At 40.0% G+C, this 72,089-nt stretch overlaps 3 protein-coding genes across 4 annotated transcripts; 2 read left to right on the top strand and 1 right to left on the bottom strand.

The window, feature by feature from the left end:
- Positions 1–15,223: 15,223 nt before the first annotated feature.
- Positions 15,224–30,246, bottom strand: LOC139727741 (uncharacterized). 2 transcript variants are annotated; one of them, XM_071638720.1, is made up of 10 exons: positions 30,145–30,246; positions 28,096–28,513; positions 26,942–27,099; positions 26,450–26,581; positions 25,128–25,293; positions 23,281–23,530; positions 22,696–22,843; positions 21,345–21,466; positions 20,350–20,511; positions 15,224–19,746 (listed from the first exon to the last, which is right to left on the bottom strand). In XM_071638720.1, exons 2-10 carry the CDS (start codon positions 28,465–28,467, stop codon positions 19,556–19,558), a joined length of 1,701 nt encoding a protein of 566 aa, XP_071494821.1. In that variant the 5' UTR covers positions 28,468–28,513; positions 30,145–30,246; the 3' UTR covers positions 15,224–19,555. The 2 variants fall into 2 exon arrangements, with proteins under 2 accessions (XP_071494821.1, XP_071494822.1); XM_071638721.1 differs by having other exon boundaries at positions 28,096–28,510; positions 30,145–30,238.
- A 10,595-nt stretch (positions 30,247–40,841) lies between these two features.
- On the top strand, positions 40,842–70,855 carry LOC139727740 (peroxisomal ATPase PEX6-like). Its single transcript, XM_071638719.1, has 17 exons — positions 40,842–42,984; positions 43,743–43,918; positions 44,643–44,826; positions 45,734–45,882; positions 46,750–46,934; positions 48,342–48,419; positions 49,239–49,390; positions 50,875–50,976; positions 51,435–51,647; positions 57,390–57,510; positions 59,393–59,477; positions 60,463–60,524; positions 63,487–63,595; positions 64,723–64,839; positions 65,677–65,754; positions 66,062–66,201; positions 67,684–70,855. Exons 1-17 carry the CDS (start codon positions 41,392–41,394, stop codon positions 67,821–67,823), a joined length of 3,684 nt encoding a protein of 1,227 aa, XP_071494820.1. The 5' UTR covers positions 40,842–41,391; the 3' UTR covers positions 67,824–70,855.
- Positions 52,762–54,363, top strand: LOC139727734 (uncharacterized). The gene has a single exon (XM_071638712.1). The coding sequence runs from the start codon at positions 52,793–52,795 to the stop codon at positions 53,675–53,677; it is 885 nt and encodes a 294-aa protein (XP_071494813.1). The 5' UTR covers positions 52,762–52,792; the 3' UTR covers positions 53,678–54,363.
- Positions 70,856–72,089: the final 1,234 nt, after the last annotated feature.

Below are 72,089 nucleotides of genomic sequence, written 5' to 3'. Positions count from 1 at the left end.
TTCAATTTGTTCATATGTGCACCATGCCCTACCTGGGGGGGGGGGGGGGGGGGGGGGCAGGGGGCCCAAACCCCCCAAACTCAAAGAATCTGTAAAAACCTTCTTCTCTGGAACCAGACGTGATAGAGCTAAGTTAATACTATGAGTTAGCACATTGATGACTGTAGTTTCAAGTTTGTTCATGGTGGAATCAGGGAAATGTGTTGTATAAAGTCTCGTTGTTCAAGTTTGACGTGTAACACTGTCTTGTGATTCTTTATTCTTTCTTTAACCTCCCCCCCCCCCCCTTCTCTAACCACCTCATCACTGATCTCCTCCACATCATTTCCCTTGTCCAGGAACTTTGGTGTCGGCCTTCGCGTGTCTGTGCTGTGGCTACCCCGAGGTTCGTCCCGTGGTGGCGTTCTTCTGGAACCTCCTTGCCGCCTTCTTGCAAATGCTCACCTTCGTATTCATCGTTGGCTGGATATGGAGCATTATATGGGGCATGACGTTCATTTCACTGGCCTGTGAGTAGAGCTAATGCAGAAAGAAGATGAATTTGCATTGCACTGTAACATGTACGGTGATAGCTTACTTTATGGAAATTATGCTGTTATTACTGTGAATGCATTGTGCGGAGGGTGTAGATTTTTGCAAGACTTGAACAATATCGGAATGCTTGGTAGGCTCACTTACTTTGACACGTGTTGTGTCAGCATGTTGATTTAAATGGTTGGAATTTCGATGAGCACCTTCATTTCTTTGACTCACAATGAAGATTGCACGTAGTATATCGTGTACCTAAAAAAGTTTTGCTCAAAATGCTAATATGCCATAAATGAAATGCATTTTGACATTATATTTTGTTGTTAATACCCCCATCGCTCCCCCCCCCCCCCCGCCGGCCGTCAACCATACAAAATTAGGCCTGTATGCTTGTTCCAGATTCTTAGAGATACCCCCCCCCCCCCCTTTAGTGATGGAAATGGGTTAGCCCTGTGGAGCCGGGAAATGTGCAAACGTCTCGCCGGAAAATGTGCAAACGCCGGGAAGTGTGCAAACGTCTTGCCGGGAAATGTGCAAATCTCTAAATTTCATCAACGGGAAATGTGCAAACGTGACGCCGGGAAATGTGCAAAGTAAATGTTCAATTTTGCCGGGAAATGTGCAACAGCCGCCGAGAAATGTGCAAATCGTTCATTTCACCTATATTATGTATAGATGGAAGATAAACTCTCAATCAAACCTGCGGATGAATCATTATTACCTTTACCACATGTCTTAGCCACTACCTGTCTATAGCGACCACCTGTCTTTTTTAATATTTTCATCATTTTCTTGTAAACTCCACAATGGATTTTTTACCAGATTTGGCAGATAGCATCTCAATAGTGATATGGTCGTAATTTGTGAAAATGATCCCCCCCCCCCACCACCACCACCACCGAAGGAGGGGGGGGGGGGGGAGGTTGAAGCCTCAGAGTCTCTGAACTATGGATTTTTTTTCTCTCTTCTTCTGCCGAACCGAATAAGATAGAGCTAAGTTAGTGCTTTGAAGACATTAATGACTATGGAATTTCATTTTTGATTATAGCGGATCCAGGGGTGCGGGGGGGGGGGGGGGGGAGGGGGGAGTTGACGAAGAGGAGGGGGATTGTCCACATTTTCAGCATCTTCTCGATAAATCTCACGACAGATTATCACCAAACTTGGCAGATAGCATCTTAATGATGATGGTGATATGATCTTTATTTGTTAAAATGGGCCCTACCCCACCCCCTCCGCCAAAGGAGGGGGGAGAGGGTTGAAGCCTCAGAGTCCCTAAACTCTGGATTTTTTTTTTCCTTTTTCTGTCAAACCGGAAAAGATAGAGGTAAGTTAGTGCTAATAAAGACATTAATGACTGAAATTTCATGTTTGATTGTGGCGGATCGAGGGGTGTCCTTATCCAGGGGGGGGGGGGGGGTAGAGTGAGTGGAAGGAGGGAGATTTTCCACATTTTTTGCATCTGTTTGAGAAATCTTTGACGGATTTTCACCAAACGTGGGAGGTAGCATCTCTAGGGTAATAGAATCCCACTTTGTTCGAAGGGGCAGCAAGTCCAATTTGTTCCCTTTCCCCAACGCGGTGGCTAAGACGAGGGTAGCCACCACGTTATAAGTAGGCGTGAAATTTCATCCAAGTAGGCTAACTTTCCCAAAAATGTGATAAAATTGAGTTTCATTTCTCTTAGTTGTACATAAAATTTCTTCAAATATGCATTCATTTTGTCATGCGTAGGGTTTTCAAGAAATACCTGAAATTCTGAATTTCACCCGAACGACCCCACCCCCTTGTCTCGGTCCCGTGGCCCCTTCGAGGGGCTGAGATTTGGGGGGGGGGGGCCCACCTCCTCCCACCTTTGGGGTTGGGGCAGGGCTCATTAAACAAATTGAGGTCATATCACCCAATAAATACGCTACGTGCCAAGCTTGGCGAATATCTACTGTATACGGGTTTCAAGAAGAAGCTGAATGTGTGAAAATTCCGCCTCCCCGCCCTTAAAATTACATTTATGAATTAACTTATTATAGCACTTTATTTACTCCAACACCTTTGTATGGATTTTTATTTATTCATTTTTTAAGCTGAAGTGAGATTTTATTTCCCGAGGGATGCTTCTTAAGTTTTCAAGAAAAAGATGAAAATGTGAAAATTAAGCCTCCTCCAGTTCAGCGACTGGGAGACTTCAATCCTCCCCCCCCCCCCCCTCCCCGGCCTCAATCTTCGGCGGGGGGCTCAGTTTAACAAATCAAGATTGTATCACCATATCGATGCTATCTGCCAATTGTGGTGAAACTTCGTCGTAGATTTTTTTCAAGAAGATGGAGAAAATTTGGAAAATCTCCCTCTTCCCCCTCACCCAACCCACCCCCGATCAGGGCACCCCTGCACCCGCAATATAATCAAACATGAGATTTCAGTCATTAATGTCTTCATAGCACTAACTTAGTTCTATATTTTTCGGTTCTACAGGAGATTTAAAAAAAGATCCAGAGTTTGGGGACTCTTAGGCTTCAACTCCCCCCCCCCCCCCCCGCAACCTCTTCCTCTTCGGCGGGGGCGGGGGATCATTTTTACAAATCAAAATCAAGTTAGGTAAAAATCCGTTAAGATTTTTCAAGAACATACAGAAAATGTGGAAAATCCCCCTCATCCCCCTCACACCCCCCCCCCCCCCTATCAGGGCACCCCTGGATCCGTCATCATCAAACCTGAAATTTCAGTAACTATAGTGTCTGCATAGCATGAACGTAGTTCTATCTTTTTCGGTTCGACAGAAGAAGATTAAAAATTCCAGAGATTAGGAATCTTAAACTTCAATTCAACCCCCTCCCCGAAACGGGGGCTAGGGAGAGGAGTTGAAGACCCCCCCCCCCCCACATGGCCCCGTGCCCTGCATCTCTGGATTTGCCATTAAGCTTGAACTACTGTCATCAAAGTCTTTATAGCACCAACCAAGCCCTATCTTATTTGTGGGATATAAGAAGAATTTTGATAAAACCGTAGTTCTGGGACGTTGAGGTGCCCCCCCCCCTTTTTTTTCGGGGGGGGGGGGGGGGGGCGGGGTATGACTAATCTGAACAAATTGAGGTCCCATTGCCATAATGGTGCTACCTGCCAATTTTGTTGAAAATCTGTCCCGGACCTTATCAAGAAACTATTAATGGTGGAAGTTCATGCGCTGTTTTGACATGGAGTTTATCTACCATCTTTACACACAGTATTGCTAAAGTTAATGATTTGCACATTTCCCGGCAAAATTGAACTTTTACACATTTCCCGGCGTCATGTTTGCACATTTCCCGTCGATGAAATTTGCACATTTCCCGGCGAGACATTTGCACATTTTCCGGCGTTTGCACATTTCCCGGCAAGACGTTTGCACATTTCCTGGCGTTTGCACAATTCCCGGCGAGACGTTTGCACATTTTCCGGTGTTTGCATATCCCGGCGTTTGCACATTTCCCGGCTCCACAAGCCCCCCTCCCCCCCCCCCCCCCCCCCCAAAAAAAAAAGGGGGCGGGGTTTTTGGAAGGGAAGCCATCAAAATTACACCCTATATTAGCTTTTGGAAGGGAAGCCTCCCAGCGCACGTACTTTAAGCAGTGTGACGTTCGTGCAGCGCATGTTGCGAAAATGTCCTGCGAAAAGAAGGCCAGCCCGGCACGCTTTGCAGCAAAACATTTACAGGAAGCATATTCGGGAGAATCGTGCCAAACACCAAGAAGCCGCATTTTTTTTTTCAGAATTGTTCAAGAAAAATGGGAAAACTACCTCTAATCAAAAATATCCCGGGAAAAAAAATAAGAGACCTCATATTTCATTGATTTTTCGTGATTTTGCCTCAGAATTGAGCCACTGAAATATACCCCCTTTCCCCTAAAATTAGAAACGCGCATGAGGTAACAGATAACCACCTGAGTGAGGGGGAGGGGGAGGGGGGGGCGTGTTAATAGAGATAACGGACCTTCATTTGACAAATTACCTCATGATGATCGTCATTTACTCCCACCTAGTTAAGAGAATGAATCACAGAAATAATAGAATATTGAACCCCGTGGAATACTGTAGACAATTCAACAACAAGTCTACATGTCAACAACGAAAGCTTCGGCAACTGCATATCTTGAGCAATGTTGGGATTTTGAGGAAATCAGCTCTTAAAAGGGATGAAATAATAATGTAAACTATTTGTAACTTTGCCAATTAATCAGGTATATAATATTATGTAGGCCACTTTGATACATTGCTGCATATCATTCTCATAGCAAATCACCAAGCAGCTTGTCTATATGATGAAAATAATTGTGGAAATAATCATTATGATATCTGCAATAATCCTCAGGATGGAAGGAAGAAGATGCATGTACAACTTTAATATGTGACTGGCAAAATTAACAATGTTGCATCATAACTCAAAACGTGACTAAAGAGAATGCATGGAGCCATCCACTATACTGTCCATTTTATGAGGAATGACGTCATTTCGCATCTTTACCGGATATCATTTCACGGTATGCCGCCTCAATACTTCTCAATTCATACTCAAGCACCTTTGTCGGGCTGTCTGTTTCAATGTTTTAACATTAACTTAACACATTCCCTCCGAGATGTTGTCATTCTCTATACACATAATTATCCCGGTTTCCATATAATAGGTAACAAGCTTACTGCTTTAACATGATTGTGTAACCTACTGATCATCATTTTCTGAATCTTGTTTCTCTTCTTCACAGCTGAGTATACGTACATAAGGCAGATCAGGATAAGTAAGCACCACGCGGCCGTTCTGAGGAGTGACTCGTCCAGATCCTCCTGAGCGTCCTCTCACCCCTGCCGCAGACAGACAGTCCGTGGCTGGCCTCTTCTCTCGCTGGAGAGCATCCTCACCGTCAACCAATCGGTACCGCTTTCACTACATCGAATGAACGACGTTCAGAGACAGATTTTCATGACATGAAAAGTTAAGAGGAAAGTGAAATAAATTGACTTAACAATAATGTCGTCGCTCAATATGATTTTTTTTTTAAATTTAATCAGGCAATAGCACAGAACAGAGGAAAATACAGAAATCTGAATATCTATCACACAAAACACAATTATTTTTGGGGCAAAAAAAAAGAAGAAGACATCATTGGATAGTATGTACGCGTTGAGAGGAGTGCACTGTCTGTATGTGGAAACTGGGCCCGTTCGTTTGTGAAAAGCAATGGTGGTCAACATCGTTCCCGCCATCAAGGTCCCAAACTTGACTGACGGAGAACAAATATCGGACGATGGCAGTAAAAGAATACGCAAACACTCCATGGTGTACTTGAGGCCAGTGTCACGGATATCAGTGTGACGGGAGGCAGACATCCTTGTCTACACAGCGGAGAGATGGGACAGCACTGGGTGTTTCAAGGAGAGAAAACAGAGACGTAAGATTCTCCTTGTGGACAAGACAAGACGGAGATGAACTCATTTAGTAGTCATCACTATGCTGATGTGATACAAGCCGAGTCGCCATGCTTGTGTCATGCATGCTATCAACGCCTTTTTTTTTTTACAGCAAAAACAGGGCAAATTGTTTTCCTAAGAATAATTAAACGTGAACGATTTCAGACTCTTGTGTGGGCTTTTCAAAATAGGGCCCATACACTAGTAATTTGGGTGGTTTTGGCTTCAAAGCCTCCCTTGAATGATGTGCTTCGGTACATATACAACTGCATTGTGTGTGTTTGTGTGTGTGTGTGTGTGTGTGTGTGTGTGTGTGTGCGCGCGTGTTAGCGTGTGTGTATGTGCATGTCTGTATGTGTTTACAAGTCTGGTATGTCTGTGTGTAAAATGAAACTTAATCTATTTAGATACTGCTTAGTGTTGTTTTTGTAATTTATTGAAATTAAGCTAATGGTACATTTCTGGCAATGGGGATGTAAAAACGATTTTGTACTAAAAAAATGTAATGAAAAATGTCAAGAAAATGTCAATTAGAAACATTCTTGATAATGTCCTCTCAGCACACAACATAATTTAACCAGTATACATTGTAGGCACCGGTGGCATGATTGTCCGGTGCCGATAATCGCTCATGATGTTTACGATTCAGTTCATCGTGTGCACGTGTTAAAATGAACACCTTACTGTCTTCATTCTAACGTGGATATTACCACTTTTTGACCACATCTTATCCTGTATTTTGTGCATGCTGTTGTATATCAGCTCGCGGAGTACTTTGCTTAAAGTATGAGAGAACTCTCTATGACGCTTAGTATTAGAACAATAAAGTTTGCTTAAATTCGAAATGTTTCATGTCATAAGTGAACATTTAACACTACGTATTCACTTTGTTTCAAAGTATCCGCATATCACAGTCAAAGTTGTGTGCATCCATTATTCCCAGATATTGATTGGTGTCTTTAGGAAAGTCATCGATACTTTTCATAAGGTATGGCTTTTAACTGTTTCTGATAATAGATTTGAACACGTTTCTTTCGTAAGCGCTATAACTTATGCTATATAAAAGTGATAAAGCTGAATAAATATGTCCTTTGTTCATTGGCTGCGTAAGTTTAACCATTTTTCTATGTAACGTTTTGAAATATTTGGTGAGATATATAATACGGCTCGTCTTGGTAATCCGTTTTTCAATCATTATGGCATTCATGCTAATCTACAGCTCAGCTATAGGTCTGCGTTCTATTTAACGTAGTTTTCTTGGCTTGTTATACACGCTAAACAGCTAACAAATTTATTCACCATGTTCACCGTGCACGGAGTAAAAGCGGACGTAGAGATGCATTTAGCGTATACATGTTTTTGTTTTTTGCCAAGACGATATAAACGATAGCGTGTCGTGTTATTTGCAAGCAGTGTTGGAGATTCTGTGTAAAAACATTGTGCGTGTTATGAATGTGGCCTTAACCGCATAAAGACACATCAATAATTTATACATTAATAACAGAGGCAGGTTTTGATCGCGAAGGACCATGAATTTTTTATTTCGAGACATCGCTATCGGCTGGGCGGTATTGTACGAAAGGAATTGCTCCGAAACGCGTCATTACTTAGTAATACGAAGGGAGCCGGAAATGTGATGATACGAGTTTGTCTTGACTTGTTTTGTTTTATCTTCTTTTGAAACTATAATGAGCATGAGTAGAACATGAATTACTGATATGGATAACTCTGATGTTTCGTTCTTTTGTATTTTTTATTTGATAGTATTTTCGCTGTGTAGGTCCTATTTTATTTTGCCTCTAGTTAGGATATACTGGGAGATATTTTTGCCAGAAGGTTGTCCGTCTCTTTGTTTGCTATCTTTTGTATTAAATCTTCTTCTTTGCAGGCTGTAAAAAAAGAAGTACCTATTTGACCGTTCTAAAATCTCGGCACATTAGGGATTAATTAAGTTTGATTTCTAAGATTGATAGCAAATGAAAATGCTCGCAAATGGCGATCATACTCTTCAACTCCGTCTTGTGCGCATCCCAAGAATGAGTCACATACAAAGATACACAATCACATTAGACCTGGTACATGAATGGGATTCACAAAGCACTTCTGCGGTCTAGGGTGTTGTAAGAGTACGGTACATGCAAGAAGAGTCAAAGGTAACGTTGAAAGTTTAAAATTACAGTCGTATATGCGATAACTGAAGAAGCTGTGATCATAATACAGTGCATATGAAACGAATATGACGATTTCAGAGATCAAAGGTCAATGTGAATTTGTCCATAGGCTGATCATTATCCTGATTAGTCATTGATGGTAAGTAATGATGAATGATGGAGGCATATACTTTAATCCACACTACTACAGGAGCTTCCATTTATTTGGTGCAGTGATCTTAATATCGACAGTGGGTCGTGTTTCGCCGATTGCAAAAATTATCATCCTTCGCTTTTTGCTAGTAATGAATGCTGAGATATGCTCAAGCTATCAGTAAAATACTGCGTGACTTGTTAAGCATGCAACATTAACGCCCGATTTGATCTTCGTGAGCAAGAATTTTCCCAGTGGGATATTTTCAAATTAATAAAGCCATGGTGTGAATCATGTTGAAATTCTGTGAGAATGGAAAGTGTTAGATAGACAATGTCATTGTGTCGTTTTTAGATAACTGGAGTTACATTCGCATCAGTATTTACCATTGAATGGAACATTATGTATGTTGTTTGCATTTAGAACTTGTAAAATCGTTCATATTATGAATATCTTATCATATTATGTGAGATGTTATTGGTCTATGTTGTGGATTACTTTTGTGACTATTTATGTCAATACAACTTTCTACTTGAAACAATTACGTGATGTTCATGAATGTACGTATAATTCTTAATGATAGAAAAGGAAAATTTGCCTTCAAAGAAAATTACCATAGTAAGGACTTCAAACAGTTTTGAAGATTATCACACGTTGTCTGGTTATCATCTCGAAGTGCCAATGGTAGAATTGTACTGAATTTCATTGAATATGAACAGTGGATTCTTCTCTCAAGTGCTCTCATGTTTTACGGACTCATTATACCTGTAATTTTTGAACACGGATTGGAAACCTTAAAGTGCAATTCCATTCCATTTTCAAGTTGGGTTGAAATAAGTCCAGTTAGGTCACACGAAGAGAATGGTGAAGGTTTCACCAAATCGGACCTTAGGTAAAAAAAATCGGAATTTTAGATTTTTCCTATTACGATATGCTTTCACGCATCAGTGATATTAGTCACAAAAAATTCAAAGTGACTGAGTGCTGAGGAGAGTATGATTGTTATTACCTCACAAGTCTCCCGTTGCTGTGAAAACGATCTTCACTTCATTTCCTTTTCAACATGAGGTGAATAAGATTAAAATGTATCCTTCACATCAAACTACTGTAGTCTTGTAATCACCCAACAACAATGAGTTTCCGATAAGATGTGCAGTCACCGACTAAAAACATGATTTGGATTTGTGTGTGTGTGTGTGTGCATGTGTGTGGTACAAATCAAAGTCAGACTTGTGAGGTGGTAAGATGTCGTCATCGCATCTCTCAATTTTTGAGTATATTCGGTGCAAATGTTTGAACTTGAAAATCTTTGTAACTTTGTAATATTAGCTCCTATTTCAATGAAACGTCATTATGTTTGTCTGCTGGTATCCCGTTTTTATTCAACTAAAAGTCGAATTATGCATGGCGTGGAATTGCACCTCAAAGTGCGGTTTCACTCAGTGTGGAAGTGGCTTGGAGAGACACATTGAGGAGAATTAGACACAAGAGTGGTAGACAAATCATCAAAATCAGATGAGCTGATGATGTCATTCCTTCGCAAGTTTTTTATTTACCGGACATTCAAGTTCTAAAAAGTGTCTCCTGCGTCTTGAATCATTGATGTTATGTGATAATCTAGCAATGATAAAGTTTCGAGAGGCAGGGTTGCCAAATACAGTGTGTCTTTATGATACGTCAAACCAACCCCACTTAATTTGCATACTTGATTACGATCAATATCAATGTTCGTTGAAACGATTGAAACTTAAATTCCATAACTTTGTTATTCATGTCCAACTTTGATGTAACTTCCACCTTTTTGATTGGGTTTGCTCTATTTAAGTCAACTTGAATATGGACTGTAGCACTGTACTTTAAATCCTTTGTCATGACCCACAGAAACTGATGTTTAGTTTTTTTTTTGAACAGATCCGCCTGTGATTCACACGGACTTAGGAAGAAAACCATGCCACGTGTTTAAGCTCGTGAAGCATATTCATTTACCTTAGAGTATTTTAGTAAACATTTTCATACTTTTTGTCATATGTGGAAAAAAGAAATAAACAAAAGCGATGTGTCTTGTTTCTTTGACTTTGATATCCTTAGAACTCTGGTAATCGGCTAGATTAGTAGATTAGTACTCGTTATCTTAATGAAAAAATTGTGATGAAACTAATTTTTGCTGTGGGAAAGCGTTATGCCCGCGATTGTGAAAAGTGCATCGGGTATTGCCATCATGTTTCTGTTCTTGTGATTTAAATTCCATTCTCTTATCCGAACGCGTTTTTACTACATTCTTAGTGCTGCTATCAATTTTTCAGTGTTGCGAAGCAATGGTACATGGGATATTTTGGTGTGGTTGCAAATCTTGTATGGCTTGTATGACAGATATTTTACAGCTCGTTGTGTTTTGGTTATTGATATTCCCGTCAAATTGCATGCCGACTGTGAAATCACACCAGCATTCAATATATATAGAACAATTGTATCTGTAGATGTCTGTCACTGCTGTCAGGAAAAAACTGTTTCCATGAAAGCAAAAAGAGCGTTTCCGCATGTTGAATTTATGTCAGCCTTTACTTTTTTATGGTTCTGTGTAACATTTTCTTGTCTATCTATGCTTTGAAATCATGATTTAGTGGATCCTTTTGTCTATAGCGTCATGTTAACTTATCTTTACAATAAAGTTTGCAAAAAGAGCATGGTGCATCATAGTTTTGTTGTTTGGTATCAACAGAACACGGTATTTAGAAAAGAACAGGCCCACTACTAGGGGTGGAGGTCCTCCCCCACTTTGTTTTTGTTTTGTTTTGTTTTTTAATGGTTGAGAATCTGACTCTAGGTGAATGGTTTAGAGAGATATCTTGAGAGCAGTATGACCCAAACTCGGAGAAACCGTCCTGCCTCCCACCATTTCTCTTTAGACTCGGATACTAGATTTTGATATCATTTGATCTATAAATGAGAAGATTAGTCAACAATTGAACGTGTGATTTTTATGCAAATACGCACATACTTTCAATAATTCAATACAATGTGTGTGTGTGTGTGTGTGTGTGTGTGTGTGTGTGAATGAAAATAACAGATTATTTATCCACGAATCCAGAGCAATACAAAATTGCCGAATTTGATGGTTAATCAGTGATGAGTTACGTAAATTACGTTGCCTCCAGTCCAATTACTTTACAGAACTGTTCATCAACAACTTCTTTTGATGTAAAGGAAGAAATCAACCCCTTATGAAATGTATGCGAGTAGAAGCAGAAAGATGAACAGGTATTCAATATACAGTTTATGTTTGGCATATTCTGCAGGATGAAAATTGAAAAAGTTATTTTGTTTATTTTTTTTTTTGTTTAAATTGCGATCAAACATAAATTGGCAATTCTGTGATGTCACACACGAGCTCACCCCCATTTGCTCTGTACTGTGAAATAAAAGCATTTTCCCTTCAAGTAAATTTCCAGTCATACAATGTAGGGCCTACATCCTCAATCACTTTTCAACACCATCCCTTATCCCCCCCCCCCCCAAAAAAAAAAAAGTATTTTGTCATCAATAACGAAAAAAGAGAGATTTTAATGGAACTTTATGCCGCATACGGAGTTGCCAATTCAATATTTATGTACGTGCATTATTGATCACACACACACACACACACACACACACACACGCAAACAAATCAGAATTTGCTTAACTGTCACTGTCCCGTTCCCCTCATTTTTCTGCTTCTAATCACACAAACTAATTTTCAGTGCGGACTTGCTCTTTAATTTGGAAAAGTAAACACATCATGGACCATCGTGGGCCAAATTACGGCGGAAGAGAAAAGGCAGAGTTTGTGTCATCACCTATACCCCCGCACGGCATAAAAGGAAAACATGCAAATGAAAGGAGGGTGGGTGTGTTCCGCCCCCTCTCATGACAATACTCATCAACGTGACTTAAGAAGAGAGGCAAATAACAATTTTGGTATGGTACATGTATAGTACTTTATTATTTGACATATATTTTTTTCACACTTATTGCACAAGCATCATTTTGCCACAGATGACAACAGAAATAATGATAATAAAAAAAATCGATGGCATGAATTTGAGGGATTGTGAAAACCAATGAGACTATATTTATTAGCCAAACTGGCATCTACAATAGCCGCCACAATATACTCCATATAACCATTTGAGTTTCATGGATGTTTTCAGACTTACTGTTACTCAGTAATATTAATATCTTTTTTAAGATATGAAAGTTTGACACTTGGGTCTGAAAAAAAGGCTTTTAAAAAAGTTTAACTATTTGGGACATGAAAACATCATTTTTGTTTAATCATTAATGACTGGTCAAAGTTTTTTTTTTTAACCTCATGAAACCAATCTTGATTCTGATTATGTCACTGATATAACTGCTTAACATGACCACTGTGTTTGAAACATGGAATATTCCATGGTGCCGAAATCTGTACGAGTTTTCGCGCTCGAGACTATCAAAAAGGACAGAGGTATTTACACATTTACATATTGACATTTTTTACAAATATCCTCTCATTCGGCATCAGTGTATAATTTGAATGTAATGTACCACTGCATGTAAATGTAACATTAATATGTAATTGCATATCTTGTATTCCCTGCAAACAGTACTCATGCAATTAAGAGAAACACATACAATGTATATTTCAAACTTCATCATTATCATATGATATACAGGTGTAGGTTGTACCAGCAATGAACCCTGCAAGACTACTAGATGTGGCTCTGCATGCTGCCATCTGCACACTGACAATCAGTGGACAAAACATGCCCATCTTGATCATAGATTTTTTTAATGTTTCGGTTATGCACAATGTTTTGGAAATTATGCTCATACAGGGTGTATCTATTATATCGCCACAGTACACGTCGCAGCCATATCAAATGGCGTAATCAGAATATAAGTTGAACGTCATAATATGAGATGAGTTGCCCAGTTGTAAATGATTAGTTTAAGGCTATCAACCTAAAACATCTCATTTTACATTGATACGAAAAGGTTACACACTTTAAATTGCTGCCGAAATAGGATAATCTCGCATCTTCACAGCCATCTTGGAAACTAACTTTTTACTGTAGAGTGTCAGACTTCTTTATTAATGTCAAAATTTCTGTTCTTGTGGGATTTAATCCTACAAGACATTCAGCCATAATATTTGTAGATTACCATTGCAGAGGCCATTTTGGATGCCTTCACTATTTTTAAGGAAACAAATAGAAATTGCACATATTATTTTCAGGGACATTTCGAGTATCTCAAAGATACAAGAATAGCATCATCCAGATCTAGATTCAGTAGCCTGTAAATAGGGTAAAAACCATCAACATATGGCGCACAGTAAACCCATCAGTAAACATTGGCACACAGTAAAACATAGTTCAAATTCTGGCATGAAAAAGTGAAATAAATGGTGCTTATTTTGGTGGACCTACAGATATTCTGACAGCATGAGATATTTACATTCATAAATATCTCTGTACATAAATGTGCATAAAGGTCTTTCACTTCACCTACCTTCAGTTGGTAAATGTTATAGAAACTACCTCTGATTCGATTGAGTCAGTTCCTTGAATGGTTCACAGGTTTTCATCCTGTCCTTTCTTTTTTTTTTCTTTTTTCTTTTTTGCATGGACCACAACAAACTACAAATACATTGTATCTGCTGGAGACCATGTATGCAAAGAGGTAAAAATATTGAGGCAGGCATGTATAACTTTTGCAGTCAAGAATTCAAATGCTGAATTATTTCATTTACCTATCAAACATGGTGAAAGGAAGGTGGAGTTATTCAGTTTTCTAAGGGGGAGGTTGGGCTGCCAAGTATTTTACAGATCACTTTCATCAATACACAAACATTGAGGCTTACAATGACTCATATTCATTGCTGGGAGCTACAAAATACATACAGTGGTACATGTTAGCAGGTCTGAACTTTCGTGTCAACTGCATTTAGAAACACAAGAAATGCCATTAGAAAATTCGTAAGAATTCACATGAAGGTTATGCTTGAACATCAAAAGGTGATTTGTATACGTGTCACGTTTCCAATAGACATTTGACAGACACACACTGTGCACATAAGTGATTGCACAAAATTTATCAACTGTGAATGCAGTGTTATTCAACAGAAGCAGAAGACATCAAAAGAGACAAATTATGACACGATGCCCTACATTTTGCAAGGCATCCACATGGCTGTTTTTTCCTCAATCACCACTTAAAATAGATACAAAACCAAAACAGCTCAAACTTGTGTAACTAGGGAGGTGTTATACAAGAAGAAACCAAACTCCCGCTTTCGTACCCATGCTCCATACCACAGACAAGTTATGTGTTCTATCACACGTGTGAACAAATTTCTTAGACAAAAGAGCACATCTTTTGTAAATCGCAATAAAACTGTAGTCCCTTCCAATATTTTTGGCTACAAAAAAAGAGCAAAGAGCAGAACACGTCAACAAAAATCACTAATAAAGAATGATAATTGTACTTCTGTAACAGTAAAATGCTACAAAATACCCAGAAATATATATTAGTCAATTACTTAATCTGACTTAATATTCAGCACTAAACTTCGTGAACAAAATTTTGCACAAATAATGTGTGCAAGATAATGTGAACATTTTATGAGATACAGTGCACTCCCGTTATAACGAAATGCTCAAGACCGGCAGTTTTCTTTCGTTGTAACGAAATTTCGTTATAACCGAACAAATACAATATATGACGATAGGGAAACAATTATTCATTTGTCTCGCGAAGAAGATCGTAGAAAGGTGTACAAATGTGTGTTCGCGAGACAAATGAATAATTGTTTCCCTATCGTCATAGTATTCACCGCGATGGTCAACATCTTCACAAAAATACAATATATAACGAAAACAAGGAAGCCATGCATATATGATATTCTGTTTGTTGAATTATCGTCATACACTGGAAAGCTATGTGAACAATAAAACAAATAGTTAAACAATTTCAGATCATTGTATCACAATAATGCAAGTTCCCCTCAGAAACTATGCGTGACACACCAAGCGAACACACAGTGATGTGACGCGTTCGCCCATGCAGAGACGCTGTAAATGCCTTGTTCCGCTACGTATTTTCAAAAGCGATCCACATTTCGTTATAACGGAGCACATTTCTTTTGTTTTTCTTTGTCAGTGGTGCTCGGAAAAGACTTTGTTATAACGAAAATTTCGCTATAATCTTGTTCGTTATAAGCGAATTTAGTACCATAGACTTTAATGGCGATAATTTTGGGACCAGAAGTTTTACTTCGTTATAACGAAATTTCGTTATAACTGTGTTCGTTGTAACGGGAGTGCACTGTACTGATATTCCTTTTTTGGGTCCTGAGGCATTGATAACAAGGAAGATTTTTTTTCAAAATGGAAGGATCTACGCCGTACAATATTACCAACAAGTTCCATACAGGATTTAAACATTTCCATTGGTTTCTTAATTGACTGAGATAGGCATCTGTGATATGATGATTATTCATGTGATTCTTATCTAAATGTGCTTATCGGCACATCCACCTGACAAAAAAGCCTGGTATTTGGCAATATCAAAAGAAAAGGGTCGCTATTGACTATTCTGGTCACCTGGTCTAAACGCAAGTTCATTCTTTGTTTGAACATGAATTCCATAAAGTGTTACATCGGGCAAGCTTATGCATCAAGTAGCTTTGAAAATGAGTGAAGTGCCAAACCAACTGAGAAAAAAAAAATTGCATTTGTACCAGTAGCTGTGTTCAGACGGAGGCAGTTTTGGTCGGAGTAACTTCGGAGGAAGGGTCGGAGGAAGCTTGGTCGGAGTAACTTCGGAGGATAGGTTGGAGTAGTGCCCGTCTGAACAAGGTCGTGGTAACTTCCTCCGATCGGAGGAACTTACCACGACCTCTTCCTCCAAACGAGATACTCCTAAGTTTTCTCAGGAGTATCTCGCTACCACGACTAGCCGGTCGGAGTAAATTGCCCGTGCGGACAAGCCCTCGGAGTATCTATGAACTTACATGCCTTACGACCTAGGTAAAACTTCCTGGGTCAAATCGCAATGTTGACATTTTGCGACTACACGTGCGCGTGTAGTGCAATTCTAACCTCGTCGATCGCGACGAAGAAGCTAGCGCTCATGCAGAAATTTCCGTCAACAAGAATGGAGAAGACAAATGCCACTGGTAAAAAAACAATCGCATGGTCGACGAGCGCGGCGCTACCACTTCCGGAAGTTACACCGACCCTCGCACATAAATTGGTCGGAGTTTCTTCCCACGACCGTCGTGTGGACACAAGGGTCATGGTAAGATATGCTTTAATTTGAACTTTAATTGCCGTGCCATAAATTTTTACTCCAACTAGAAATACGTCTGAACATAGCTTCTGTGTACATGAGCAAATTACAAACTGGCTTATTGGAATAGTGGCTTGGAGCATGGAACATCAAAGCCACTGGAATACTAAGTACAGTACATGTATACAATTGTCATGCTATAAAATCTATGCATAAATCTGCACAAATTGAGAAGAGATTCCACTCCTTCTCTAACACCTCCCTGGTGTAACACACCACCTACCATTAGCAGATTGGCAGCTACAGCTAAAATGCATAACAACCAACACAAATTCTTGTAAGTACAAAATATACAAAAAGAGTGTATAAAATGGCATCTGACTTGCCACAACTGTACAGCTGGCAGTGCAATTCTCCTGAATGCATTAGCCCCATTATTGCTGCAGCCAATGTCATATCCAATTGAACAGTTTACTAACAAATTCAAATGGTACGCATACCTTTTTCAATACAAGGTTGTTCCTGACATACAAAAAGCTTGGCTCTCTAATACACCAGCATGCAATGCATGCACAAACGCATTGAGAATGTACACATGAATGGCATACTGTAGCTTGTCACAGGGTCCTCAGAGGGAAAAAGGTCCATAAAACTGAATACTTGCCTATACCACTGCACAACTAGCAGCACATTCCAGTCACTGTAAGAACTCCTGAAGCATTCACAGCAATGAAACATTTCTCTTGGCAGGTCTGAGCATAAACAGCATATCTGCCACCAAACTATGATTGCACTCATGAAGTCAATTAGATTTTAAACATTATGAACAATGGTTCATCCTCTTGCACCTAAACTGCCTGAAACTACTCTTAACATTTTCACTCACCTGGCCAAAACCACCTTACAAAAATCTCACATGCTTATAGTCACTTTGCACACTTGCAGTGACAACCAGTTAACTCAGTGATGCAAATACAGCTGTCATGAGAACTTGTCGTTGCATGTATGATTAAAGCGTGCACTAGAGAGCAAATGATCACAGTGTGCATTGTTTGCAGTATGTAATGTGCTCAGAACTTTGCAATGGTAAGTACAGCATGTAAAGGTGAAAACTTATTTCATAAGTACACACAAAGGCCATTATTCAAGCATTCTAAAATGAATTTACAATCATTGACATTTTCAAAGTGTAAGACCTCAGAGCCAAGTAAGATTTACCTATGATGTGATCAAGTTAAAAATGATTACATTATAGACTTCTTCCCCAGTGTTCATCAATCCATTTTGTTCTCATATCTCTAATGAATAGATGTTTGTCTAACTGTTCCATGTTACATACTGCAGTTCTTTGGTCTACATTAATTGTGTTGCACACATTGCAAAAAGTAGTTAATGGTAGGTGAGGAAAGCCTCTGGCAAGCACATGGGAATTATTTGTTAAGAAAAATTAATCAATTCATATCAGTTATTTAAATGGGACAATATTGAAGGAAAAGACATACAAGGAGACCCCGATATACCAAGGTCATCTGGACTGCCAAATTTACATTGTTACAACCACTGCCTAATTGTAAACATACTCGAAAAGTGAACACTCATCAATTAGCAAAAAAGGCCTCTTTTGGGCCGTCTGTTCCCTTGCTCTATCTACGTGTATTACAACAAAACTAAACATAGATATGATAACACATGACGAGAAATTGTGGGCTTATAAGGTATGGGGACAGGAGTTAAAAATGATGCCAAAAATTATGTTTTGCCATGAAATGACTACATACTACAAATTTTGTTACTGGAAGTGTGTGTTGAGTTCTGCAAATGAAAGCTTCTAAAATTTCCCTTACATTTCTATGAGTGTATTTGTATCTCAAATTAGGAACTACTGTTCCAAATAAGTATGACATCATGAAACAGAGAGTGACAAGACAATTTAAAAACCTGTTACCATTTATAGCTGCTTGTAATTTTCATGCAGTTTGTCATTTCTCTTGTTGCATAAGAAAATATATCAATGTCAATCAAATGAAATAAAAATAAATGTGCTCTATTATAAGTAATGAATGCTTGTAATGATTATGATTTTTGTCTTGTCATATGAGGAAATTCGTATAAAATCGATGTTCTCTAATCACTAGTAATAAATACACAGATGACACATCAGTATTACAAGGTAAACATGCTTGCTGATATTTTTGATGACATAAAATACACTTGAGCATTTCAAGGATGCCAACATTCAACTTTGTTGAGAAGAGCATTTGTGACTGCCCTATAGCAATTTTGTCTTTCAAATTATGAAATACTCCACCAATCAAACTACACGTATTTCACTCTGTATCATGCATATGCTGATTCTCTTCATAATAATACCAATATGTTCCCCATCCCTCTGGCCACAAACTCACTCACTTATGGCAAAATCAACCACAGAAGTGTTGGAAAGGTTAGAAATATTTAATGATACTGTGTTCTGTTCGTGTTCTTTTCTCTCAGTCATAGAATATTTTACCTCACCCTTTCTCTCTGCTGTCCTTTGTTCCCAAGCCTCATTACAATTTTGACAATAAACTTCATTTCTAGGGAAACTGGCTGTACCAGTACTTTCTTTTATGTATATGAATACACAAACTCCCACATACTTGCACCATTCATTATGAAGATTACTTAATTTTTTTTTTTTTCAAATGTGAAGGTTGCACCTAACAGCTATATGCACCTTGCTGGAATGTTATTCCTTTCTTTTTTTTTCTGCTCTTGGAAAGTGTGACCTTGTACACCATAGATGTATTAGAGGAATATATGGCGATGCAGCTATGTATTTCAGATTGATAATTCAGCTTGGCATCCACACATATTTTGTCAACAATGCAATTACAGGTCCTTTGATACACACATAAATTCATGAAATCAATTGCACCATTAGTATTGACATTTAAAAAAAAAAGCCTGCCTTCTCATTCTCATCAGTCATTGCCACTCATTGCACCCAGCCCTGATGGTTACTCAACGTCACCGGCTGACAGCGCACATTGTAGAAGGGGGAGCAGATCTGTTGGTAGAGGGGCACACGGTGGAATATGCCGATGTTGGCGTAGACAAGCTCAGAGCTGAAGTAATTGAAGAAGGGCCCCTCACAGCAAGAGCACCAGCGCACACTCTCCAGCATTTCTGTGAGGGGCAAGAGTGAAGGACAATTCTTACTGTGTGTCTAGCTGAGAGGGGAAGTATTCACATAAGGCTACAGGAAAGATTAAGCACAATTATTGTTACTTATGCTTTGTTGTTGTTGTTGTCACTTTTATCATTACCGTTATTATCAATAAAAAAATACCTATACAGAAATACTTTAAATAGTGTATCACAGCAGAGACAAAGTATGCTTACATGTAGGTTGATAATGTGTGCCTCTGTTGTTTACTGCTGTTAAAGGCAAGGGAAGATGTCAAATTTGAATACAGCTGTATACACTTTTGAATCTCCATATCAGCATTGTGTTTGGGTTTGATATCATGCTTAGATGCTGAGAACACTTATATCATATCTTTCCAACTGTGCAGTAAGGCAAACAAGCAAGAACAGATAAAACACCTTCAGATGGCACTGCCTGTACTTGATTCTAGAACCTTGTTCTATATTACCTCGTCACTACAACATCAGTACAGCAAAATGACTTCTATTGGCACTAAAATTCAATAGAGTAGAGAATGGTGGCCATATCATATGGAGAAAGGATCTGGAGAATGTCTTGCATTACAGACAAAAATCGTTTACCTGACAGCTTGGTAGGTAGATCTCCTTCTTTCCAACAAACATTGCATCCCACAACGCACCTGGCTGCCAGTTCAAGAAGGGGAGGCACACTCGTCTTTGGCTGAACAGTCATTTGTTGCCGCACAGACTCATCCCATTCACTCAGTAGTTTTTCCTGGCTCACTGAGGGGCACAATGAATATATTACAGCCTAGTTTTTTGGGTGTTATATTCAAAATTACAGAGTGAATGATTGGCCAAGGGTATAATCTATGCTATAATGACCTGGTTTGAACAAGTCTTACAATTACACGTGCATACTGGTGCTACAATGTGTATGGAAAACATTTTGAATGACTTGCCCTTTTAAAATGACCAATCCTCAAAGCCACTTTTCATTTTGATCTTTTCTGCTCTACAACAGCAATGTTCAAATTCATGAAATTTTTCCGTCGCGGTGTTTTTATTGCAACTGATTAACAAATTGCCCTGCATCAACATAAATAAGCACTGAATTGATCAGTGTTTTAGTAGTAGTCATGGTGAGAAAAATCATGGGCGTACATACTCGAGCAGGATTTGAACCTAAGACCTCCTGATCTCCTGACAGGCATCATCTCCACTAGACCACCGAGCTTCCGCCTGACAGCAAGTGTCGGTTCTAATTATTCAAATTCAAGAATATTTAAGTCGAAGTAGGGCAATTTGTCAATGAGTTGCAACAGCAATGTTTTTAATCAACACAACATGTAGAAAAAATGTAGCATCAGATAATTTACTTCTCTTTCTGGTGATTTATTCTTTTCTTGGTCTCTCATACTCACTTCATACTACATTTGTGTGCCTGCAAAGATCCAACTGTAGTACACTGAACAGAACATTACTTTGATCTCATACAGCATAAAACACTTCAACACAACTGACAATCCACAATGCTCCAATGAGTACAGTAAATAATCAGTGTGTCAAAGTTACTCTTTCCTCCTTATCATCAATTAAATTGACAGCACACTTACCACTAAATGTGTAGAGTTGCAGGTAGGAGAGAGAGGCAGGGAAGTATGTGAGTAGGTTGTTCCTGACATGAAGCTCTTTGAGAAGGTGCAGCCTTCCTATCTGGGTTGGCAGAGATGTTAATCTGGAAATAGAATGAGCAAAGACAAAATTTTCTTCAGATCGAGCAAACTCCCCTCTTAATCACACTTAAAGTGATTCTTTACAAGTAATATCAAAATAGCCTTTATCTCAGCTCTGAACTCTTGCTTGGTTGTTGTCATTATTCATTCATTGATGTAAGTCTGTCATTATTCATTCATTGATGGCTATTGCTTCTCACCAGGGGCAAACAATAAGAGAGGGATAGACCTTTCACCAGGTTTGCACCCTGGTCAATATGAGAATTACAGTGGGATATTTTATTTGCATGAGTTGCATATGTCTGTCATACATTTATGTCCTTTCTAGTGGACAGAATGTTTCTGCTTCAACAAAAAACATCACCCAGCTGGACCCACTAGACCAACTTGATTTTGAGATAGACACATCATCAGTGTTTATGTGCATTTTGTGTGTAATGAGTACAGGATTTGCGTCACCCCCTCGACATTTCGCGCAATAATTTTGCAACACAAGAAGACCTCATCATGAGTCTTGACTTTTTCTTTCAAGTTTCTTCACATAAAATTATTCCACTTCTAGATAACCTTGAAATGGTGTACATGCACATACAGGCCTTACTGACTTTTTCTGTGCAAACTATTTTCCATTCGATCACAAACTTCTTTCCTGTTGTGATCTGTAACAATTTGTACTTGTCATCTTGTTTTTGAATTTTTATGTATGATTGTATGTTTTATTTTGTAACACTGGTTGTTTCATGTTGCTTTTTATGATTTGAACTGGACATAGACAAATTGAAGTGACAGGTGTTGTTTTTCACTCTGAACTACCTCATCTACACATCATAAAGAGGGAAAATTCAAATAGCCTTGTTAAGTTGATCTTGACAAGTAAAGAGTAAGAATGATCTATAAATGACACAATGCCTGTGTCCATGCATAATAAAATCTGTTCAGCTACTTTGAAAAGGACTTTATCGAGCAGCTAAAGCTGCACATTCCCATCCGTTGTTAAGGGATTACATAAGGTCATCATCCAGGGTAGATGCTATCCACTGTTAGGTAGTGACATGCAAAATCCTAACGATTCTGATGAGCCCAAAACCCAAATTTCCTATTATTCCTGGAACCTCAGCTACAAAAAAAAAAAAAAAAGAAGAAGACATTTCTGGTTTATGGCACTGGCCACATGTAGTTCTTTTTTACATGACAGATCTTACACTTGCTGGATTTTGTGTCCTGCGGTTACCTATTGTTGGACAGCCAGACTTTGTGGAGAGAGGTGCAGCGTGAGAGTGAGGGAGGGAGAAGTTCCAATTCACAGGAGGATAAGTCCAGCTCTGTTAGACGAACCAGACGACCAAATGCAAGAGGCAGTCTGTGTAGAGGGTTTTCACCTACCAAGGATAAGATACACAAGTTTACATGCTAGTCAATGTCTCTAGGAAAAGATATATATGTTACAGCCACAACTAACAAACAGCAGGATGAAGGCTCTAAATTTGACTGTTCTTCTAATTCCAGACATTTTAACACAGAGAGCAGACATAACTACTCACAGGTGTTACCTTTCACCATACAGCCATAACTCTTCCTCTGTGATCATATCTGTTTTGGGGGAAATTCTTTATGCTGGCAATGCATTCATTTCCAATTCTATAAGTCAGGCACAAAGGAAAAAAGAAGCGAGAAGCATGATGGTTATATGTAATGACTGGTTTGATAGAAATCAATACTATGCTCAGTACAATGCCTATTGTCATCTCGCAAAGGGTGTCACTCATAAACTAAATAGGTTAAGCTGCAGTGTTAGGGGCAAATCCTGGCAGCTTACCTACATACAGCATTGTGAGATTAACAAGATTGCACAGTTCATCTGGTAGAGTAGTCAACAGGTTGGAGTGGGCACACAGTTCCTCTAGGTGGGCAAGCTGACCAATGCTGGGGGTCAGCTCCCGGAGGCGGTTGTTGGTCACATTAAGGACAGTCAGCTGGCCCAGGCATCCAAGAGTGGATGGTAGTTCCTGCAGGTGATTGTTTTTACAGTCCAATTCCTGCAAGCAGCTGAAGTTTCCTATACACTTCTGGAAAGACACAACAGTGACAACAGAATATAGATTATGAAACTTAGAACTTGGAAGGCATACATTGTATGGTTCTATTCTGTGCATCTGCTCAATGTTGCAATTTGATTTGGTTTAAAAAAAAACAACAACAACAACAACAATACTGTAAAAGTGGATATTTTTGCGTGAGTAATTTTTCGCACTTGGCCGGGTATGATGGATTTCGCATGTTTTTAATTCCGCGGAATTAGGAAATTAACTACTAAAACATAAGGCATGCAAAAATATTTGTGTGCTTTTTGATTTTCGCGCTAGCGTCTGAATGCGTAAAATGCGTGAAAATTTCCACGCCGCGAAAATGTCCACTTTTACAGTAATAGTAATAACAATAATGATAATAATAATGAATGCTTCTAGAAGGGAAAACCTACTTAGGCACACAAATGAATCTTGTTTACATCAATTTACCTAATGTAAGGATGATTATGGACTCACAATTAATGAAAAGATTTATATTTGATTAAAGTATATATATGTGACCCTGCATCAAAAAACCAACAAATTGTTGCCAAACATGGATTTTCAATTAAGGGTATGCTCTGAAAGAGCAGACTTTAAGTTTTAAAAGGATGTATAACTCACTACAAATGGACTTTCCTGACTTATCTAAGTAATGAACAGAAAGTACACATCCTGGAAAATATTTACTGAGAAAAAATTCTTTGAAGTTTAGGGTCTATTCAGGTGATCACTAATCTCACCAAGCTGCAAAAACAAACACCATGATGTAAAATTCCCCGGCAACCACAATGATGGGATTATCAGATTAAGCTGCACTTTGGCACACTTTTAAAGTATTCTCTAATCATGACTAATGCTCACTTTCCAAGCAGTAGTATTATCTTTTAAGAAGTTATTGAGTTGAAAGTAAATAGTGTACAAAGGGTTTTAAAGAAATGAGAAGGGTCCTAAATACATACCTAGTCACGCAATTCTGCTGAAACGTGTTGCAAAAAAATTGCTAAAAACACAGTTTCCAATTCGTTTAATGATCCCAAACTTTAGAATCATGAAAACAAAAGGTTGCTCTTTCAGAAGATATAATAAAGTAAAGGTTAACTAGGTGGACCCATTTTACCTGTTTTGGGTCCTCGCCTAAAGTTGGCGCAGGCGACTTTTGTTGATTTTGTGATGCATGGTCACATATAATATTGTACATATAATAATAAAACGAATGGCTAACATGGCCTCTCAAGGACTTGTATTATCTTACACCAGTGCCATGAGACTTGTTGCAAATACATCCTGCAATTTGATCAATCATCATAAAGTAAGCAGCTTGGCAACAACTCACATTCATCACTGTCGGATCAAGCAGCAGGTCTCAAAGACAACATACTTAGGATTGTAGTTATATTACACATGTTCAACAGATAAACACCAGGCTACTACTTCTTCATAAATAGGGTATAAACATAGCCTTCTAAAAACTTTGCTCCTTTGCATTCAGTGCAGCCAAAAGGTGAATAACAAAGGAATATATATCTGTGACTTACAGAAAATTATTTAAAAGAGACATTATACTTCATGCCATGGACAAGAGCATGGATCTTACCGGTAACTCTTCAAGGCAATTGTACTGCAGAAAAAGCTGTTCTAGTCCTCCAAGGAGACCAATTTCTTCTGGGAGTGAGATGAGACGATTGTTGGAAAGATTCAAGACAGTTAGCTGGCGTCCAAGGTAGCCTATGTGTTGAGGGCAGCTACGCAAATTCATGTAGCTGCAGGTTGACAAAACACAAAATAAAAACATCTTAATTTGTAAAGAGTCATGTCATGCAGAATAAGGGATGGCAGTTCATCAGCAGGAAAAACTAGAAATGTTGCTATGGCGACTGGAATGCCTCGCCATATCGCATGGTTCTCCTAATAGGTCTAGAGTATGCCTTGAAAATGTGAGACAACAGTTTCACATAATTGGCAAAAATATTGAAATGACATGTTTGTTACAAACTAGGTTTAATTGGAAGAATGGCTAAATTGTTTCAGAGAGCAAGCATTTGGGAATTTGAGCATTTTCATTCAACCTTGGTCCCTTGCCCTGTAATCCCATGGCCCACAATACTTCAAATAATCACTTAACTGGTAACATCCATTTTCATGACAGTACTTTGAGCTATTTTCAAAATATGAGAAAAATGTGACATTTTAACATTTTCACTTGACCTTCGGCTCCAAGGCCAAAATCTTTCCTTACAGAACCATTGTGCAGTAATGCATTTATTATACCTGAACTGTAGTTTGATTATGGAGAAAAAGTGTAATTTCAGTAGAATTTTAGCATTTTAACCTGACCTTTGACCCTTCATCTTTTACCCCCATAACCCCCAAATTCCAAAGAGAACCATTGTCTGGCAGGATATGCAATCACTGCTTGCCAGCACATCCACCTAACTGCAACAAAGTGTTCATTAAAGCCTTGTATTTGGCAATATCAACAGAAAAGGTTTATAATGCATTCAATGCAAAACAATGAAATGGATGCTTCCCCCCAAGTGTTAATTAACAGACAATTCTGATCACCTGGTCCACACAAGTGCATTCTTTGTTTGAACAATAATTCAAATTGTTACATTGGACAAGCATATGCACTACAGTACCTTGTGTTGAAAATGAGAGAAATGCCGCAACCAAATGAGTAAAAAGAAAGGTTATTTGTACAAATGTGCATATGAGCTAATTATGAAGTCGTTTACAAACACATACTTACATACGAGTATGGGCAGATGGATAGACAGAATGGAAAGATAAAAGATAAAGAATTGACAAACAATCCGAAAATAAAGTGTTTCTAACGCTAAGGTCCTGCCATTGTGGGAAAGGGGGGGGGGGGGGGTAGGGAGAGAGGGTTACACTTGTATAAGCAAAGATAATCACCTCAGGTCGATTTCTGGTGGCTTCTCCTCACAAGCGGTCTCTACCATTGCAAGTGCTGCTGCATCCCCAGTGCCATGGGCAGAGCAGATGGAGGACTTATTGGCCCTGCAACATGCCCCACACTGCTGATAACTGATGAACAGCCAAAAAGAAAGAACAGACTTTTCATCCATCAATATTTCTTTAAAGTTGCTACGAGGAGTTTGGAAAATTACGACTATTCTTTAAATCTATGCAGGTACGTGATGAGGCCAAGGAAATAGTCAGTCTGTTAATGTTTCAAGAAAGGGTGAAAAAGCATGGAAGTATAGTAATCCAATGACATACTACAAAGTGTTGGTGAGTTCTAAACAAGACCAATATTATATTATTACCATCATCTTTCCCTGGATAAGAGCATCACAAAACTCATCAGATGACATCTTGGTGGATCAGGTTACAATAATGGTGGTAAAAATGTGAGTCACTTCCATTCAAAAATATTCTACTGACCTGCACTTCCTCTTGGCGGGCAACAGGCCACAATTCACACAGGACAAAGATGCCTGCGACCTGGGGATCTCTCGGCAAGAGATGATAATATTCCTGCTCCCAGACCTGTGGTTGTCAAATTGCAAGTTGGAGGGTGCATGCTGTTGTCTACTCCGGTTCTGTATGTGGAAAGTATGGAATAACATAATAATGATGGATACATACCAACAAGCCCAAGCAAAACATCACGATTATGAGAGAAAGCTATACATAGTATTTTGTGGCATGCATGAATTCCATTGAGGTACGTAGCTATCAGTAGCTGTCCAAGCAGAAAACCTAGGATCTAGTTCTGTAAGTGATGACATCCGGGGATGTCCACATCACAATGTTCTCTGTGACCTGGATTAGTAACAGCCTTGCCAGAGTTGGCATGTAGCATTATGCTAGGTATCATTTGGCTTTTCCTTTTGCATAATTCTAGCATTTTTGTCACAGAAAGATTTAATCTTTTGATAAGGTTGCTGGTTGTTCCCTCTGCAGTTTTGGACTTATGTATTTATTCATTTAATCTTATCCTTATCCTTATCCTTATCCTTATCCTTATTCTTATTCTTATTCTTATTATCAAGAATCAGTAGGCATTTTGAGTACTGTGATTGATAGCTTTTATTTCTGTTTGTCTGTCAGCCAATTTGTTAAGAGAATTGGCAGCAAAAAATTTAAGGCCTTTACTTTCTTTTTTCAGTGATATATGCCAAAGGGCCACAGTTTCTGATAGCTGTCTCTCAGAGTTGTAACTTTGGATAAAATCTTGGGGGTAGGAAGGAATACTGCCCCTTCATTCATGATTGATTCATTCAATTTTTTAAAGTATTTTGTTGCCATTTCAGTGCATCTACCTGTAACAGATTCAACCAACAGAAATTTCATAATCACGTGACAGGTGCTTTATTTGTGAACACAACACAGTTTCTGGAAAACTCATTGAAGATAAGAACAACATGTAATTAAAAATGAGAAATGGGAAAAGAAAATATGGGATTCCATAAGGAATTCACTCCATCAAGAATCCATTGTCCCGATAAATCCTATTTTCTTTGCTAATTTTTCATCCATCATATTATTTTTGGACAGTTTTCCTTTGTTTGCATTAATTGAAGATATGAACTCACAGCAATCCATTGTTTCGACCTCTTCCCAGAATGAGTGACCGGCGACACACAACCATGTCTATGCTTCTGCCGAAAGTGATCAAATAGGAAGGATCTCCAGGTCCAGTGCGCCTCCTTCCGAGTGGAATGCCCACCACTCTTCTTGCTCACACTTAGTCCTCCATGATCTGTCCAAAGTATCTTCTCTCGGTTGTGCAGCAGCCCACAGATGAGGTAGCATAGGGTAAAGGAGAGAAGTCCCAGCACAAAGATGGCCAGCATGAAGGACTGGACATCATGAGCTGTGAGCAAGATATCAGTCAGGCTCAGGGTGGCATAGTCCAACACAGTGCCAAGGACTGCCCTCATGGAATCAAGTCCCTTGCTTAACATCGCGAGTCATCTTCCTTGCTCTGCCTCCTTGTACCCAGTATGCCTACTGTAAAATTGGCAAATATCACACATGGTAAATAATTTACTGCCACACTGATATCATAGACGGTCATACTCAAAATAGTCAAGAAGTATCAGCAGAGCACTCACCAAATGATTGCAGGACACCCTCTAAATTTAAAGGCAAGCATTGCAATGTATCCCATGTCAATGCCCGATGGTGTATTTTATTTAATCATGAATGATGAATACTTAATTGGTGTTGCAACAGGACATATATGAAGACTGACACTTGATGCTCCAGCACCAGTCAGTATATAAGTTGATTCAAGGTCTAAATTGTGTAGACATTTTCTATGGTGATGCAGTGATCAATTGATTAACATGATTGGTCTCAAGTTAGGATTGTACCCTTGGCATGAAGTTGTACTTGTAGATTAAATTTACTTTCTATGAATTAGAAATTTCTATTTCTAACTTTGTACCGATGTGTTGGCTCAGTGAGTAGAGCGGCTACCCTCACAATCGGGAGGTCGTGGGTTCAAACCCCGGCCGCGTCATACCAAAAGCCGTTAAAAGATGGGAGTTGCTGCTACCTTTGTTTGCCGTTCAACAGTTGAAAAGGTTAGAGCAACGTCGATCTGGCGCTGCTCAGTGGCTGCCGGGCCCACGATCAATTGGGCAAAATGAATTTCCATTCTTGGACAATAAAATTTGGAGTTTATATCCAAAACAATTATTATTTAACTGAATTCTATTTCTACACTAGTAGGGTTGGGGGTACCACATATCGTCACCCTAAGGATCTGTAGCTTGTTTATTCTAAACATTTCACACAAATCCGCCTAATTCTTACCTCAAATATGCCATAAATACTGCAGTTTTGAATGTCGTGACCGTCTCGTTGATTATGAATCTCCGTTTTAAAATAGCGCAATTTTAGTGCGTGCGTTCCGTTTTCTTCGCGCAGCTAAAAAGGGAACCTTGCGATCGGCACCCCCTCCCCTCCATAGGTATACACGTGAATTTCACAGCATAGGTAATACACATGAATTTCACAGGCCATAGGTAATACACGTGAATTTCACAGCCATGCGTCGTTACTGAGCGGATGTGTAATTTTTAGCTTGGTTTGTTTGAGTTTGATTTTCGTTTCTTCGTTTTTATTGTCTTTATAGCTAATGACACTTAATCCCGCGCGTACCTTTTCATTCTATATGCAAACGGCCATGATACACAGGGTGCCGATGGGAAGGTGCCCTGCCGATAGGTGGTGCCCCAACCATACTAACGTTACAGCAGTACAGACTACAGACAAAACAGTCACAGAGCTGTGGACACCTGTGTCTAGCTGCCCATGTATATTAAGTATACAGTGCAGTAAGTGGTGCCCTTTCTCTTGTCCACGCAAGAGACGGCAAGGCAGCTGTGAATTGTGAATGCCGTAGAAGGTCTATAGTGAAGTATAGAAACGTTAGCGTATCTGTTTGGTTCTCCCCCCCACCCCCCCCCCCCCCCCCCCCACCCAGTATTGTTTACACTGCATGAAATTCTACGGGTTGGACTACAGGCAATGAGCACAACCACTAGACTCCACTTTTCTACTGCATACTGGTACTGCTCACTAATGAGAGAATACCGCACATAAATACAATTGTACAAAAGCTAAAATCGTACCGAGCCACCCGTCATTAGTCGGCAAGGATAACGTCCAAGACAAAGATAAATTATTCAATAGGCACTTGGCGAACGAGTAGAACTCAGGATCATGTACACACTACTGAGTATTGCTGACAGCCTGTAAACGCAACATGTACACTAGCTAAATCAGCTGGAAAGTAGTACACATTTCTGAAGACTATTGCCAACTTGAAGAGGACACAACAATGATAATGGTTCACGCTGTGCATTGCGAGGGTCGATACCACCGTGTTTGCAGGTTGTACACGATCAAAATCAAAATTCCAACAAAATTCTGTGAAAGTGGACATTTTTGCGGTGTTGAAATTTTCGCGCATTTTGCGCCACCAGAAGCTAGCGCGAAAATAAAAGCATGCGAACAGTTGGTCTTGATTGCGCGGAATTAAAAACACGCGAAACGCTTCGCACCCCGCCGTGCACGAAAAATTAGTCGCGCGAAAATATCCACTTATACGGTTGTTGATGGAGGATGTGTAAAATGCAGCATCGGCGTAGCCAGGACTTGAGGTGGGGGAGGGGGGGGGGGGGGGGGCGGTTAGCATACAAGGGAGCGAGCGGGGGGGGGGGGGGGGGGACGGTGAGAACTTTTTGCACTTTGATGTTGTAGGTCTAAACGATGAACAGTGCAACTGGATGCATTTTTTCTTTTTGCGTGTTTTATCGACTTGAACAACGGTCCCCACGTAGCAGTATTTTGATGTAGATTATTATTGAACAATTTGCCTACAAAATGTTATCATTTAAATAAATTTTTTGTACATGTATTAATTCTTGCAATAAATATCATGAAAACGCTGTCTGTTAAGCAAACAGAAAAAGCGTGAAAACAAGGGTGTGGGAGAGGGTTATATCTCCTCCAACAGGACGGTGATTTGCATTTTCAGACTTGAAATTCAGCGATATAGTGCAAACTTTGGGTGAAATACTTAGAATATTAGATTTTTTCCTGCAAAAAAAATGAATACATAATGCAAATAGATATGTTGTTGTTGTTGTTGTTGTTGTTGTTTTCAGGGAAGTGTCAATAACTTAATCACGGAATCTTGAGCTCTTATTTTGCGTGGCTTCATCACTGTGTATGTACGGTGTTTCAAAAAACATTTCCCACTTTTGATTCTTAATAATTCAAAAACTATATATCACATAACACTGTCATTGATATGAGTGATAGCTGAATAGTGTACAATTTTGTTGAAGGTAGTTTAAATATGAAAGCATAAATCAGTTTCATGAAATTCATGATTAATTTCACAGTTAGGTTCCAGATTTTGCTCTATTTTCAACCCTCTGTACAAAACTTCCACTTTGCACAGGGGTCAATGGGTGTGTATGGGACTGTGTGATTAACACCCTGACAATGGTCCTGAACAATGGCCAGGGTTTGAATGCTTCATTATTTTATTCATGAGAAATTCCACTATCACATATCTAGTCTTTATTCGGCCTCTGGCAGTATCTGTGTAAAGTCAAACGCCTGCCGATACTGTCGTTGAGTCGCGACAGTGCTCTACCTACTTCTGAAAAACGAAATTACAATGAATACCTCCTGTTCTGTCGTAAACATGGTGACAGGAAGCAAAGAAAATCAATTAGAGTATACACTTGTGTATATGGAGCCTTAAAAAATTTGCTGTAAAACAAATCGCCCCAATGAAAAATGCTGCTGAACTCTTTACCAAAAATGATCTCCTTTTATCGAAAAAGCGACAAATTTGTCAGACTATCAGTAGACAGTTGTATTAGAATTAAGAACTTTAGATCATTTATGCTTATTTATATCCCAAATTTAGTGATATGTGAAGCAAAATTTGAAAATGATTGCCAGCTGGAATGAAATGTGGTGTTTGCAAGCACATGAAAACATGTGCTTACTTTTTCCATGTGCATGCATTTTACCCTGTATACCGTGCATGAATTCAGACTAGCAGTGCCCAGGGCAATCCACATGATTATTGATTAAGCATTCATGTGCCTGGGAGCGTGAGACTGACGCCAAGTCAACAGGTGGTTCAGGCATGTCCATTGTTCAGGGCATTGTCAGCACACACTCACATACACGTCATTGGTTCCTGTGCAAAGTTCGATTTTTGTACAGAGGGTTAAAATTTGACCAAAATCTGAAACCTTACTTCAAAATCAATCTTAGATTTGATGAAACTGATTTATGCTTTCACATTCAAATCACCTCCAACAACATTGTACACTATTCAGCTATTACTCATATCAATGACAGTTTTATCGAATGAATAGTTTTTGAACTATTAATGATCAAAATTGGGAAATGTTTTTGAAACACCTAGTACAAGGTACACTGGCGTATAGCCGGGGGGGGGGGGGGGGGCGATGGGGGCGGTCGCCCCCCCCCCCCCCCCCCTAAGGTTTGGACCGGGGATTTGGGAGGCGGAAAAAAAAAAATGCGTGTATACTGTATGCATGCACATGAAGCGGGTCTCCTTTGCAACCTTTCATCAAATAAGATATCTTTTTTTTTTTTACATTTCACTCAAAGTGTGCACCTGATCGTTGAATTTCAATTCAGAATATGCAAAATCTCTCGTGCTTTTTAGATTTACAAAAAATTATGAATAGTTCTGAGTGCTCAAGACTTATCACTTATATTCCGAAAACTCAGAGTTCCCTCATGTACAAGGGGAATTTGCCCTTTTAATCGACCCTTTCCTCCCTCAGTCCCCCCCCCCCCATCAGTTTTGTTTGTTTGTTTCTTTGTGATTTCCCAAATATTCCATCAAATATGCGTATACGAGATATCTCAATTTCAACCTTAAAAAGGCAAAAGCTCCCTCGTACAAGAAGGGTGGAGACAACACTCGCCCACGCCTTCTCCCTGCTCGCCCCCCCCCCCCCACCCATGCATAGACTGAAGTAGACTGTGGCCACACTTTGAACATAAACAGTTTTCCAAATATGACACAAAATGTGTGCACCAACGTTTAACTGCAATCAGAAAATTATGCAGAATCTCCTTCCACAGACTTGCTACACTTCTTTTCTGATGTGTGCTCCAGATCGCTTTATTTCAATTCTAAAAATGCAAAAGCTCCGCGAGCGGGAGGGGGAATCCCCCTTCCCCTATAATAAGCTCTACCTCACTAGACTTTGTACATACACACAGATGATGCACATTCGGAATAAGAGCTAAATTCCGTGATTTTAACACTTCGATGAAAAAGTATTGCACCAAAAATTTGCCACAGATCGCTGAATTTCACGTCTGAAAACGCAAAATCACCTTCGTGTGGGAGGGGATATGCCCCTATCTATACACCCTCGTGTGCATGCTTTTTTTGTTTGATTGCTGAACAGACAGCGTTCATGATATTCAGTGTAAGAATTAATACAAGAAGACTAGTGTATTTAGATTATACCATTTTATAGGCAAATTGTTCAATAATAATCTACACTAAAATATACTGCAACCTTAAACAAGTGGGACTGTTTCAACTCGTTAAAACACGCAAAAACATGCATCAAATTGCACCATTTGCAACATCAAGATGCAAAAAGTTCTCACAGTGGGAGGGGGACACCCCCTCCCACACCCTCCCCTACCCCCTCGCTCGCTCCACTCGCTCGGGTTCAGTCGCGTTCATGATATTCAGTGAACAGAATTAATACAAGAAGTGTATCTAAATTATACCATTTTATAGGCAAATTGTTCAATAATAATCTACACTAAAATATACTGCAACCTTAAACAAGTGGGACTGTTTCAACTCGTTAAAACACGCAAAAACATGAATCAAATTGCACCATTTGCAACATCAAAATGCAAAAAGTTCTTACCGTGGGAGGGGGGACACCACCCTCCCCTCCCCCCTCGCTCGCTCCGCTCGCTCGGGTTCAGTCGCGTTCATGATATTCAGTGAACAGAATTAATACAAGAAGTGTATCTAAATCATACCATTTTATAGGCAAATTGTTCAATAATAATCTACACTAAAATATACTGCTACCTTAAACAAGTGGGAATGTTTCACGTCGATAAAAAAGCGCAAAAACATGCATCAAATTGCACCATTTGCAAAATCAAAATGCAAAAAGTTCTTACCGTGGGAGGGGGGACACCCCCCCACACACACACACCCTCCCCTCCCTCCTCGCTCGATCCGCTCGCTCGGGTTCAGTCACGTTCATGACATTCAGTGAAAAGAATTAATACAAGAAGTGTATCTAAATTATACCATTTTATAGGCAATTGTTCAATAATAATCTACATCAAAATAAACTGCTACCATAAACAAGTGGGACTGTTTCACGTCGATAAAACGCGCAAAAACATGCATCAGATTGTACCATTTACAACATCCAAATGCAAAAAGTTCTTACCGTGGGAGGGGGGACACCCCCTTCCCACACCCTTCCCCCCCCCCCCCCCCCCCCTCGCTCGCTCCGCTCGCTCGGGCTCGGTCGCTTCGCTCCCTCGCAGACTAACCGCTCCCCCCTATGATCAAATCCTGGCTATACGCCGTTGCCCCCCTCCCCCCCCCCCCGCTCGCTCCGCTCGCAGACTAGATAACCGCCCCCCCCCCCCTATGATCAAATCCTGGCTACGCCCTTTGACAAGGTATAAAGGTATAAGGGTGGGTGTAGGAGGGGGATGCCCCCTCCCACATCCGAAGGAGCTTTTGCGCTTTTAGAATTGAAATAAAGCGATCTGACGCACACTTGTTGTGTGGACCATGCATATGGAGGGTGGCAAGATGCCTCTTTAGAAATGAAATTCAACGATCTGGCGCACATAATAATGTTGGAATATCTGGAATGGTCAATCAGAGAAGTGTAGCAAGTCTGTGGAAGGAGACAAATCAGGAGGATGTGGGAGGGGATAAGCCCTATTCCCCCTCCTACACGAGAGAGATTGAGGGGGGGCGCTTGGGGAGCTTTGTGGGGGCGCTTGGTGGTGGGGGGGGGGTGTCCCTTTTTTTTTTGCGGAAGACACAGGGATTGAATGTTTTTATCCCTGACTTTTTTGCATAAGGTGGGAGGGAGGTATAGCAGCAAAAAATATGAACACTCTTTGTTTTTGTTTTGTTTTGTTTTGTTTTGTTTTGTTTTTGCTTGTCAGCCGACTTTCAGCCGGAAATCGCAAAAAAGTAAGACATTTTTTGTTGTTGCTGTTGCTTCTCTTCTCTTTTTGTTTTCGTTTTGAAAGACGATTTTCACCACCCCCCCCCCCTTTTTAAAAACGTATAGCATCACCCTGCATAATGCAAAAATTAAATCAATGAAATGGTGATTTGAATATCCATTTCTTTGTATGTAATAATGTAGTAGATATTTCCTTCGACCTACTCCGTTTCTAAATTTTCTTGATTTAAGTCAATTAAAGCAATCATCCCCAGGGGCATCGTTCCGTGTAATCGATGGGGGTGGGGCAAAACATGGAGAATTATGTGCGAGAGAGCAGAGCGACCGAGAGAGGGAAGGGAATGGGAGCGGCAGGGGCGTCGATCCATTTCCACGATTGGGTGAGGGGAACTTGGAGTTGGAATATCTGTATGAGGGAGCGGAGCGACCGAGCGGGGGAGGGTGTTGGAGGGGGGGGGGGGGGGTATCCCCTCCCCCTCCCACGCGAGGAAGATTTTGCATTTTTCAGACCTGAAATTCAGCGATCTGGCGAACACTTTTTGTGAAAAAAAAAATTGTTTTTTTTTTTTTCTATAAAAAAGTAGGAAAAAGAAATATTCACAGATATTTGAATGACTAAATTTTGGTATCTTAAGCTCTCGTCACCGAGTGTGCGACATCACTGTGTAGGCCTACTAAATGATACATGGAAGTTGTCAGGTTAAAGGAGAGGGTATAAGGGTAGTGCCCTCCCACATGACGGAACTTTTGCATTTTTAGGATTGACATCGATCTAATGCGCACTTTTGTGGAATCATTCGGAAGATAGTTGTCAATCCCCAAAGTGTGCAGAGTCTAAATCAATGGATGGGAACCGAGCGGGGGAAAGGTAAATTAAAAGAGGATTGGGGAACTTTTACATTTATTACGGAATTGAAGTCAAGGATCTGATGCACACGTAAAAGAAACATTTGGAAATTTGTCGATCTAAATGTGTATAGGAAAAGGACCGAACAGGGGAGGGTGTTGGAGGGGGTATCCCCTTCCAACGCGAGAGAGATTTTGCAATTTTAGAATTGAAATTCAACGATTTGGTGCACACTTTGAGTGAAATGTTGAGAAATTATAATCTTACTTGATAAAAGGTTGAAAGGGAGTGGCTAGTTCATGCACATGCATACAGTATATATACATGCAATTTTTCATTTTTCCCGCCTTCCAAATCCCCGGTCCAGATCTTGGGGGGGGGGGGGGGGGAACCGCCCCATCGCCCCCCCCCCCCCCCCCCCCTTGGCTACGCCGCACAGTGGGCCAGAGAGATACCAAAGTGCGCCAAAAGTCACTATGGGCACTTGGGATTTTTTAATTTTTGACATGCGCTCTTGAGAGGCAATATACTTTGAAGAATATATCGTTGAAATATTTAAATCAGGTATATGTACATTAAAGGGGTATATAGACTAATTTCCTACCTGAAGTAGCAAAATACAATATTTTAAGAGTTTCAAAGCAAATTGTAACCTCTTTAATAAATAAGTAATTTCAACATGTAGTTTTTGAGACATCAACCTGTAATTTCTCCCACATATTTCTCAGAGTTCATTTTACGTTATGAATGCCGTAAAAATGCAAAGAAACTTAATGTTCATGAATATTTTACGCTAAATATCCTAGAAAAGAGGCTAATTATTTGTCTTTTTAATATACCCTTATGAAAAGTTTAGATTGCCACGGATTTCCAACTAAATTCTATTACCACCACATTTCCTGATGTCTCAGCTTTAAGCTGATACCAGATTTGGCTGCCACCTTTTGCCACTTTTTGTGTTAGAGCCGATTTTCCGCGACACATTACGTCTATTTTGGACCTTGCAGCCGCTTAGGAATGCTGTTATATCATACGGGGCCGCATGAGGGCGGCATTTTTTTTAATTTATTATTTTTTTTTCTCGCACGTTAAAGGCACAGAAACATGAATAACACTAAATAAGAGGCAAACAGAGTTATAAAATACATGTATAGGGCTAGTCCGGCACCTAAAAGACCACTCCTCCGAAGATAAAAGAGTACATAATTTCACATAGCCAAGGCCATGTAGCCATATTGTCCATAATTGTCATAGCCACTACTGTAAACATAGCTATTCCCACTGCGATACATATTGTATGGACACCTAAATACTTCGATCCTAGTCTTGATAGAACGTTATACACCAAAACACAGAGAATTAAATTCTCATCGGTTATTCGTTGGAAGGAAAGTCTGTTGCTTTCCGACCGCTCAGCAAAGTGTATACACGTAGGACCGCAGTTTGTGAATCCGATTACAGGTCAGTGTCAGACATTGCTCGCGTGATCCTCATCGGACAATCTTGCCTCATCGGATCATGCCCGACCTGTCTGACATTGACCTGATAGGCGACCAATACAAGTCGGATTCATCAGACTGTGATCCCATACACTTTGTGGGTTGTCGGAAGAAAAAAAAAAAAACTCTGCTTCCAACGACTGATGAGAAAAAAAAATCATTGTGGAAAGTGGATGAATTTATAATTTCATAAGATTATGATAGTGATTCCGATAAATTTTTCATTCAAAAACAATATTGTTTTATTTTAGCTTTTCCAAGTAAACTTTCATACACGGCAGACTCATTCTTAGCTGCTAAGTCATAACCTTTAATTTTCCTGATTACTAACTTCACAATTTGTTATCTTTCCATTAAAATTAGACAAAAATGGTTTTTGCGCTTGTATGAATTTATATTGCATAGGCCTAAGGTTATATATATATATGAAGTAGAGAGATAAGAACTATATCGGATATTGATTTTATATCGCACATTTATGTCCTGCTAGAATAAAGTGAATAAATTCACCCAAACGTACAGCGTGCATCATAAACTTATATTCTATCTAGTTTACACGGACAACAGATCATTTTGCAGTACGTGTGTAATATGGAACTTTCAGCATAAATTCGATTCTTTTAACGAAACCCGAATATTTATACACTTTCTATGACATGTAATAATTGTAAGCATCGTGTATTCAATGGTAGTATATAAGCAGTGTCAGTGAATGTGTAAAGATAAATTAATCTTTAAAGAAAAAAATAACAGCCTAAGATTTGCATTGCTTTATTCGTCATTTACAGACAGATTTTTGGTAGCCAATGAAAAAACAGCATCACAGTGACGTCATATGAGTTTGAAATTATGTTCAATCAATTCTACGCCTCCAATTACCCTTATACACCAAATTTGGGTAAAAACAAACCACGGAATATAATTTTGGCGCACATTGAGCTCATTCTGGCCCACTGTGCGCCGGTGCAATGCAGCCTATAAACGCACCGGACGAGAGGATCTTGAGGCGCAGGGAAAATCAGAAGAAGGTTTTATCGATGGCCTTTTTGAATGAGTCAATTGAAAGCGATTGATAGTGGCGTCATTTAGGTGGTGTCACTCGATGTAGATGGGAGGAAATTAGGAATGCTTGCCTGAATTGTTCTGTCCGTGCTCTTATTTGATTAAAGCACTTATACTTACTACATCGGATTCCTGATCAGTTCAAATTGTAGTAACGACACATGTAGATTATTATCATTTATGCTGAAACACTTTCATTTACAGTCTTTGAATTCACTACATTGGCCATTGACTATTTGTTTGCATTTAAATGGTTCGTTTCTAAAATATTATACTCAGTCTGAGCAGAGGATGTACACTGGTTGGGCAGAATTCGCTCTGTAATTTATGTCGTTTGTCGGCAAAATATCGCTATAAGTCCATGGTGAAATATCATGCTGAGTATACGCTGGTGTGGAGCCGGGAAATGTACGTACAAACATCTCGCCGGGAAATATGTCAATCTCTTTATCTATTGCATCAATGGGAGATTTGCAAATATACTTATGACGCCGGGAAATGTACAAACATTCAATTTTTACGGGAAATGTACTAACGCATCGGGAATTTGTGCGAAGCAATTATACTTAAACGTTCTTACGTAATTATCATATAGATGGTAAATAAACTCAGTATCAAAACTGCACATAAACCTTTTCCTTGAAAACGCTGTATAGGCCCTAACTATGAAGACATCAAAGACTGTATAGTTTTAAGTTTATTTACGGTGCATCAAGGGGTGCCCAGAGGGGCAGGGGGAGGGGATTAGGGCAAACCTTTCACATTTTCAGCTTCTTTTTAAACAAACCACAACGGTTTTTCACCAAACTTATAGATATAGCATCTCTAGGGTGATGATATCAATTTAATGAGCACCTGCCCCCCCCCCCCCCGTGGGGTGGGGGCAGTGCACGGTACAACACCTCAGAGTCCCAGTATACTATGGATTGTGTTATCGTCTTCTTCTTTAGAGCCAAGAGTTGATTAAGGTAGACTAAGTTATAGTGCTGTTAAGAGAACCTTTGCCGGTAAATAGCGGGTATATAGGGTAGTTTCAAGCTTTCATCTCCTTGAAACTCTTTGGAGTATTTTCACCAAGCGTGGCAGGCAGCATCTCTATAATAGGGTAATAAAAACTAATTGTATTGGAAGGTGCACCAAAATCTTCTTTAAGTGATAGGCCTACAGAGATTTCCCATTATGACTAACCTAGACTATAGTAATGAACAGCCATACAATATGCAAATCAGATGAGATGTTGTATCGGCCTAAAGCTCATATTCCCTCTCGTGCATAAATTCTCATTGTTTGTTTGTTTTGGTTTTTTTTTTTTTTTTTTGTTTGTTTGTTTTTTTTTTGTTTGTTTTATATTGAGTTTGTTGATGTGAATAGACCGGTTCCGTAACCTTCGGTAATGTATTCATATTTTATGCATGCTTTGTTCACAAAGGTTGCCCTTTACAACCACAAAGCTTGCCGAAGGCTTGTTCCACCTAGCAATAACTAAGTTTTTATATTTGAAGATGCATATAATGTATCGCCCTCCCACATTTCATAAACGAGCTTCGATATTCAATTCTCCAGCAGCGCACATTTCGGGTAGAATTTGTGGAAATTTTCAATTAAAAAGAAGAAGATACTTTTATTGCAGGAAAACAAAACATTCGATTCTTTCATTGGTACGTGTTAAAAAAAAAGTCAATTCTTTTTAAGCAAGTTCTGCTCGCCCCGCGGAAAAGGGGGGAGGTCGTTCAAACTATCAAACCCCCTGATATTGATATGTGATCTGCGTTGTGCTGGTCCGTGATATCAATGCTTTATACTACGTGCGCGTGATGAACAGCACATCATCGCTGTGTTCCCCTTCAAATTGGCAACAAGCGTACACCACATTCTGAAATGCCGTCTATATCCAACTGCCTCATCAGCCGGTGTACATCACTTGCACCCCTGGCCGGCTGGACAGCGGGGCGGCGACAGCGGCCTGCCCTCGCCTCTCGCTCGCCCGACTGTTACTGCATCCCGCACTAACAGCTAGCCAGCTACAGCACAGCTGGTACCGTGCTACCGGGGGCCGTGTGCCGACACACTACCGAGGCGAATTATCGAATTTTGTCTGCTCCGAGCTCCCTTCGCATGCTCTGCGCCTTGTCGATGTCATGCCCATACAACTCAGAACTGTAACGTTCCACATGCCACATGAACTTTACTGCGTCTTGTCCAGCGGGTTCTCCACTCCAGCTCCAGCGCCAGCCCAATGGAAATGAATCAAAAGTTACCTGACAGTGAAGGCTGCCTATTGTATTGACTATTGTGAATGTCATCACGGGTGATTCTTACGAGAGATTCTGGAACAATCAGATTGGGTTGAGTACCGGCGCCTACCGGTATCTACTTTTTGATTCTGACAATGACCCAATGTTGTAAATTACACCTGCAAGAAAATCGTTAGAAATCTAGTGTGCTAAGTCAAGTAAAACTCTGGACTGATAGTACTTCTTAGTAATAATATATAGCATTAGCAACGCTTTTAGTCTTTTACTTCGGTTCTACATTTATGATTTAGACATTTACTGTTGACGTGTTGTTGGTGACAATTAGCCTAATGATATAAATTACAGGCATAATACAGCATAGTTTGCTCTTCTACTAATTTCAATAGGGCCTGCTGACTGTTCTTGTCTAGGAATTTCCAGTAGCAGGTCACTTCAAGGCCACGGCTTCGATATGGCAGCATTCATGAACTTCCCGATAACAAGAACTCATGCAAAATTTTCCCGTTTCAACTTTCCAGTCGACCACAATCCTCTTCACCTGGGGATATCTAGGAGTGCATCTAGCCAATTTCTTGGTGATAAACTGGATAATTACGCAATTGTGTCGCTCATCACAGAAAATGAAAGTTCAACTTCAGAGGATAGGGAATTGTTTGTCTGTTTGCAGATATTAGATGATTCCCTAGTAAGGAAGTCAGTTTCATTATCACAAGTTCCAGAATGCCCAGACACTGTTGCGCTGTTCACAACTGAAAATTTTCACAAGCACTACAAGATATTGGACCATGAGGATGTGTACATCAGACCAGTGAAAGCATTTCCTCTGGCCAAAGTTGTGTTTGGAGCAAGAACAACTCGCTGCTACGACTGGTCAAAGAAGAGGCTTTTCAGCACTGGGCTTCTTGTTTCAGCATGCCAGCAGAAGGTGCTGGTAAGAGCCCATGACAGGTTCCTGGCTCCAGTTATTCCGGTCTTCAGTGAGGATGAAGCCTACAGCCTGGCTAACTATGCTGATTTGATCGCCCTTGAATGCGAGCCTGTGATGCAGGGTATCATATCAGTAAACACAGCAATTGTTATCACAGATATCTCCAACACCATGAGCCCAGACAGAGGACCTAGCTCCCAAGAAAGTGATGATGATAGAAAGGATGAGGCAAATGGCAACCTGGATTTGTTTCATGTTCAACTTCCTGAGCCACGAATAATGTCTGATTTTGCCATTGGGCTGTTGGAAAAAGCTGTGGGCTGTGAAACTTGTACCCTGAGTAGTACTCCACCTGCTTCTCAAGCTACTGTAATGATGCAGAGTAGAAATCCTCGGCATTTGACTCTGAAGCCACTACTAATGCCAACATTGTCTGCTCACACCCAAGCATTTGGGAAAGCAAATCATATGTTTGTTGAGGAGCAATGTGAAATTGCATACAGAGTTGGTGTGACAAAAGCAACAATGGACAGACTTCATGCCTACAATGGCAGCTGGGTGGTTGTAACAATGACTGGAGTGCCTCAAGAAGAGACAGGAGAAAGAATTCAAGAAGATACAGCTGACATTGATGCATCCAATGAAGATGTCTCCGCAAGTAAGCCTCCGGAAGTACCACCCATACCAAAAATTCATGATCTCATTCAAACTTCAACTCCAAAAAGCTTTCCGCAGGGATCATCTAAACCACCCCTGCCATTTTCTCCCCATGAATCTGTGTCTAGTGGCACACCCATTCAAAAGAGTAATGCATCTGATCAGGGACATCAGGATATGGTATGTAAGCAGGAAGAAATGATTGCGGAGCAGACCATCTCTCCACAGCTAATGCAGCAGCGGAGCCACCTCGCCCAGATCTACGTGGTGAATCAACGCTTCTTTGTGTCCGAGGACAAAAAGAGCAAGCGATATGGGGCCCATGTTCCATTTGGGAGAAACGAGTTGATCGAGTTTGTTGTGGAAGACAGAACTGTAGCCATGTCTCCACAGTTGTGGTTTAACCTTCAAGATCAGCCTTCACAACTCATACAGCCAGAAGCAATGGTTACAATAAAGGTAATACTACTTAGAGGGTAGTAATATCATGACTGCTATTCATACAGTTATTCCTGTCAGTGTACAGTGCGCTCTCTGGTCTTTAAAATCATTACTGTACAATTTGTATGTGTTGTTTCTGATTTGGCCAGTAGCAATGTGTCATGAACACAGGCAATAATGTTGAGTGATTATTGTCACTGTCCTGGCACTCATCAAAATCAGGGACGTTTCAGACAGCTTTTCGAAGATACTTCTGTTTTGGTAACTTTTACATATATATATACGTAAATGCATCTCAGTAAGTCAAAGTAATTAAAGGATCAGGGAGGTTTTCATATTCTTTGTTGGGATACATGTATGAACAAATGTTGAATATTTCATGGAGCCTCTTGCAGAATCAGGGAGACCTGGCTGCTCTGGTATTAAGATCACTCATTTTGAGACGACATAAGATTTTGCATTTGGATGTTTCAGCAAAATCCACTACTTTTACAATCTTGCAAGTTATTTTAGGATCTCCTTTCTTAATGAATTAGGCAGGATCAGACTTTCATAACCACAAGTTAATTGGTTGCTTCCAAGCCCAAAAGATTCCCAATGTCTTGAACTAAAGATAATAGTCAGCTGCAGAGGATCTCTGTGTTAAGCTTGAATTTCAACCCTGCAATGAGCTTCCATGATTTGCTAAACTTTTATCCTACATCATCGACATGACGTAAGACACGTTTTGTAATGTTCTTTTGGGTTTTGGGATGTCCCCCCCCCCCCCCCCCCAGCTTGCCAGTGTCGAATTGGAAGAGTACTCTAGCATTCTGACCACCTCACGAAGCATCACCACAAGCTGCAAGCCACCACTGGCTGGGGCTGTCCATCTGTCCTTGATCAAGTCACCACACTACCCCATGACCAGCCAGTTTGATGATGCTATCAAGAAGTACTTCTCAACAACAAGGTGTGTTAGGAATGCCAATGTGACACTTCCACAAAATCTAAGCATTTGATTTTCAGTACCAGGTATTTATCTATCATATTTATACACACGGTATGTATTGTTTGAATTACATGGTTTATGATATTTTTGTATTACCGGTATTTTGGATTAAATCTGATTAAATCTTAATATTCCAGTAAACTGCATGCTTAGAAACATCTGTATTAGGCACCTAATAAATGTATTATTTTATTTATCATTATTATTTAAACATAGAAAGTTTGAAACTCTGCTGTAAAACATGACCCATGGAAAGAATGCATTCACATCTGTATTAAGCACCTAATAAATGTATTGTATTATTTGTTATTATTATAAAAAGAGAGAGTACGAAACTTGGCTGTAAAACATATGACCCATGGAAAGAATACATTCACAACTGCTTTCTTAGGAGGAAATAGTGGACATCCCTAAACAATCCATGCAGTGAAGAAACTCTTGCTCAAGATAACATGCTGCTGTAGATAATTTCAGTGATTTAATATCATGTAAAAGGAAAAATGTTGAGTGTAGACTATCACTGCTTGTTACTTGAAATCTCTCCCCACACTTTGTTATATCACCATTCTATAACCAATCAACAAATGTTTAAGCAGATCTTGATCTCTGAGGGTGCTGTAAATAATGCTCATATGAAATCTGCACAGGACATATGAGAAGTGAATGTTCCTGTTTCTTTCTTCAGGCTCATCTCCACTGGGGATGTCTTTGGAGTGAGTACCAAAGAGTTTCCTGAATTTACTCAGGATGTTGGAGAAGGAGGAGGCCAGCGCTTGCCAAACGTCTTTTTCTGCATCTCCAAAATTGTGCCACCTGTCATTGGAGCTGTATCTTACCTTGCAAGCTCCTTGCATACAGCTGTTTATCAGGTACTTATAGGATGTTCTCAATTTCTTTTTTTTTTTTTTTTTTTTTGGTCAGAAACCTGTAGCAGATGAACAATTTTCAGCAGGGTCAATGAATCATTCACTTACTATTTGCACAAACACATTTACCAGAGCATACAAAGAATAGGTGTAAAATGAATGCTGGGTCACTGGGCCATCACTAATGTCTAGCCGTGGATATGGTGTCTTACGGCCCTGTCACACCTTTCTGGGCAAACCTTGCATGTGACTTGTGGGGAACACTTGTTGCTACCCGGAGGTCCGTGAAGATGACAGTACCTAGCACGTATCTAAGTAGTTGCCCGGAGGTGCATGTGTAAGTCCTATTTACCCGTGCAGCCAAATTTAGGCACTGTCACACCTTTCCAGGCACACTATGCTGGGTTGTTATGCATATAGGGATTTTCCAGCACACTGGACGATTTCTGTGGGCAGACAAAGATTTAGGTATGTTTTGCGTGCATCTTGCCTTCTGGACATGTGCTGCTGACATTTTACTAGCATGTATTCCGTGTGACCTGTGTGTCGGGTGGATGGGAAGCGTGTGAGAGCTGACAACCCGGTGAAGGATTCCCTCTGAAGGACAATTTATATGGCAAAGGTCCTCAACTAACCAGCAGAAAGGCAGTAACTGACCCTCAGCATGCATGCAATTTGCTCGTATAGCTTCCTCCACACCCGCAGAACTGACCAGCTACACGGATGTTGGCAGTATCTACACCGTTCCTAGTATTATGCTTGTGGAATGCCCGCTTAGCTTGTCCGGAAAGGTGTGACAGAGCCTTTAGACACTGAAACAAAGACGAACAAGAAAAGATGAGAAACAATAATGAGTATCCCAAGCATCCTTTTTGAAAGATTGACTCCACTCCCTGCATTGTGTCAACAGGAGGGACTAAAGCCCAACTATATCCCCATCACCTCTGATGTCTACCTAAACAGCAAATTAGATCCTGTGTGGGCCTCTCCGGTTCCGGCAGGAATCAGAAAATATACCTTCCAGCTTGAGCAGCTCATTCTACCGTTCCTGTTTGGAAGGTTTGAAAATCACTCTTTGATAACTTGGTTCGTGGCTGTTGGTGTAAATATACCATGGTAGTTGAAATTATGACATGTTTTGCAAACAAGTTATTACCTAGTCACAATGGTATTAGATGGAATATTTCACACCAGTATGGACTTAATACACGATACCTGACCTCTTATTGGGCTACACTCTGCCACTATGAAGATGTGAAGTGGAATCTGTGAAGTAGAAGACTTATTCACAGACAAACCTGATTATCTCAATTTTGTCATAATGCTTTTGAAATGTTATGTATTTAATTTGTATAGCAAGTTATGACTATGGATATAGCCCTTTGAAACTATTTAAGCATTGACTTATTCTTGACAAACTATTTTTTTTAATGTCAAAATATGCCATTGAAGACATCACTTTGGTCAACAAAGTACAGGTGAAAGAAAGTACTTTAATCTCCAAGAAATATTGATATTCTTCACACACAGCAAAGTAAACCCGGCAAAGTAATAAAATTGTGATCAAAATTGTATCACGCAGGGGAAACTCATATGATAAGACCAGTAGCAGAGGGGGAAGGAGATAATGTGCTGTGCATGTGGGCTAAAGCACTTTCATATGGTCATATAGGCAATGGAATTTTGTTCTCACTGTAACAGGTTCAGTTAACTATGTTACTCTTTCTTTGGAAGTTCTGAGATCTACCTCATTAAAGCAATTCATGTCTTTCTAGCTGATCTTGTGTTTATGTCAAATATCCTTATATCAGTAACATCTGGAATGCCTAAAAATCATCTTGTGTAGTCTTCCATGGATTCTTCAAAGATTAGTCCTGGTTCACTATTCAGCAATTGTTATGTGTTTGTGTCCACTGCCTTCATTAGGTCACAGTGCGACAGACTTCCGGCCTCCATCCTCCTAACAGGGCCTGCTGGATGTGGCAAAGCTACTGTAGTCAAGTCTGTTTGTCGTCAGCTCAATCTACACTGTGTGAATGTCAACTGCTATGACCTCATGGCTGACACCTCTGCAGCCACCGAGGCCAAGATTAGAAATGCCTTCTTCAAAGGTGCAATTTCTCTTTTAAAAGCACTGTAAAATACAATTTATATACAGCAAACTTCTTGTAATTTTAGAGCTGTAGACATTGTTAGATCAAGAGGTGTGTTCACTGAGGATTTTTCGTAGTATCTATTGATGAATTTCAAATAATCTTGACAATGAAAATTGGTATGTTTAAATATTAAGATGAAGACAGAGTAGAGAAATGTTTCTTCACCCCCTTCCAAACTTTTTGTGGGATGATTCATTCCGACATCAAGAGACTATTCATATCATGAATTCATATCAATACAGCAGTAGTTGGTTGTTCTCATTGTTTTCTCATTGTATCCCCTGGCATGTATGCCAGGGGATACTTTGGATTCAGCAGCATTACGCCGCCACCGCCGCCGCCATCTCTGCCGCTGCCGCGTCACATTTTTGTGTGCGTTCTAGCGGCCACAAACCTTGACGGATTTCTTTGAAATTTTGTATGGAGGTTCATATTGATAATATCTCCACACCTATAACTTCGGGTGATGCTTTGATTGGGTGATTGTGAACGGATTTTGTTGTTGGTGGATGAATTGTGTTCACTCTGTAGGCTACATTTCTTGACGGATTTTGTTCAAATTTGCTATGAAGGTCTACCATGATATAAGCTAGATTTTGTATGTGCTGCCTCCAGTGTTCCATCTTCTATAGGGTCAAAGGTCATATTGTTGGTGTATGGTTTGTGTACCTCTATAGGCTACATTTGTGAACAGATTTTGTTCAAATTTGGTATGAAGGTCTACCATTATATGAGCTACAAGCCTATAGATTTTGTATGTGCTGCCCCCAATGTTCTGTCTCATGTTGTTGATGGATGGTTTGTGTGTGTTCTATAGGCTACATTTCTTGACAGATTTTGTTCAAATTTGGTATGAAGGTCTACCATGATATAGTCTACAAGCCTATAGATTTTGAATTTGCTGCCCCCAGTGTTCCATTTTTTATAGGGTCAAAAGTCATATTGTTGGTGGATGGTTTGTGTGCCCTCTCTAGTGCCGGGGGATACAATCGCATTGCGCAGCAATGGACATTTTTAGTTTTGATTAGAAGATATGTGAACAAGTTTGATTTGTAAGTCCTTCATGTGAAATGGCACATTTGTGTGTAAGGATCATAAAGTAAGGATAAATTAATTTTTTTGGAAAACAGTGTGTGAACTTCCAGAGACAACAAGGAACAGGAGCTTCCAGAGCTCTTCAAAATATGCCACAGAAGATGTTGTTGGCATTTGGTATTGAAGACCAAAAAAACACACTTTGATTCTTTGTGCCATTAAAAAATAAAATTCTGACATAAATTTAGGAGGATGTACCAATAAAATGACAATGTCTTTCTTTTTGTGAAATGTAATAGATTAATGTGTACTGTCTCTGCATTACAGCTGGCATGAGTGTTCCCTGCATCATGATGATGAGAAATCTTCAGGCAGTGGGCAAGGATCGTGATGGTTCTGGTGATGGTGAGTATGCCCTCCCCTACCCCACCTGTATCACACGGGGCTGGAGTACACCCTGTAAGGCTTGAGGGATTCTCATCTTATTAGCTAGACACCTTTGATTTCTTTTGCACTCTCACAGCCAAAGTGCCTAATGTGTAGTGTTAGCATATCAGTGGGTGATATATAATTATATCATTGCTACATGTATGGCTTGGTAATGGTGAATGCCTTGTTACCTGGGGAAGTGGATGGTTGCCTATGTCAATTGAGATTAAAAGCACAAGGTGATTAACCAAACAACAATTCTAAACTTTGTAAGTTATAACTTTTTTTTCCTTTTCTATTTTGTCTTTGCCTCACATTTGGTATATATTTCAAGCTGACAGCAATGAGTAAGAATGGAAAGTAGGTGGACTTCAAAGACAGGAACCCTACCTCAGATGAGTGCTGTCCACCTGCACTATATTCCTTCCCAGAGTTCACCAGTGGGACAAATGTATCCATTAGAAATATTGATCTGTATTAGACTGTCTCAGGATTTAGCATGGAAAGGTGTTTCATTATCTGTAAGATAGAACAAATTGCAGAGCTGATGTGGAGGTCTGCATTGCTCATATTCAGCAACAGGCACTATGGGCTTCCGTATATTTGCTTTGTAATTGGTAGTCGACAGACTGATTTTAGATGCAAGTCTGTGAGAAAAGATTTTCTAACGGTTGTTAGGGAAAGTGAGTGCATTATAATGTCGTGATATGAACTGTACATACTCCCTTTAGTGTTCATTCTGGTGGTAAGCGTACAATTTTATAAATACCAGCTCACATCTTGCCAAACCTGCAGACACCCGTGTTGCAGCCTACTTGAGAGAGACCATCAACAGTCTGCACACCTTATACCCTGAGTGGCCCATGGTGGTGGTAGCCACAGCCCCATCAACCAAGCAAGTGGCTGTCAATGTCCAGGCATGCTTCCTGCATCATCTACAGATGGAGGTCAGTCAAAATTCTTCTCTTAGTGTTTCTTCTTTTTTTTCAGTAAAATTAGAAATTGCCTCCTATTAAAACCATATTCTTTGTTATTTCATTAAACATTTTTATTTGGAATGTGTCACAAGTTGATTGTTTGATAGGCGATTTTGTCGTAGATCTATTCAGATGGTTGTTTCATACTGTAAAATGTTTTATATGAGGCATTATCCCACTGTCTACATATATGGACAAGTTTAATATTCCTACAGTGTATAAAAGTAAAAAATAAATAGCTCGATCAGATGCACTGACAACAATACAATGAGGATTACAGCACAAATCAATACATCCTATTTAATGTTGAGAAGTGAACAGTATTACTTTGATGGTGTAATACCCCTGTTTTAATTCTTGGAGTCAAAGGGGTCCACGCTTTCAATCCTGGCAGAATCTTTGCAGAGGCAAAATGACAAACACGGGCAAGCAAAACATTGTATGGACTACACACAACATGTATAGTCTGGGAAGGGCTAGGGACACAGGACAAAGAAAACAATAGGGTGGGGGTATGTCAGGAGTCAAAGGCAGGGGCCAAAGAGGTATTAAAGGTTGGGGGATTACAGCAAAAGGGTGAGCAAACAAAGGGAAAGGTAGGGCCAGTGATGACCTAAGGGTCATAGAGAACAACCTATGAAGGAGCATAGGGAGGCAACATCAAACAAGATCAGGAACAACACAAGAGTGGTGATTTCGCTCATTTGGAAGCACATCTGCCTCCAGATCCAAAGGACCCAGGTTCGATTCCCGAGCCTCACTGAGCAATGTTATGTAGAAGCATTATTCCCGTCCTCTCTAGTAAGAGGCAAAAACACTCAGTCCCTTGGATAGGACATTAAATAGAAGTTCCGTGTGTGAATTGGCCATGACTCATGCATGTAAAAGATCCTCCTTCATTCATTCATTGCAAAGAGCAGGGTACTAATCTGGTGAAGTGGTCCGTCTACCTACCACCACAAGAAAACAGGCAAAAGATGCCGACCCTTTGTGGTTCACCCCAGGTGACTAGCAATAGCCAGCAAATGGTATCAATAGACATAATGTGCCATACTCTTTAAGAATTATGGTAAAGAATGGGAAAAGAGTAAAATAACAACAGCGTGACTGAAAAGTGGAGGGGGGTTCAAACAGAAAGTTCTTAAACTGATGTATGAGAGTGTGCAAAAAAAAAATGTTTGAATTCTTCTGTAATCTTATTGTGAACAGGACCTTACTTGTCTGTAATGAGTAAATGAGCTAGTATGATAATACTTTTATGATGGCAAAGTTAACGCTGCACTCCTGCAGATTGTGCCTAGATGCTTGTGAATGTGTTACATTGCCGCCAAAAATTATCAGTACAATTGTGATACCATCATCACCATCAGTGTTATTTGTGTTGCCCACTGACACTGTTGTATCATTATTTACCAGTGCACACACAAACAATGCATCAATTTTCTTTCTGTCAGGTCTTGAATGAGCAGGAGCGCTGTGAAGTCATGCAGGCTCTATGTGAACCCTTATCAATGGCAGCAGATGTAGAGATTCCCCACATTGCCAAGAGAACTGCAGTAAGTCTCCCAGCACAATCTCAGAAATGAAGCTACCCTCAAAGGCGCCTTCTGTGATGGTAGTGTGCTATAATCCAGGCCATCAAGCAGAATTAAAACATTTCGGAAGTTTGTGGCTCTACACTGAAAGCAACAAAATTACTTACATATTTCATCACACATTTATTTGTTTCTGTTATTTGCTTGTTTTACAACAGGTCTGGTGTTCATCATGAATCACAGAGGGATTTAGTCATACATTGTATTACAGTATTAAACATTATTACAGCATCGTAAAGGAAAAAGTAAATACAATGAAATAAGTATGGAAATGTAATGCCACATTAAAAAATTTATTGTTGTAGAGGTAGAAGAAATTATATTGACTACAATGTGGTTTATAAGCATAGATAAGAGCCATGCAAGACCAAGCTTTTTCCCATCCTCATCTAATCTTGTAACCCCTGATTCCACTGTAGGGCATGGTTCTGGGAGACCTGGCAGCCCTTCATTCACAGACCATCCGGGCAGCTCTTGGCCGCATAGTAGGGGCGTGTTCTGTCGGTAGCAAGCTGTCCATACAAGAAGAGAAGGATATATGTGCAGCAGGCGTCCAGATCCACCAGAGTGATTTTGAGGTAGCCCTCAGTAGGCTCCAGTCAGCACATGCAGACAGCATTGGAGCACCTAAGGTACCGCTTTTAATATCATCGGACATCTTGTCTTCATATCTCATTATCCCTTTCAGACCAAACAAATCTCCAGAGGTACACATAGATCAACCCCTGAATTTCTGCAATCAAGAAAAATTCTCTCCCCATATTAGTACCCATAAAATAAACCCATAAGCAATTTAGATGGAGCAGGTAATAAAAACAATGAAAAGAATATCTAGTGTGTCTAAAAGAGTAACAAAAATCCTGTTTTTGCAACTGATAAAAATTGCCCTGCATCAACATAAATAAGCACTGAATTGATCAGTTTTTAAGAAGTAGCCGTGACAAAAGAAATCATGGGCATACATACTCGGGCAGGATTCAAACCTATGACCTCCTGATCTCCGCATAGGTGTCTCATCCACTAGACCATCGTGCTTTTGCCCGACAGCCAGTGTTGGTTCTTATCCTTGCAGTTTGCAGCGGTACTGTGTAATTATTCAAATTCATGAAATTCTTCCATTTTACTTCTGGAGTCCCCGAAAGAGACTACATTGAGAGACCCGCTTTGCGCACGCGCAGTCATATCGCTTTTCTACACACGAGTATTCGAACGTAGTTCCCTTATCGCAGTCGAAAATTCTGATCTTTTATCGCATTTCGCGGTACTAACGGTTCTAGAAACCAGCAGTTAGTGGAATGTAGATTCCGCAATCTTCCTATATCGTACAACGATTATTCGGTGCTTAGCAAGGCGGCAAGCACAGCCTTTTCTAGCGGCCTCATTCCACGAAAGTCACGCGGTGGCTACGGTGATGGAGGCACAACAGCTCCAAGAACAGCTGCATCATCCGGCTAAGCCCGGCGCAGTGGGAAGCACCAACGTTGTTTGCGAAGAACGTTCCCCTCCGACAGACAAAAAAGTCAAGCCGAAAAAGAAACTAGTTAAGTCGGTCACGGTTTCCGGTACTAACATGGCGGGTAAAGTGCCGCAAGCGAAGCAGGGCCCAAAGATGGCCGAAAAATCCTCGGATGTCGAGGACAGACTATCGAGACTGGAAAGTCTTCTGAGTAAAGTGGTCGACGCGCTGCCCAGTGTAAACTCCACACCGCCGAAACCGCCATCGCGCCATTTTGTGGCGTACGATGAGGCGCACAGCGCCGGACAGTGTGAAATTCCTATGGAAACTGATTTTCAACAGTGCGGGGAGCCGCACGTGCGTGACACGGGCGAAGCCAACAGAGAAGAAGGCGAATTTGCATCAGACGCAGCAGACGTGCAAGAAATTCCCGTTCTCGCAGCAAAATTTGCCAAGCCGGGTGATACAGGGCTACCAGTAGACGAGGACTTAGCCAGCTCTACTACTTACCTCATAAGCCACCCGCTAGAAGAAAAAGTGTTGGAAGAGACGGCATCTAAGTATCCAGCCCCGAGCAACTGTGTTTACCTCGCTACACCGAAGGTGAACGGCCCGATCTGGGATAACCTACCGCAACACACACGCAGTAGAGATGCCAAGTTACAGCGTGTGCAGAAGTCGCTGACGAAGGGCCTGAGCGCGCTAATACAGTCCTTCCCATCACCTCGGCTGACTGACACACAGCAGGACGCATTGGCGTTGCTGTGCAATGCCAATTTTGAACTCAATTCGTTGAGGAAAGAGCTTATCAAGCCGGACATGGCAGCCACTTACTCTCATCTTTGCAAACCTTCCACTCCCGTCACTAAATTCCTATTCGGGGATGAATTGGGAAAGAGAATGAAAGATCTCAAAGAGGAGCAGAAAGCTGCATCAGGGGTGATGAGAAACCCAATTTCGTGGCCACAGTCTAGCACGTACCACCCATACAGGGGAGCAGCTTTCTCCAAGCGACAATACAGAAGTGCTGGCTGGACTGCAAGTTCAGCTGCCTCAACACACAGACCAACAGCCGGTGGTAGTAGCAGGCCTTTTTTAGGTCAGCGCCCACAGTGGGGTCACAGCAAGCAGCCACCACCCTGCACAGCGAGCCGCCCCCCACAACAGGCTCCACAGCACAGGCCTCCAATGCAGCGCAAGAAATAACTACCAGCATACCCAAAGAGGTAGGTAGTTTCGATTCACATCATGATCATACCTGCATTCCCCAATGTATTTGTACGTGTGTGCAATGTATTCCAAAGAAAGCTCCAGTGGCAGTCGGAGGTCGAGTGAGGCTTTTTTACAGGCGATGGTGCCAAATCACAGCTGATCCATTTATTTTGGCAGCAATCAGGGGTTACAAAATTGAATTTGAAGAAGCATGTATGCCCCCTAGGAGGGATAAGCCCTTCATTCAATACAAACCAAACCAGCACAATTCAGCTTGTATTGACAGAGAGATCGCAATCTTACTGACTAAGAATGTTATCGAAGAATGTGGTCATGAAGAAGGAGAATTTCTCTCAAACATTTTCACACGACCCAAGAAAAATGGGGGTGTTCGACTAATACTTGATTTGACAGATTTGAACAAGTGTGTGAGCGTACAACACTTCAAAATGGATAACATTCATACAGCTGCCCTTTTAATCTCCCCAGGAGATTTCCTAGCCTCAGTCGACCTCCGAGATGCTTACTACTCCATCCCAATTGACACTGAACACAGAAAATTCTTGAAATTTCCATGGCAAGGGAAATTTTACAGGTTCAAAGTCCTACCAAATGGGCTCAGCACAGCGCCCAGACTTTTCACCAAGCTCATGAAACCTGTTTTCGCTACACTGAGAGAAATGGGGCACATAGTATTAGGCTACCTTGATGATACTCTCATTATCGGAGAGTCAATAGAACAAGCAAAGGAGGCTGTACGTGCAACCGCAAATCTCCTGTCTGAACTAGGTTTCGTAGTCCACGAGGAGAAATCTATGCTAGAACCCCAACAAGAGCTCACATTCCTAGGGTTTAAGCTGCACACTGGTGATATGACTATCTCCCTGCCAGAAGAGAAAATGCAGGACATTATCACAGTCTGTTCAGACTTGCTTGACAATACTAGACCCACAATCAGGCAGGTGTCACATGTTATCGGGAAGATAATAGCTACTTTCCCTGGAGTCCAACATGGCCCTCTTTTCTACAGATGCCTAGAACGTGACAAAATTGCCGCCCTTAAAGCTAACAAAGGCCATTTTGACAGACCTATGAAGCTGTCATTAGAAGGGAAAGAAGAGCTCAAATGGTGGATTAATCATGTCTTTGAGGAGTGTGCACCAATTAAGCGTAACAGACCTACACTTGAGCTGCGTACAGACGCTAGTGGGCTTGGTTGGGGAGCCACAAATCTGTCCATTGAAACAGTAGGCAGATGGAACGATCTTGAAATGGAAAGAGCTAGAAAGAATGATATCAATTACCTGGAAACATTGGCAGCCGGGTTTGGACTGAAGTCCTTTTGCTCTTCTTTACATGATGTTCATGTCCTCCTTAGGTCAGACAACACAACAGCAGTTGCTTATTTGAATAACATGGGGGGTATTAAGTCCAAGGACTGTGACAGTGCAGCTAGAGACATCTGGAGGTGGTGCATGGAACATAATATTTGGGTTACTGCAGCACACCTTCCAGGGAGTGAGAACACTGAGGCAGACAACAGGTCTAGAAAGTTCAGTGACCGAAATGAATGGATGCTTAACAAGCAAGCCTTTAACAAACTAGTTTCAGTTTTTGGGCTTCCAGACATTGATCTCTTTGCGTCCAGACTAAACAACCAACTTGAGAGATATGTCACTTGGTTGCCAGATCCAAATGCAGAAGCCGTAGATGCATTTACGTTGGATTGGGGAGAATTCAAATTCTATGCCTTTCCCCCATTCTGTCTCATCCCAAGATGTCTTCAAAAAATTAGGACAGATAGAGCTGAAGGCATAATGGTAGTGCCAAATTGGCCCACACAGGCATGGTTTCCTAAGCTGAAAAGGATGTTAAAGGGTGAAGCAGTGCTAATTACAAGGAGTAGAAACCTATTAACGCAACCTGTAACGCATGAACCACATCCCTTGTATGATCGAATTGATCTTCTCTGTTGCAGGTTATGCGGCAGCCCTTCGAAAGGACAGGACTAAAGAAGGAAATTGTGGACATTTTGGCCGCTTCTTGGAGAGCCTCTACCCAGAAGCAATATTGTGTGTACATAAAGAAGTGGAAAGACTTTTGCAAGAGTAAGAAGAAAAGCCATCTTCGCTCTAGTGTTCAGTTTGTTTTAGAATTTCTTAGTGAGCTTTTTCATGTAGGAGGTCTTGGATACAATGCACTCAACACAGCTAGAAGTGCGCTCGCATCATTCCTAGTTCATGAGGATGGTGCCTCTACAGTTGGGAACAACATTTTGATATCAAGATTTATGAAGGGAGTTTTCCATCTCCGAACCCCAAGACCTCGCTATGTAGATACTTGGGATGTAAATATTGTGTTTTGCTATCTCAGAAAGCTGTCACCGGCAAATGCACTGAACCTACGAGATCTCACCAAAAAGCTATGCATGCTCATGGCTCTCATCTCAACACAGAGAGCACAGTCATTGCAGCTCCTGAATTTGGACAACATGATACTCAAGGGATCATCAGTTACATTTCATTTCAGCGAGCTACTGAAACAAAATAGGCCGGGAAATGCTGGCTACACACTGAGCATGAGAGCCTACCTTCCAGATCGTCGATTGTGCGTTGTCAGCTACATCAAAGCCTACATACGGAGGACTGAGGAAATTCGAGGTCAAGAGCGTCGGATCTTTATTAGTTTTCGCAGACCCCATGCGAAAGTTACGTCACAAACCATCTCCAGGTGGATCAAAGATGTTATGACAGCGGCAGGAATCGACACTTCAAAATATAAGGCTCACTCAACAAGAGCAGCTGCGACGTCAGCTGCACACAGAGCAGACTTGCCAGTTTCGTTTATCCTTGAGAAGGCAGGCTGGACGAATGAAAAGACTTTCAGAAAGTTTTACAGCAAACCCTTGCTCGATGATGGGAGCAAGTGACTCACAACTGCTCTACTAAAGAAATGACCAGACAAGGTAAACAATTTACCTTTTTGGTAAATGACAATTCATAGTCATTTCTGTTACCTTTCTTACAAATATAGCTGCTGGGCTTCAAAATCTCAATGTAGTCTCTTTCGGAGACTCCAGAAGTAAAATAGAAAGATTAAATGAGAACTTACCTGTTTGAAATTTGATCTTTATTTTACGAGGGAGTTGTAGGAAGAGAATACATTCCCTCCTCTCCCTCCCAAAGTTTTCAAACTTGAAGCTAAGTTCTCCATAATCTTTCAAATATCCAGCAGCCACATTTGATGCTTCGAAAAATGACTGCGCGTGCGCAAAGCGGGTCTCTCAATGTATTCTCTTCCTACAACTCCCTCGTAAAATAAAGATCAAATTTCAAACAGGTAAGTTCTCATTTAATCGTTCTATTTTTCATGAATTAAAAAAATCCAAGTTTTGAGATCATTCGTAGAATTTAAAATTCAGACAGGAATGTTTGTCAAATTTCAGGGAAATTTCAGCAAACATCAACACTCTTACTTATACTGACAGATAGCGTGGTTGGTTTTATTTTGTCCAATATCTGCAATTTTGATATGGCAATTTGCTGACAGGTCTTATTGCTTTGTCAGGGAAATGACATTTGGATTTTTAAAGATGTCTCAGCTGCTGTAGTCATCCAGGACCATTGCTTAACAGTTCATAACAAGATTAGTTCCAGACTTTTTGACAAGATATACTGGATGTTGATTTATCATGAACTATTTAAAGATACCTAATGTCAGCTGGGATGACGTTGGAGGCCTATCAGACGTCAAGGCTGAGATTCTGGACACCATTCAGCTTCCTCTACAGCACCCAGAACTCTTTGCAGCAGGCCTCCGAAGATCAGGTCAGTCATGGAAAGAGGTTTCGTATGGTTAAGGTAGTCAATTTTTCCCTCATCACAACAGCAGTCCTGAGATGCCTCTTGAGAAAATACACACAAATGATACTAACGTGATTAACAAAACACATTGCAGGGAAACATGCAAGTTATGCTTGGTCTAGGGAATAGTGGTGCATTCCAAAGTCTTTTGTTAATCCATGGCTCGACACTAACTTTTTTGTTTGATGGCCCGATGGGGCCACCAAAATCCTAAATTTCAAATTTTTGGTGGCCCGAGAGAAAAATTTGGTGTCGCGAAAAAAAAAAACACAATAAAAAACATTAAAAGTCCTTTTTTTTAAAAAATGAGTCAAATATGTAAGTTTTATGATAGTAAGAATTAGAAGTTGGACATATCTACTCATGAATTAAACTTGCAACACTCACTCTCAGGCACTCATTCAGTCCTTTTCATCCATCCTTTAAACATATTTAACTGCTAATTTCCGGCGCAAAAAGTTACGAATTTATTGACATACTTTTCAAAAAATTGTGGTGGCCCGAGGCGGGCCACCAAATTTGCCCTTTTTTGAAATTTGGTGGCCCGACTTTCATTTTTGGTGGCCCCGGGCCACCGTTAGTGTCGAGCCCTGGTTAATCATACATTCATAACAGTACTTTGGCAATGATTAACTGATAAAATGTCACCAGTTGGCATAATCTTGGTTTGGAAGTTTTTGTTGTTGTTTTTCAGCATGTGTATCCAAGAAATCTGAGGACAAGTAGTAGAAATATTTTTATATAATATATGGCACATGGATATTCTTTTGGCCACATGAGTGATGATCTGGGCTCTGTTTCATGAAAGTTGTCAGTGTCTGACAACTTCAGTAAAATCCTTGGTTTTGATTGGCTGAGAAGATCTGGTGTCTGACTGTTACCATGATGATTGTCAGAAACTGACATCTTGTCAGGGCTGACAACTTTCATGAAACGGTGCCCAGGTTACTGGTATTATAAATCATTACAAATTTACATGCATTTACATCACATAGTCCCTTTAAGTGGAGAACATGATAAAGCATTCCCCATTATGTGGAGACCACTGTATTTTGATTGACCATCTTTGCAAAATCTTATGAAATTCAAAGCTCTTCAGCCTTTGGAAAATATGCTGCTCTGGTATTGGTAAATTTACCGATTGTGTTTCAGTGCAGAATTCTTTTTCAGACTGGACTGCATCTTGAAGACTTGGTAGTGTGGGGAGACTTTGCGATAGCAAGGTTGGCTCGATTGAGTTAATTTTCGTTGCTGCCCACGAAGGTCCATTCACAAACCATGACAAGAACAGGCCTACTTGCACAGAATTGCCCTTCAGCACTATGCACTACTATATGCACTAATATATGCACTAAAGCATATGCTCATCAGTAATGTTCACCTCCAGTCGAGGTTCTTCGGTTGCATGCGTGCTGCAAATAAAGCTGTTTTATTTGTTAGTGGGATTCCCTATTAATACATGTGTATCTGAGTAGGGCCAACCTTTGCAATACACACTCTCTCAATGCCACAGGGTCTGTAGGATTTGGAAAGTCGATTTTTTTTTCTTCAAAATTGTGTCTCTCTCTAGTGGCTAGGTTACTTGACATTTCTGTGATGGGTTTTCAGAAGTAAAGTGAGACAAGTTATATATCATGGAAAAACTTAAGAGGTGGAGAAATTAAATGATTAAGCTACAACTCATGTTGTCAGGAAATCAATGTTCAGCCAGCAATTAGGCTTTTGTGGTAAGGGGTGTATATTTCATATCACAGGTGTGATGTCTTTGTGCAGTGTCACTCATTCACCATATAAACAAGGACACCACTTTTTCCATGTACACTATTTTGCCTTGTTTGCCATCCAGGTGTTTTGCTGTATGGACCTCCAGGTACAGGAAAGACTCTCCTGGCCAAAGCCGTAGCCACGGAATGTTCCCTCAATTTTCTCAGGTGAGGTTTGACATAATTGTGTACCCCATATGTAGAAGGAGTTGCTTCACATAACACTGGAATCCAATCAATTTCTATTAATGTATTTTAGTCAGTGCAGTGAAGGAGAATTATGAAGGTCTTTTTTATTTCATCATTGACAAATTCCAATAAAAATTTTTGCATCAGTGTCAGTTGAAATGTCAGTTTGATACCAACAGAATTACGCATACACCCAATCACACCTCTTCAATCAATTTAAAAATGACAGATTGGGCACACGGCTTCAGTACAATTGACTTTTTGAAAAGCTGCACCAATATGATGCTTCTTTGCATGAAGTACACAATTTGTTTTCACAAAACTGCGACAGCACCATGGTGCAATCACAAAATGAAATAATTCAAACATCAAAATTGAAGAAGAAAGGTTATTCTCACCTTTCCATGTGGTGATTTTTAGGAAAGATGGGGTTAGTAATGTGGAAGACATGTTAGAACAAGACACATGAGAGTGATTGTTTTTGCTCCGAAAACTTTGCATTATTTTCACATTTTTTGTCATTACCCCGACAGAAACTTTGACACATGATTGACAAAAGAAAATTGAAGAGAATTATTGATGAAAGCATAACAAAGCTCCGTTCCAAATACCTTTTCATATTTATTTGTGTCACACAATTGTGTCTGGAAAAGATCAAAGGTAATGTCACTGGCAAACCTGTGATCCTTTGCGAAATACACTTTGGCAATTGGCTCAGTGTATTCCCACATACCATTCTACGCGTAGTGCTGAGGCATAGAAAGTTAGTTATTATGTTTGGCGGAGCATTTACTGGGATGCCAGCAATAAGACATGCACGACTCCGAGATATGTGACTTTAAAAAAAAATGAACAATGACAATGGCTTGGATATGATCAGTACAAAAATTGTTTCTGCTTGTGTTCTGCCTTTTTAGCAGCTGACAAGGGTCTCTCAGTAACAAGTCATATGTTTCCATTTCAGTGTTAAAGGACCAGAACTGATAAACATGTATGTCGGCCAGAGTGAGGAAAATGTTCGTGAGGGTAAGATGATAATAATATATTACACTAATATGGCATGCACTAAACATTCTTGAATATTGGGGATTATCTGCATGTATAAGCTTCCTTTAGTTACCAAATTTTGAGATTGCTTGTGCCTGAAGTTAATGATGTCATAATCCTGTTGCACGAATTTGGTGAAGGAGAGATGCAGGAAGATTGGCAGATACAAAAGATGTTTTAATACACAAGAAATAAAGTTGACTTGATACTATATAGTTGCATAATGCTTCAGATCCCTAAAACTGGTGTTATATCTTTTTATGCCTCCGCCAAAGAAGTGGCCGGAGGCATTATGTTTTCGGGTCGTCCGTACGTACGTCCGTCCATCCGTCCGTCCGTCTGTCCCGTTTTGTTTTTGTCGATATCTCAAGAATCGTGTGGTGGTTTTACATCAAACTTTGTATGAGGGTATATTGGATTTTAGGGTCACGGGTCAAAGGTCAAAGGTCACAGGTTATTTTGTGAAAAAAAGGTTGAAAATTCATGTTTTTCTCCATATCTCGTAAATGGTTCAAGGTATCTTCATGGAACTTGGGATATATGCTTGTTCCAATGGGCAGTGATTATCTAGGGAAGTTGGGGGTCATGGTTCAAAGGTCAGGGGTCAAAGGTCAAGGTCAACTCCTCAAAATATCACTACTTTCCTTATATTTATGCAATGCCTGATGGTTTTTTTTTTAAAAACTTGCTGTATACATGTATTACCCGATATATATTCTGTGGGAAGTTTCTTGCCAAAAGGTCAAAGGTCAAAGGTCAAGTGAAAGTGCTGAATTGCACTTTTTCCTCCATATCTCAAAAGTAACTCAAGGTATCATCATGAAACTTACATATTTATGCATGTTCAACCTAACAGTGATTCTCTTTGGAACTGTGAGGTCAAAGGTCAAAGGCCAGGTTTAGATAATGCTATTTTCCCATTTGATACTGAAATTATACTTTTTCTCAATACCATGAAAATTACTCAGTGCATAAACTTATAAAAGGGTCAAAAGTCAAGTAAAAATCATCACTTCCCCCAAATACCTGCACTCTGACATTTTAATCATTCATCCAATTGAACCTAGTTCTAGGAAAGTGAATATTCAGCACATTTGTGTCAAACCCGTCATTCTAATAATATTTTGCCAATTGTGTGAAACTGTCATCACACATTGTCAAGACATTGTACTATAGACCTATTAGGAGAACCATGCATTATGGCGGAGGCATAGCAGTCGCCGTAGCGATATATCTAGTTTAATAATAATTTTCACTGAACCACCACAATTTATACTGAAAAGGATTTTCTAAATAGGCAATATATCAATAGCAACAGTTGGCATTGGAGGAAATTGTTGATTGGATGATTCCAGTGGTGCAGTTTCTAGAAATGTCTACAAGTGTAATACCCTGTAAATCTGGAGTGTGAATAATGAAGTCGGTTCTCTATTTGATGCAGTTAACCCCTCATTAAGACCTGATAATTTCCATATCGTAGTCAGTATGTAGCACATTAAATTCCCTCAAGGAACAGATTTAACTCTTTATGTGCCAAGGTGTAAACCCCCCGTGGGCCATATTATTCCAAGACGGCAAAGGTGTCATGCTTTTGGAGAGCATTCTGTTTTTTCAAATCTATGTAACTGTAATAGATTTTTGTTACTCTGGAAATGTAATGCACAAAGTTGTAGAGAAAAAGTCAAGCTTTGCTTCGATGTAAATTGTATGACAAATCGATGATTGTTTGTCTTTCAAATGACCAGTATCTACATTATTAAAGATGCGTGACTTTTGCTCACTGAACAGTGACCAAAACGTAAATTTCACTCGCAAATCCAGTAGGGAACACCGCTTGATAGCCAATCACCACATATAATACGAGCTGCATGTGGCAGGAATGGAATTGCGAGAAACACTTTTATTGCACTGTGGCATTTGGTGATTTATCAATCAGCTTGGGCGGGTTTGGGCATTTGAGCAGAATATAATGTGAACTTGGCACGACTGAGTCAGACATGCGAACATGGCACATAAAGAGTAAATGTAGGGCATAAATGTGTTTGATGTTTGGTGCAGTCAGGCTATAGGAGCTACTTGTAAAACAAAAAAAAAAAGGAATATTTCACCAGTACAGATTATTTGAGCATGGGAGTGGTATCAACAAAATTGTGACCCGCTACAACAAAAGGATCCGAAAATCGGGGGAGGACAATTTTCTGAAAATGGCATGATATTATTCCCGTACTCTTCTACTTTAATTTCATATATATAGCACAAGTCATAAAAGTACTTGGTTGCAGAGATATCAATGATCTTATCAGCGCATGTCAAGTAGTTGAGGATGTCAGAGTTTCGAGAAAAACGCCTTCAAAGTTGTCCTTCCGATACTATCATGGTCATGGGGAGGCGAGGCAGTTTCACCGCTTGACAATAGAAGGCATGCTCCTAGCGACCCTGCCATGTCCAGTCAAGCTTAGCGCCAGCGGTCTATGCACAACCAATTGGTAAGCAGGATGCCACGCACTGACCAATAATATCACTCCCTCGTTGCTAGGGGCGGAGTCTAGCTGCGGCGCTTAATCCAAATGTTCGGACACGTTTCTCTTACATTGAAAGTCGGAAAATCATGGCCCAGAAAAACGCTAATTTCTTGCCTTTCATTTGATCATTTAGCTTCGAAATTTTAGCAGATGATGGACAAAACATTAGACTACAAAATTATGCCAAAAACAGAAATCTGATTGTTTTATGACCAATTTAGATGATGTGACTTCAAACTCCATTTTCTCGGCTCGGCCGTCAGCGACTTTAGGATCCTTTTGTTGTGGCGGGTCATAATTGTTTATGTGTGTAAACTCAGCTACTACCTTGCTAATTTATATACACTGAAAGTGTTCACCATTCATGTAGCGTGTTCATTGGATGATGCTTCATTGTTGTATGTCTCCTCTGTTTTTAGTGTTTGTTAGAGCCCGCAGCGCAGCACCTTGTGTAATATTCTTTGACGAGCTTGATTCGCTGGCACCCAATAGAGGGCGGAGTGGAGACTCTGGGGGCGTGATGGACAGGTAAGGGTGTGGAAGGTTTTTGTATTGATGTTAATGTTTCAAGCTGTGCAATTCAACATTTGTAAACCATAATCTTTGCAAATCAATGATTTATCCAGTTGGACCAAGGTTGAGATATACTTTGGTGTAAAACTGAAAAATCTGGTGATGTGAATCTAAATACTGCAGATAAAGATAAGATTGTGTGTGAGAATGTCTGCCATACTTAGTGCAAGCAATCCAAAGTTCCATTAACAATGGTGACATCTTTACATAGGAGGCAACGAACAAATCAGCATTAGTGATGAACAAAGTATGCATAATAATTCAGCTAAAACTGCCTCAAAGCTCAGGATTTTGCATCAACGTTGTTTTATTGAGGGCACTTTCACATTGCATATTAAAGAGAGATTAGACGAGTTTCTAGGCAACATGTGGAGAAAACAGTTTTTCTTCCCCTGAACATTGCATTGTGATTATGAAGTGAATGTAATACATGATTCACAAAGTCAGTTGTCATTTTAATAGACCAAAAGAAAAAAAAATTGCATCAGTTCTTGGTAGTATTTCTGTTCACTGTCCAGGTACAATCGCTTCTAGAAAGCACCAACACTTACTGTTTGTAGTGTCTTATCTCATGCAGTAGATCAGAGGTCATGAGAAACATGTTAATGCCTATTTTTTATTGCCTTTTCTATCTACTGAGTTCGCCCCAAAATTCTCGGAAGCAGATTTTTTTTTATCTATCTTTTTTTATAAGACACAAAGCATTAACCCATTGAAGACTAGTCCCAAGTATACGCAGGGAGGTGTCTATGGAATATATGTGTTATAGAAAAATCAGTTAGTCGGCTATGGGTTAAGATGAAAGTTATGTGAACTTTCATCTCTCTGTCACCTGTTATATCACACATAACTAAGGAAGTCATTTAGTAATGTGTCTTGTGCAGTTGTGTTTCACTTGGTAAAGATGAATGAAATGACAAAAGTAACCTACCAGTAATCAGATATGAAGATACTTGATAAAAAGTCAATGGTCTAAGGTTACAGAGAGAAAAGTAACACACTTATGCTGAGAGAGAGACTCAAGCTGCAAGTTCTGTATATTTGTATAAACCAAACTTATTTCTTTGCATGTAATACAACAGGGTGGTATCACAACTGTTAGCCGAATTGGACGGTCTGCACAAGTCTGCCGATGTCTTCGTAATCGGAGCCACCAATAGACCAGACCTTCTTGATCCAGCCTTGCTGAGGCCTGGCAGGTAAAGAGACATTTATATTACATTACTCCCATATTCTTTGTCTATGAGTATACTATGGGTGTGATGATATTCATGGCTCTGCCCTGTCCCAAAGAATGGCAGAGGCCTCATGTTTTTGCATGGATTTTCCTAGTAAAAATTAGCAAATTTTAATGATTTAGACATTTTGTCTTCTTCTGGAAATATTATCAAATAGAATGGATAGAATAAAGTAAGGGAGACATTTCCATTGTACAGAGAGTGTAAAAGGTCAGTCCTGGAAGCCAGTAGTCAAGTTCAATGAACTTTGTCTACATTTACCTGAAGGGCTATGTAGTTATGGCAGAATACTGTATACCAGTTCTGTCTTGCACTATTTTTGTTTTCACAAATTTTGTGAGCCATCAACGTTTGGGTTACTAACGCACAAAAATATTACATCCTGCAATACTAATTAGTCATATAAATTGCTCAAGGTGGAAAATCAGTAAATTCTGTCTTCAAAATGGACAATACTTCTTTGTCATTCCATTAATGGGGTTCTTGATCACAAATTCAACCACTCCTTTGTAAATTGTCTCAAAAGTCCCGCTTTGTGAAATATAAGGCACATATGTGCAGTATATGACTGTGTGATATAGCAGATGCATTTCAGTTGACTGCACACTGCTTTCAAATGGTAGTTCCTTCAATGTCGCAGAATTTTATCTACATTAGTGTTTAAACACTGACGACTATTATGCAAAGTGTATGATTTTCTCATTTTCATCATTGTCATTATCATCACTGTTACTGCTGATAGAGCCAGTGTTCAGATCAACTAATGATTGCATGTATTTTTCTATATCTCTCTCCTAGATTTGATAAGCTGCTCTTCCTTGGCGTGAGTGAGGATAAATCTTCTCAGTCAAGAATACTCCATGCTCTTACCAGGAAGTGAGTAATTCGATTGACGTATGACGGTGAAGCCCTTCTCGTTATATGTTGTGATGAATGAAATTGACAATTCTCTGTCTGTAATTTGACCATTAAGTGAGGTGTTTTCCATGTGTGTCCTCTAAAGATTATTGAGTTTGTGCATTTGTACGGTTTCTTTCTTTCCTTGTCGAAAAAGATGAGAGGAAGCAATTAGCACATCCCATTATATGTAATTTGAATCCCTTTCGGTGTATGAAGTACATGACGTCATAGAAAGTTGAATCAAAGGTCACTGTCCTTCTCCTTTGTCGAATTTTCTCTCAAGGTTCAATCTTTCCCCAACCCTTGACCTTCACGATGTGGCCGAGAGGTGCCCAATGAACCTCACTGGAGCTGACTTCTATGCTCTGTGCTCTGATGCCATGCTAGGTGCCATCAAGAGAAGAATTGCAGCACTTGAGGCAGGTGAGTTCAAAGACTTGCGGATCAGAACTCTCACAGTGTATTGTGTGATTGAATTAGAAATGTAATTTAGTGGACCTGTGGAGTAACTAGAGAAAGCACGTGCCAATGAGTCATCAACACTGGGCAGTAGGCACAGCAAGGCTGTGTGGTGGTAATTTGTACTGTGTATATATTTATAAACATGAAACAAAATTTGAAAGTTTTGCATCGGTATGTACTAAATAGATATCGAAGAAAGAGTCAAATAAAGGCAACACAGGAGCCAAAAATTTGGACTGACATTTCTGTCAAAGACTTTATCAAAGTGAGACTGAAAATAAAGAAATAGAGTAAGAAATTAAGAAGACATACAAGTTGCCAATATACAAAAAATAGCAATGAATTTGGTAAAGGTCTTTGACTGAAACATCAGTCAAAATTTGTGGCTTCTGCAGTGTTTTTATTTTTAAGTGTCTGAAAAGAAATGTATTTGCCTAATATAAACGGAAACATAACAATCCGCTTTGAACGTTACGTGCCTGATAGGGCCACTGAAAGATGCAACCTATAGTCCTTTTGGAAATTTGGTGGCCCAACATCAATTTTTAGCAGCTGCAGACCACCGAGCCCCAGCTAATGTTGAGCGCTGTACCAGTTCAATGATCTGTAGCAGTGTATCACTACAAAGTATCAAATTCACTTTATTTTGGGGGTAAAAATATTTTGCATTTGCCAAATAATACTCTGACGGCATTTACCTAATTGGTATGACAGGATAATTACATCGCTAACTTCAGGCACAAACAATCTCAACATTTGGTTACTATAAGAAACTTTAATACATACTAGATATTAACCAATGTACCATTCACTTGACGAATCAGAGTGTTTTCTAACTGTCAAAGTTGACTTTCAGCCCGGGGTGGTAGAAATGTGCCTAAACCATTTAAAGATGATAAAACTCCATCCTTTTTTTATGTATTGAAATTACATCTCCACATTAGCACCATGACAATGCTGTTCAACAACCAGTCAATCATAACAGTGATTTGTCCCGGAAAATGAGACGAGGTATGAAAGAGGTCTTTTTCACAGAAAATCTGCAACCAATCTAAAGGTGTATTTTGTTTTCTTGTTTGACAGAGTCATGCAGTGCAATGTTTACCTTATGCCGGGCTCTACACCTTTTTTTTCCTCTGGTTTCCCATTCAAGATTTGAATCTTGAAATTTTATCTTGGTGGCCGGCAAAACAAATATATTGACCCATAGTATAAAGAGGATACATAACAATCCATTTTGAATTTTAGTTGCACCATTGAGCCATCAAAAGGTAATCCTTTTTTAAATTTCGTGGCCTGACATCAATTTTTAGTGGCCCCTGGCCACTGCTAATGTTGAGCCCTGCCTTATGAATAGGGTTATTGGAGGGCAGTAGATAACCGTCAGTAAGTAAGTAATGTGCTGAAGTGCACTCTGCTATCTCTGCCTTGTTTTCTTTGTAGGTAATACCACAGACCAGACCAGTGTAGTGGTAGAGGAGGAGGACTTTCACTCAGCTCTGTGTCGACTTGTTCCTTCTGTGTCAGAGGATGAGCTGACTCACTATCGGCAGATCCGCAGCAACATCACAAGAGGACTCTGAGAATTGCCCCCCCTCCCCCACCCCCCATCCCTGCTAATGAACAATTGCTCCTCATAGACTTGAAAGAGATGCTAGTTGTAAAGTAATGGCATGGAAGTGATATTCTGGTCAAATCAGTACACATAATCTACGGACTGTCCTCCTGTCATGATATTATACAGTGCACTCCCGCTATAACGAAATGCTCGGGACCAGCAGCTTTCTTTCGTTATAACGAAATTTCGTTATAACCGAACAAGTACAATATATAACGAAAACAAGGAAACCACGCATGTATCATAATTATTCCATTTGTTGAATACTCATCATACACTGGAAAGCTATGTGATATGGGATGGTACCTTTTTAATTATTTGAATATTACATTTAATTTTAAAAGAGAACATAAAGTTGTTTGTTATTGTCACACATGTGTAGAAAATGACGGTTTGGGATTCGGTTACAGTTCGCTCTTCCAAAGGTTCGTTTCTTACTAAACTTCGTTACTCCGAAGGCTCCTTATTCCGAAGTTTCGCCATTCCCAGGATTCGGAAGGTTTCATTTGAAGCTTTGCTCTTCCGAAGATTTGTTATTGCGAAAGTTCATAATTTAGATACAAATATGTTGTTCGTTTTCTGAAAGTTCATTGACCGGAAAATGAAATGACGTTTGTCATTCCGAAGGTTTGTAAATCAAAAGATGAGAAAGGTTCACTATTCTGAAGGTTCGTTGGTCCGAAGGTTTTTTAATCCGAAAATGAAATAAGGTTTGTTATTCCGAAGAAGGTTTGTTAAAAAAGAAATGAGAAACGTTAGTTATTTCAAAGGTTTGGTTATCTTAAGACGATTATAAGGTTTGCAATTCCTCAGTTTTGTTGTCCAGCCCACCGGAGGTGAGGGGAGACTAAGGGATCGCCTGCGGCGTTTGTCTGTCCAACCGTCGTCCATCCGTCCGCCATCCGTCCGTCCGTCCATCGTCCAACGCTATAAAAACTTGAATAACTCTGAACTCTGAGCTTCAATTTGAATCAAACTTGGAGGGAAGAGTGGTCATACAAAGTTTTACCTTTTACTAAGTATGAAGGTCACCTCATGGTTAAAGGTCACAGGCAGGGGTCAATGAACTTTTAGGGCCCAATGTTAAGTTTTTAGGGCGCATTTCGATTATGGGCCATAACTTCTGATCCGTAAGTGTATTTGTGACCAAACTTGGATGGTAGATGTACCTTGGGGAGTTGATGGTCACCACAAGGTCAAAGGTCACAGGCAGGGGTCAATGAACTTTTAGGGCCCAATGTTAAGTTTTTAGGGCGCGTTTCGATTATGGGTCATAACTTTTGATCCATAAGTCCGTTTGTAACTAAACTTGGGTGGCAGATGTCCCTTGGGGAGTTGATGGTCACCACAAGGTCAAAGGTCACAGGCAGGGGTCAATGAAGTTTTAGAGCCCAATGTTAAGTTTTTAGGGCGCGTTTCGATTATGGACCATAACTTTTGATCCGTAAGTGTATTTGTGACCAAACTTGAATGGTAGATGTACCTCGGAGAGTTAATGGTCACCACAAGGTCAAAGGTCACAGACCGGGGTTAATGAACTTTTAGGGCCCAACGTTACGTTTTTAGGGCACGTTTTGATTATGGGTCATAACTTTTGATCCATAAGTCCATTTGTGACTAAACTTGGGTGGTAGATGTCCCTCGGGGAGTTCATGGTCACCACAAGGTCAAAGGTCACAGGCAGGGGTCAATGAACTTTTAGGGCCCAATGTACTGTGCATTTAATTATGACTCCTAACTTTTGATCCATAGGTCCATTTGTGAACAAAATGAAAAAAAAAAGGTGTTTTACATTTGTGGGCGAGACACATTACAGCACTTGCCTTGTAAGTAGACTCACCTTTTTCACTTTTGGATTAACGAAACTATTTTTTCAATGTTCCGATTAACGAATGTTTGGAATTCATATCATTTTCGGACTAACGAACTGTCGTAATAAGAATCATATTTCATTGTCAGATTAATGAACCTTATTGATAACGAAACTTTGGAATAACGCCAAAATGTTCATCAGAGCAAACCCTATTTCATTTCAGAACTAACGGACATTTAGGTGTATCAGAATCTGTGTGTTTTGTAATAAAGAACCTTTGGAACAATAAAACGAACCTTACTTAATTTCAGATTATTGTATTACAATAATGCAAGTTCCCCTCAGAAACTGTGCGTGACACACGGAGCGAACACACAGTGATGTGAAGCTTTTGCCTATGCAGAGGCGCTACAAATGCTTGTTCTGCTACGTATTTTTGAAAGTGATCCGCATTTCGTTATAACGGAGCACATTTCTTTTGTTTCTCTTTGTTAGTGGTGCTCGGAAAAGACTTTTTTTAAAGAAAAATTTTCCTATAACCTTGTTCGTTATAAGCGAATTTTGTACCATAGACTTGAATGGTGATTATTTTGGGACCAGAAGTTTTACTTCGTTGAAACAAAATTTCGTTATAACCGTGTTCGTTGTAACGGGAGTGCACTGTATCATATTATCTTGAATGATAATCAGTGCAACATGATTATGATATCGTGATATCTTGTGAGTAGTGTGGTGTATACAGGCAAGAGTGATGATGCTGTACTTCCCATCACATGATGGCCGTACAGTCAACCTTGCGTTAGTTGAATGTATTTGGACTGAAGAAATAGATTTGACTTCGAGAAAATTCGACTTTATGAGGGATTAAAATCAAATGTAAAGAGAAGAGGACTTGAAAAGACCTTCAACTTGGGTGATTATTCAACTTATGCAAGGTCGACTTAAGCAAGGTCGACTATTTTTCTCAGTTAAGTTACTATAGGAGAAGGCAGCATAATGTTTTTACACTGTCACATGTTCCTCCTCAACTCAAGGAAACTGAAGCGAAAGTCAGATCAGAATTTTGTGCTTGGTTCATTTCTCATTCCGATGGAATTACATATATCTGTTATTTTGTGTGTGTGTGTGTGTGTGTGTGTGTGTGTGTGTATGTGTGTATGTGTGTGCAAATTGACAAATATTATTGTCAGACAGTGAATGAGTATATGGAAAATTACAATTTCAAATAAACTGAACAGTAAAGTGTGTTCAAGCATACCAGCATTTCACTGAAAGTAAAACTGAATTCTCAGAAACCTCTGTACACAAAAGTGTTATGCTATATTGTTTAAACCTCTCAGCATTTATTTTTAGTTATAGAGTCTTATTTTTGGTATAAGATACCCTTCCAAATGTATATGTTTCCTGCATAACCTAGATATTCAGCCAAAAGAACCATACACAAGAACCATACACACATACACACACACAGACACACACATGCACACCCACACACTCTCAAGACACTCTTAATTTCTGAAAATGCACAAACAGAAATTCTGAGAAAATAATTGTAATAGACCCAATACCATCATCACCATTAGTTCAGTTTTTAGAGCATGTTCAACTCTTCACGCAACAACATCTACATATTTTAGCAAATGTTTTAGAGCAGGCCCTACTTGTTGATGACTATAACCTGAGCCCCACACTCCATCGTAAGTGTAATACTGTACAGTCAACTCCTGTTATACTTGTACCAAAGTCCTCGGGATCAGCAGTTTTCTTTAGTAATATCAATATTTTGTAATAGCCAAATAAATAAACTGTAAAAAAAAAAAAACAAAAAAAAAAAAAACAGAGCCAATAATGTTAGGGCCTGAATTTACGTTGTCATTGTTGTGACCAGAATTTCGTCATAACTGTGTTCGTTATAATAGGAATGCATTGTAATGACAGTGGTGGCTACCGGTACTTGTATAGTGCACAGGTCAACCTTTTGACACTCCTGGCGCTGTGATACAAGTAATGACATGATACACAGGAACAAAGGAACAATTGAGCAACGATTAGAAATACACTGTACAAGTAAAGCATGGATGATATGTAAAGGTTGAATATGTACGGTTTTTGTTTTTTTTAATGTAAATTTGGCAAAGAGTATTGGGGAGGTAGCTCCAAGGTTTGGGACCCATAGCAGAAGATGCAATCACCCCATGAGTGTTTGACTTTCGGTGCATCGTTTGTGTTATGCAGGCCTGATCAGGAGAGAGTGCAAAACATTTGCTTCTTGTCATGCAGCACCTTCATCACCTGTGTCTAATGAGCATTAATTGCACTTGTCATCTACTGCTCATGCAGTTATCCATGATCCTGTGTCAGTAGGAAGGATCTCACCAATGTCAAGCTCTCCCTTCTGTGTCTTATTTGTGATTATGA

Source organism: Diadema antillarum, unplaced genomic scaffold (assembly GCF_040938485.1).
Source record: "Diadema antillarum isolate AM-2024a unplaced genomic scaffold, OU_Dant_1.0 seq00000149_RagTag, whole genome shotgun sequence".
In the NCBI taxonomy this organism is placed as follows: Eukaryota; Metazoa; Echinodermata; class Echinoidea; order Diadematoida; family Diadematidae; genus Diadema; species Diadema antillarum.
The sequence above is the reverse complement of the archived record's forward strand: the minus strand, read 5'-3'. Positions and strand labels throughout refer to the sequence as shown.

What these genes read in the sequence shown, in the direction of transcription:
- LOC139727741 (XM_071638720.1), bottom strand. Translation starts at nt 28,467, where the DNA reads ATGTTAAGCAAGGGACTTGATTCCATGAGGGCAGTCCTTGGCACTGTG. An exon ending in GGTCGAAACAATGGATTGCT is followed by an intron (nt 27,100 to 28,095) that starts GTGAGTTCATAT and finishes TTCCACATACAG; the next exon opens with AACCGGAGTAGACAACAGCA. An exon ending in CCCGCCAAGAGGAAGTGCAG is followed by an intron (nt 26,582 to 26,941) that starts GTCAGTAGAATA and finishes GCTGTTCATCAG; the next exon opens with TTATCAGCAGTGTGGGGCAT.
- LOC139727740 (XM_071638719.1), top strand. Translation starts at nt 41,392, where the DNA reads ATGGCAGCATTCATGAACTTCCCGATAACAAGAACTCATGCAAAATTT. An exon ending in CTACCGTTCCTGTTTGGAAG is followed by an intron (nt 45,883 to 46,749) that starts GTTTGAAAATCA and finishes TGCCTTCATTAG; the next exon opens with GTCACAGTGCGACAGACTTC. An exon ending in GCCTTGCTGAGGCCTGGCAG is followed by an intron (nt 64,840 to 65,676) that starts GTAAAGAGACAT and finishes TCTCTCTCCTAG; the next exon opens with ATTTGATAAGCTGCTCTTCC.
- LOC139727734 (XM_071638712.1), top strand. Translation starts at nt 52,793, where the DNA reads ATGGAAACTGATTTTCAACAGTGCGGGGAGCCGCACGTGCGTGACACG.